The 72,089-nt window shown below is 35.2% G+C and overlaps 6 protein-coding genes across 7 annotated transcripts; 2 read left to right on the forward strand and 4 right to left on the reverse strand.

Moving 5' to 3' along the window:
• Positions 1-3,444: 3,444 nt before the first annotated feature.
• On the reverse strand, positions 3,445-4,715 carry LOC120347114 (uncharacterized). The gene is made up of 2 exons (XM_039416960.2): positions 4,499-4,715; positions 3,445-4,419 (listed from the first exon to the last, which is right to left on the reverse strand). Exons 1-2 carry the CDS (start codon positions 4,593-4,595, stop codon positions 4,154-4,156), a joined length of 363 nt encoding a protein of 120 aa, XP_039272894.2. The 5' UTR covers positions 4,596-4,715; the 3' UTR covers positions 3,445-4,153.
• A 1,025-nt stretch (positions 4,716-5,740) lies between these two features.
• Positions 5,741-10,004, forward strand: LOC120326408 (H(+)/Cl(-) exchange transporter 4-like). Its single transcript, XM_039392693.2, has 2 exons — positions 5,741-6,442; positions 6,845-10,004. The coding sequence occupies exons 1-2, from the start codon at positions 6,275-6,277 to the stop codon at positions 9,182-9,184; spliced, it is 2,508 nt and encodes an 835-aa protein (XP_039248627.1). The 5' UTR covers positions 5,741-6,274; the 3' UTR covers positions 9,185-10,004.
• Positions 10,005-16,183: 6,179 nt separating this feature from the next.
• On the forward strand, positions 16,184-32,158 carry LOC120326547 (uncharacterized). Of its 2 annotated transcripts, none has more exons than XM_078111797.1 (21): positions 16,184-16,809; positions 17,232-17,424; positions 18,047-18,115; positions 19,197-19,402; positions 19,978-20,120; positions 20,523-20,738; positions 21,173-21,295; positions 21,981-22,181; positions 22,702-22,933; positions 23,279-23,373; positions 25,432-25,580; positions 25,946-26,049; positions 26,486-26,675; positions 26,983-27,089; positions 27,356-28,586; positions 29,129-29,238; positions 29,450-29,591; positions 30,060-30,257; positions 30,490-30,610; positions 31,182-31,337; positions 31,502-32,158. In XM_078111797.1, exons 1-21 carry the CDS (start codon positions 16,293-16,295, stop codon positions 31,673-31,675), a joined length of 4,677 nt encoding a protein of 1,558 aa, XP_077967923.1. In that variant the 5' UTR covers positions 16,184-16,292; the 3' UTR covers positions 31,676-32,158. The 2 variants fall into 2 exon arrangements, with proteins under 2 accessions (XP_077967923.1, XP_077967922.1); XM_078111796.1 differs by having other exon boundaries at positions 16,185-16,809; positions 17,942-18,115.
• A 105-nt stretch (positions 32,159-32,263) lies between these two features.
• Positions 32,264-41,375, reverse strand: LOC120327139 (solute carrier family 23 member 1-like). Its single transcript, XM_039393541.2, has 13 exons — positions 41,101-41,375; positions 40,635-40,792; positions 39,603-39,768; positions 39,067-39,248; positions 38,537-38,657; positions 37,816-37,972; positions 36,861-37,008; positions 36,044-36,149; positions 35,510-35,615; positions 34,617-34,784; positions 34,264-34,359; positions 33,520-33,621; positions 32,264-33,310 (listed from the first exon to the last, which is right to left on the reverse strand). Exons 1-13 carry the CDS (start codon positions 41,317-41,319, stop codon positions 33,135-33,137), a joined length of 1,905 nt encoding a protein of 634 aa, XP_039249475.1. The 5' UTR covers positions 41,320-41,375; the 3' UTR covers positions 32,264-33,134.
• A 3,519-nt stretch (positions 41,376-44,894) lies between these two features.
• On the reverse strand, positions 44,895-52,158 carry LOC120326128 (solute carrier family 23 member 1-like). The gene is made up of 12 exons (XM_039392362.2): positions 51,937-52,158; positions 51,662-51,819; positions 51,178-51,313; positions 50,121-50,305; positions 49,182-49,302; positions 48,659-48,815; positions 47,824-47,971; positions 47,387-47,492; positions 46,866-46,971; positions 46,271-46,438; positions 45,871-45,966; positions 44,895-45,791 (listed from the first exon to the last, which is right to left on the reverse strand). Exons 1-12 carry the CDS (start codon positions 52,051-52,053, stop codon positions 45,523-45,525), a joined length of 1,767 nt encoding a protein of 588 aa, XP_039248296.2. The 5' UTR covers positions 52,054-52,158; the 3' UTR covers positions 44,895-45,522.
• Positions 52,159-57,017: 4,859 nt separating this feature from the next.
• On the reverse strand, positions 57,018-60,580 carry LOC120326861 (methyltransferase-like protein 27). Its single transcript, XM_039393214.2, has 6 exons — positions 60,252-60,580; positions 59,672-59,752; positions 59,442-59,577; positions 58,596-58,707; positions 57,686-57,806; positions 57,018-57,293 (listed from the first exon to the last, which is right to left on the reverse strand). Exons 1-6 carry the CDS (start codon positions 60,294-60,296, stop codon positions 57,069-57,071), a joined length of 720 nt encoding a protein of 239 aa, XP_039249148.2. The 5' UTR covers positions 60,297-60,580; the 3' UTR covers positions 57,018-57,068.
• Positions 60,581-72,089: the final 11,509 nt, after the last annotated feature.

Consider the following 72,089-nt stretch of genomic DNA (forward strand, 5'->3'; position numbering starts at 1 on the left):
TTTCAAAGTTAACACACATCAAATTACCTTAATATCGTTTATATAATGAATTAATGTGGGTGGAGGAAATTCGTTGCTCGAATATTGCTGCAACAGTCAGTTCATTGATTACGGCATATCACTGTGGTCTGCTAATATTTTAAATATGCAGTATTATTAAAATCCTATAACATAGTTTTCAGCAAAGATTTAGCTTTTCTTCATTTCCATATTTCCTCATCAATATACGATACAAGAATAAATGAGAAACAAATTGTGAATAGCCCGTACTCTTCAATGTTATGCCTGTAAATTATGACAGAAATGATTAATTAGTTTTTTCCAATGCAATGGATTACAATTGATAGCGAAAAACTCTGTTTAAACAATCTGTCCGTTAGTATATCTGTCTATCCACTTGTGAAAAACATTTCTTAGCTTCCCTTGCATGTCCATTTCACGGTATGACATATGAGTTCCATAGAGTTAACCGAAAATATTATGCAAAATAATTTTAAGTTTTTCAAATTTCATATTCAAACATTTTCAGCATAATTTCCAAGTTTATTATCGGACACGAAATGTACTTATGGATCGTTTTGTTGTTAGGTTGTTGTTGTTTTTGTTCGTGATGTCATTTTTCTTCTTGGTGTTTGTGTACATGGTGGTGTTATCTTCGTGTTATGAAATACTTGCTTTTATCTGATTACTCGACCAATTTCTTTGACATTTCCATATTTAAAAATTGTTGTTGTCGCTAGAAGTCTAGAAGACGTTTTTCCATCTGAAGTTTTGTGTGGTGACGTCGACAAAATTAAAAATTAAAATTAATTGTCGCAATTCTGCGACCGACCGGAGAAAGTCGCCGGATCTCGTGTTTAGCGAAATTTGGATTTTTTAAAGGGAGACTCTAGATAGACTACGGTACCGGATCTGATAATACAGTGGGGACTCGGTTTTGGTAGACTATTTCAATTCACGTTGGAAGCATGAATCATGGTCATAAGACCTGGAAAATCTAGGACAGTCCCGAGTACCGTTACCGGTACTCTGTTACAGGTAGTGTTAAGTTACCGTATTGGTAGCTGTTCACAGTTCCAGCTTCGTTCAAGATCGCTATGTTTTCGGGAAATTGATGGTGAAATATGTGTTTTGGCTTTCGTGTCCATATGTTTGAGCATAGCTTTTCTGTATTTACAGTCAACTGTTTTACACATTGAGATAGGATTTATATATTATATTTATCCCAGGAGAGAGCTTAATAATATGGCGAACCAAGGCCTCTCGTCCGGTTATCAGTCCATTTCGGGTATGTGATTAGCTAGCCAGTCAACTGTTTCGGATGCATGAACCAGATGGTGGATGAAGCCGCAACCGACTATCGCTTACGTGACCCACTTTACGGCGACGGGAGTCCAGGAATGACAGGGCAGCGTATGACACAGAACATTTGTGTGCCCAAATCTGGCAGTATAATTTATCTGTAATGACAATAAGCGATCAAAATTGTTTGTAACCGTTAACCACAACCTGTAACGCATTTTAAAAGTATTGGAGTTATGGTGAAATTCTACTTAAACATTCAACAACTGACGCTTTTCAACAGTAAATGCTATCAAAAAGTGTCAGTCGTTATGTATTTGAATTGCATTTTGCCGTAAGTTCAATACCGTTAAAAAATAGCAGTCATTAAATTTTTAAGTAGCATTCCGCCGAAACTTTAATACTATTAAAAAGCGTCAGGTATTGATTGTTATCTAGCATATTTATGTTAAGTAATTGGACGGTTTTATAATTTGCGTTGATGGCTTTTGTAAAGTAAAGTATGTGCGTTATGTCGGGGATCTTGGAAGCACGTGTAAGTAGGAAATAGAGGAATATGATACGATAGGCATCAGTTGGAGCTGAGCGAGACTCACTATCTATCCTTCTGTTCTTTTTGCTCGTGGACCGCGTGTATTACAATGTTACTGTACCAGGAATGGAGATGACTACACCCTAACTCATATAAACATTTATATCTCTCTATCACCCCTTGCGATAACCATCTTTACACTTGCTACCATGATTTTTACATGATCTGTACGCGTATCCACCGACGAGTCTAAATTTTCGACACCAACTAGCAGTCCGCCATTTATAATAGGCTATAGTGATGATGGATCCGTACTATAATGCAACGATGCTGTAGCAAAAAGAAACATGGTTAGTATGGTTACTCTATGTGATTCCGCAGTATTACTGCCTCGTATTTAACAAAGACAGTTGGCATATGGCATACGTTGCGGTAATTGCTGCTTTCACTGAAGGTATTTCGCGAATAATTATTATCAATTTATACGATCTTATCGTCGATATTATTTTGTAACAGCATATTTTGCGCCACTGAGTCCATGTTCTCGGTTTTTCCATTAAAATTAGCATTTTTATGTGTCATTTCGGGGAGATGAAAGCCCTTGCAATGCTTTATCACATAGCGAATCTCGTCACGCGCCCTGCTCCTAAAGTTGGGAAGCGATGGCACAACTAAATGGCTAAAGGCAGCATTTTGTTCGTTTATCAGTCCTAATTACATACGAGTATGGATGGATCAGCTAATCGGGATAGGACAGAATTCTCATTTTTATATATAAATTTTATGAAATGGTTTAATCATATGATCGCCTGTCTCTACTTTTTATATTGTTTTGTTTTATGTTAGTTGAAATAAATGTTTGATAGTTATCTCGCCGAGATACCAGTCCAGATTGTATATGCGGGAATAGCAAAGTCGCTCGCACTCACTTAGAAGCCGAGAGGACTTAGGCCTTAGGCTATCTGTCATCGAAGTTACGACTGTCCACCGAATGGGGGAAAGTTAGTATAGTAGTACGGTCGTACGGATGACCGTATTTGTTGGCCTGACTTTTCTTTCTAATCCTTTACAAATAAAAGCCACTTGATATTTGACTACGTAAAATATAAACTTACCGATAGATTTCAAATATGTATATATATATATGTGCGAACGACTTTAGCACTCTCCACGTCCCAGTCAATCGCTCTTCTTATGGGACTTCCACAATATTTTTGTCTTTATGTTGTCAGCGCATAGGGCAAACGAGTCGGGTATGGCTATGAGCGTCCATTTTGCTTTTAAATCCGTTGTTGTCACATCAGTTCAATCACTTGGCGACACCAGAGAGTGGATCGCCTAGGACCCTGTTGGCTATTTGGTAATGATAGACAGATTAATCTATCTGCAAATACGTACCGGAATTTGTATTACGAAATCAACGAATAAATTATTGGAACTCCCTGGATTATATGGTATGGAAATATTACATCAGATGGAATTATCTTGATGTTATTTATTAATGTATACGTTTGTTCACTATTGGTACCGGTACCGGTACACAATACTGCAATATGTCTTTATTTATAGGCTACCGGTACCTACGGTACCGTAAAACCGGCTAACTTCGGATGATTTCACTATATTTTGAACAATATCTCCGCCGCATGTTGTTCAACTGGAGCCAAATTTGGAATATAATACATTGTGGCTATTCTCGTCTTGATAAAGTCGGTTCCATATCCATCAAAGCCTTTTTTCATTGAAATTATTGTCTTTATTCGTCTATTCTAAAATTATCTAACTTCGGATGGCCACTTTTCTCTTTGCGTCAACTCGTCGTGAGAGAAAAATGTGTGCGTAAGCAATGACGCGTGACAACGTCGCTGAATAGACCTTACGCCGCCACGACCTGTCTTGCGTGTTGAATACTGACGTTTACTACGTGACGTTACTCTTGCCGCTTCGCGAAGCTTAACTATTTATTCTTGTGTCCTTTATTATAACTCGTATATATTTCACTAACTACTCCTAATTTATTGCAAAATGCTAGTTCGTTCTTTTATGATCGTTTATTTTCAATGCAAGAAAAGGATTAACAAAGAAAAAAAAACGGAAGAATTGAAAGTACCTAACACTGGTGTAGGTTGAAATTGAAATGCAATATTGAACAAGTAAAGAATGAACAAAAATTAGACAATTAAAAATAAACGGATGAATCGAATGAAACACTGGCAAAAGTAAAAATTGAAATCAAAAAGCAATATGGAACAAGTAAGGTATGAACAAAAATTCGACAGTTAAAAATAAACAGATGAATTGAAGGAAACGCTGGCAAAATCAAGAATTGTAATCATTTCCACATGGGTTAGACGGGTCTTTGCAACAGTTCTTGTGGAACCAATGTGTTTCGCTGCAGCTTTCGCAACCGACCCATTCATCCTCAATTTCCGTACTTCCATTTGGATCATTCCATAATCCACAAGCAGAGCAGGTTTCGTCTTGATTATCACTTTTCATATTTTCTGATTTTCTCAGAGCTCCCCGTTGATCGGCTCGGCAGAGGTTCCTGCCCGGTGTGACTTTCGATCCTCGCTTTCGTTTCACTTAATAAAGTCAAATGACAATAAACGGATAAAAACGGCAAAAAGAAACTTTGCCACTTTTTTTCATTTTGCGCCTCACCTGTATGTGGTCCAACCTCCTGCTGTGTGCATGTATGTAGAGTTTTACGCTCACCTGTTAAAGATATTATTATCATCTGCCGATCGTAAACAGACATATCTAATCATTATGATCGTATAGATACATGTTTCAGGCCTAACGTATTACCAATTGCTACGGTATCTATCGGTGTCGGAGGAAGTATGCAAAAACAAAAATCGACAAATTTCATATGCATTAAGCGTATGCATACCCATATTTTCAAATAAACAACATATGACTGAGACGATAGTGATGTTTTTGTAGGATTTAGTGACTAGGATCATGGATAAGCATAATTTTTAAATTTCACAAAACTGGGCGCCGCGATGTCTGGCGTTCAAATGTCGCAGCGAGTAACGCACGAGCTACGCAAAGTGACGTCGGCTACGAAGAGAGAGAACGGGATTTGCGTCGTTGACGTCACGCTGTACGTAATCATCAAAACGTCGATATTTTGATGTAATTTTTAAATCAAAATAATCGATTTCACTCGAATCTCGTACGACACCTTGTGATCACTGTATTTTTTTGTATACATTGTGTACGCTCTCTAGCGCTTGGCGGTGATTTGACGAAGGTAGCGTCTGTAGAAGTCACGATTTGAGCCGCTCGAAAAAACGGTGTCATTTTTTTGGTAAAATATGATTTTTTGAATGATAAAAAATCAAATCGAGCGATTGGAGGCTACGGCAGATTCAGATATGTAAGGCCTTACTATAGAAACCGACAGAAGCGCAATACGACGAAATTTAGTTGAGATATGAATGATTGAAAATTTCATCCGAAGTTACAAGGCATCCGAAGTTAGCCGGTTTTACGGTACCTAATTATTTTTAGGTTGGTACAGTTATTACCGGTATTCACTTAACGAACAATTCACATTGTGGAACCATTCGTAACTGACTGGATATTGTGTACCGGTAGGCCTACCGGTACCGGTATTTGAATGGATCGGTTGATAATGATGCTAAATTTGTGGCAAACGGTGGCAATGACAATCATATTACTGTATTAGATGTGGATAATTAATATAATATGATGAATATTGTTTTACTCTGACTTATTTTAACAGTATTAAAAAACAAAAAAAATCATTTCATCTGTCAATAGACTAGATATTTAGGCAAATACCTTTGAAACAAACAGTTAAACAGTTGAAAACAATTAACATCGAGTCTATTCGTTGAAGGACTTCAATAGGCTTATAACAGTATAACTCGATTATAGTCCAACCAGACAGCCGGACAATAGAATGGATATTCATCTAAACCAGGGGTGTGCAACATGCGGCCTGTTACCTGCAAGCCATTTAGTGTGGCACTTGTCAACACTCAGGTTTTTCCCATCAAGCATGAAATCCTGATCTGATAGTTTATGTTTAGAAAGTTGCTCACATGAGTGAAAATACATAATGTTTTTTTTGCTCACGTCGTTGCATTAAATCATTCGCCGATTTTCCCATTGCCTTTATTACGTATTCTCTTCTTTTACCTTTCTCGCGGCGCTATAGTTGTTGCTAATGTATTTTGTTGCTGCGGGCTTTCATAACACTCGGACATTTGTTTACAACATTGAATTGCAGGATGTTATGGAAACCAAGAGAAAACACTCTAAAAACAGTTTGGTCAATTTATTGAAAATTGTACGCTCATTTTCCTATATTTAGACTACCTCAGTCATAATGCTTCCTTTTAATTTGTATTTTAGTGAACTGTAAAAATTTGGTGATAGTAAAACACAGAAAACATAAATAAAATGGCCAATAGTGCTGTTTCTCCAACTGATCCGTACGATGAGTCATCTTTCATGTCATCAGCATGGGTGTCTCATGGAACTACATTCAATCCCCTGTCTAATGGTGCAGTAAGTGACACAGATGATGAATTAATCAGTGCAATGCCATATAAAGATGATGTTTTCAAGGTAATTTCGTTCGTTATAATTATATAAACTGTTTGAATGAGTCCTTCCTTTTGAAATTTTCCTCATGTCATTTCTTGAGTGTTAAAAATGAAACAGTATGTCTCAACCATTATCTACTATGGTAATCAATTGTTAGTCTTGACGTATTAGCAATAGCTTCGAAGTCTTACTCTTTACAATTAAACAAAAACTACAATACATTCATTTAGGTTAATCCAATTTTAATGAATGGTAAACTATATGGCAGAATATGACAGTACTGAATTTCACAATGAAAAACAGTTCCATTATCAAATATCTTTCAATTATTCATTCTTGATTTAAACTAAATAATTTGGATATCCTTTATCGCAAGTTACATGTGTTCTTGTTTTTTGTTTTCATAACTTGATCAATTTTTAGGAAGATGATGAACCTCCTTTGAATATTTCAACTTTTCATAATAAAGCTGATGTAGATTCCCCAAGTTCAAGGCGACATCTTCTTGAAGCACTTGACAAAGGAATGGGAGTAGGTTGGGATGAAGTTGGAACTTACGAGGATTTTCATACTATCGACTGGCTTCGAGAAATGTCAAGAGACAGGTTACGACATCGTCAAATTATTCATAGAAAACGAGAATCATGGCATAAGTTTTTTAAGGGTATGCATGATGCATGGTCCGGTTGGCTTGTCGTTTTACTTGTTGGACTCGCAGCTGGTACTTGTGCTGGTATTATTGATATTGTCTCAAAATGGATGACGGATTTAAAAGAAGGAATATGCCCTGATAAATTCTATTTAAACAAAGAATCATGTTGTTGGAGTGCCAATTTTTCTTTGGATCAAAATTCCTGTTCTGAATGGAAGACTTGGAGCGAAATGTTTTTCAATGAAAATATGAATGGTGCTGGCGTATATATTGCGAATTATGCCGCATATGTTATTATTGCTGTTCTTTTAGCTACGATGGCTGTAATATTGGTTCGTACGTTTTCACCATACTCTTGTGGTTCTGGTATTCCAGAAGTAAAAACTATTCTCAGTGGCTTTATTATCCGTGGTTATCTTGGGAAATGGACTTTACTGATTAAATCTGTTGCATCCCCATTGGCTGTGTCAGCTGGACTGAGCTTAGGTAAAGAAGGTCCACTTGTTCACGTTGCATGCTGTTGCGGAAATATATTTGCTCATCTATTTCCAAAATATGGTAAAAATGAAGCTAAACGCCGTGAAGTATTATCAGCGGCATCAGCAGCTGGAGTATCAGTGGCGTTTGGTGCTCCAATTGGTGGCGTTTTGTTCAGTTTAGAAGAAGTTAGTTACTATTTTCCTTTGAAAACATTATGGAGATCATTCTTTTGTGCGCTTGTTGCTGCTTTTATACTTCGTTCCATTAATCCTTTTGGCAATTCTCATCTTGTTATGTTCTACGTTACTTATAATAAGCCGTGGTTTCTTTTTGAACTCTTACCTTTTATACTATTAGGGGTATGTGGGGGTCTTTATGGTGCTTTTTTCAATCACTCTAATCTTCTGTGGTGTAAATTTCGTAAAAATTCTAAACTTGGGCAATATCCCATTCTTGAAGTTGTTTGTGTAACTCTGATTACTGCTCTTGCCTCATTTCCGAATCCATACACAAGAAAAAACACCAGTGAACTCATAGCAGAACTATTTCGAGAATGTGGACCAGATGACACGTCCGATATTTGTGATTATGCTCCAGCTAACGTAACATTACCAAATGCTATTTCATCGCCAGCAAGCGATATAGGCGAAGGCATGAAGACTGCTTTGTGGCAGCTTGCTATTGCTCTGGCTTTTAAATCTGTCATCACTATATTTACATTTGGGATTAAAGTTCCTGCTGGACTTTTTATACCCACTATGGCAGTTGGTGCAATAACTGGCAGAATGCTTGGCATTGGAGTTGAGCAATTAGTCAATCAATATCCAGATGTAATTCTGTGGAATCAGAGCTGCAGTCCCCAGAAAAATTGTGTCACACCTGGCTTATATGCAATGGTTGGTGCTGCTGCAGCCCTCGGAGGAGTCACCAGAATGACTGTCTCTTTGGTTGTTATAATGTTTGAGCTCACTGGTGGTTTGCAATACATTGTACCATTGATGGCTGCTGTGCTAACTAGCAAGTGGATTGGAGATGCATTTGGAAAAGAAGGCATTTATGATGGGCATATACATTTGAATGGTTATCCATTTCTTGACAGTAAAGAGGAATTTACCCATACAACGTTAGCTACAGATGTGATGAGACCTCGAAGAAGTGATCCACCATTAACCACGATTACACAGGAAGGTATGACAGTTGGTGACTTGGAAACTATTATAAAAACAACAAAATATAATGGATTTCCTGTTATTAATACCAAAGAATCTCAGCGATTTGTCGGCTACGTTTATCGCCGAGATTTAATTGTTGCTCTTGAATCTGCTCGTCAACGTGATGACGGAATAGTGAGCACATCGCAAGTATTTTTCAAACTGGACACAAGTTTGCTTAGTGCTGGAGAACGAGTTCAGAGCAAAGTAACATTGTTCAACATTGTGGATTTCAGCCCAATTACTGTTACGGATCACACACCTATGGAAATAGTAATGGAAATTTTTCGGAAACTTGGAGTAAGACAAACGCTTGTCACTCATAGTGGGAAACTGTTGGGTATTATTACTAAAAAAGATGTTTTGAGACATGTTGCTCAGATAAACCAGCAAGACCCAGATTCAATCATGTTCAACTAAATCAATCATCAGAATGTTTGATCTGACACCCAGTATAAAATTGAGCAGTATTCCAATTTTTTCAGGCATCTCAATATTGCATGTGCTTATGAATGACAAAAGACGATAAGTTTATTTCATCATGCAAGAAATCAAAACACAAATCATTACATGAATGTTTATACATGTACATGTTATTATGAATGTTTACGTACAAGGAAACATAAACATAGAAGTTGTATCAATTGTAGCGAAATTGAATATTTAAGTTGTGGAATATTTATTTGGGTTTCACCCAGGGCTCATAAAACTTGAAAAAGATTACTTCCTTGGAATTTTGACTAGAGCTCACAACTTGAGAAAACCAAATTTTGATGGTTCAGCATATGAAAGTGTAATTGTCTGTTGTGAATGTTTCGTTAACTTAATGCTTTTTAGGTTCTGTCCAAAGTTTGCACTTTATCATCACCATTAAAGTCTGCAATGTCGACTCCCAACTCTGGAGAGTTTGAATATACAGCTCGGACTTCTCAAACATGTGTGACTTAACAGCTTTGGTTCAATTTGTCTTTTCAGTATGAGATCCCAACATGATTTTCCTGACAGACTGAACCGTCAACATAAGACTTCTTTCTGCCTTGGTTTACATTTCTTATTCAAAGTAGTAGCAAATTACACTTTTATTTCCTTTTCAAATATACCTGGAGATTATGATTATATATTGCTGTGAAGATTCCTATTATATTTATGCATATCGTTCAGTTCATTTAAAGCTTCGTCATGTTCTGTATTATGGTAATGTATGTCATATAAATATATATATATACTGGTATCTATAAAACTGAACCATTTTTGTGGAATCTGACAAATAAAGGAAGAGTGAGAGATCGAATTTAACCATACGGAGAAATACGTGTACATGTTATGTTTAAATAAAGCATATGCATTCGCTCGTATGCAGATGTTCGGATATGATGTAAATGCCATAGTTCAAATGAGTTGTGTTGTGAATGGCGTGTAAGTTGAAATGCCTCACACTTACAAGGTGGATTCAAATTTGCAACTTGCATTTGAAGGCTGTTCGCTGCTTCGACAAGTATGATCAAAGAAGATTCCTCGGAAGTACTTTTAATGACTCAGACTTGGCCATATTCGTATTTGATGATTGGCGCTCGGCTAAGTGTTAACAATTAATTCTCTTTCAGTCTCAATGCTGGCTGTAATTTGCGAAAATTTTGATTCTCGCGGAGGTCTGTATAGAAAGCGGTGATTTAGATTGGCCCACCAGCGCGTATTGGAATTTCGACCAATAGGGAGCCTTGTGATTTATGCCGATATTTGAAGTACATGATTTGTAATATTATTGTGGCATATTACTGCCTAGATCAGGGGTGTCAAACTTGCCGTAGAACTTCCAATGCGGCCCTCGAACGCTTAACAATAATTGTAATATTTTGTAAGTTTTTTTTATCTAAATGTAATACATTTTTCAAACCTTTCAAATTTGTCAAATTTATTATTCAAACAGAAAACGACAATTCACTGAAGGTAGTTTCGGAAAAATCAAAAAAAAAATTGTTTTCAATTTGTCCCAATTATGGATACACCTCAAGCTAGCAAAAGAATACTTGAAAAAAAAAAAATCAGGACTTAAATGAAACGCAAAGTACATGGAAAAGGTGGCATTTTCGAAAAAAAATGGGAGTTGAAATTTTGTAAAATTCTGAAGCACATTGTTTAATTTGTCACATTTCCACCAATACAATGAAAGAATCAATATAAGTAGACATTATCAGCTCAGCAGTCAATATGACAACTTCGAAGAAAATTCAAACAGAAATTTTTTTAGTGTTTGTATATTATTAGAATTATACAACTACCTAGTTCAGGGTGGTTCAAGGTTGTTGGTTCCACGGGCCACAAAATTATTTTTGCATTGTTCGCGGGCCACAATAGTGCCAAGAATAGGTAAACAGTGCAATACAAAACAAACACTTTTATTGTGCAATCACATAGTTATCAGGCATAGCCATTCTAGGCTAATAGAATCCGCATTCGATTTTTACTTTTCTATGATACCTATATTGTTAGCATATATTCCCCACCAAAAAGTTAGTAAGCCAGTTAACAATTTAGACTGCCAAGCACATCATTCAACTTCGCTAGTTTCCCCAGCTAGCTATAACACTATTTAATTCAGTGACATTAGTGATGACAATATATTTAAAGATTTTTCTGATTAATTTTACGACGAAAAACACGAAATGCGATTTTTTGATTACTCTCCGAATGTGACGCGGGCCACAGATGATGAAGCGGCGGGCCCACATGTGGCCTGCGGGCTTGGGTTTGGACCACCCTGACCTAGTTACTAAAAATCAATATCAATCATAACGCAAACGGTTTTATGCCAGGTAGAGGTAGTAAATGTGGCGTGTAAAGTCTGGCTGGAAAAGTCAGTCATTTGTTTGTTTAATTATTGGACACGTAGTGGACATAACGATCGTTTCAATATTATGTTGTTGTTCTTGTTCTTTGACACGTTTTTAAAAAGTCGCTTTTCTCTTCGAATACTGGACCAATTGCTTTGAAATTTTCAGTGGTTAAAGATAAAAATTTTCTCCAGAAGGCTATTACTTTTTTTTCGCTATGACGTCATCAAAATTATGTGACTCTACGTGTCCATATATTTGAGCATAGCTCTCTTGTCTATACATGAAATGATGAACGTAATATTTTTGCATTGCTGGAATTAAATAAAACATTCTCGACGATCCAGATTAACCGATGATTGTGTGACCTCGTTAATTAGAGTTGGTACGGTGAACTCATTTCAGCCTGATATTAGTAAGCTGGCGGCACAAAAAAGATGCCAAACGTCAGGACATATAAAATAAAAAAACATCTGTAGTTTATCTGTAGTATTTTTGTAAATTTTAGGTCTATATATTTAGATTGAGTCATTTTTAGTGTATATATGTATTATTCTTTCCTTATCAAAACTTTATTCAAAAATCTTTTGGATAGTTGTACATAAAAATTTATGATATTTTGTAATAAATACAGTAAATTTAAATAATAGTGAAATACAAAAATTAATATGTAAATGGCATTTGAAATTAAAAAAAATTACAAAACTTCATTCGGCTGATTAATTGCGTCACAATATATGTCACAAACTACACCTAAAAATATGCTTCAAGTATTATCAAAATATATCAAAAACTGTTTGCGGCCCGTTGCACAATTCTCAAAATGCAATGCGGTAAACATGTGTATATACTATGTTCTTGATTTTCATGAAAACTTCTTGAGCGGAATTTCCGACCCTTTGATTCCAATCATTTACTCACTTGCTTATCACGCTTGTTTACTATAGTTCAAAAAAGCATATGGAAGATACCACCAAAATTCCAGTCGCGCCTAATTTAGATCAGGCTTCGTTGCTCTATGAAGAGATAATGTGAGCCTAACAGGTGTTTTTACACGGAGTGAATGGGGCAACCGAAGCGAGTAACATAAATATAGAGGTAAACTTGTTTGGGAAAGTACGAAAGTTGCTTGATAAACAAAAGCAACTTTCCATTTCCAAGTCGTTAATAAAACACTCAACTCAGCTGAGTAACTCGTTATTGTGAATATTTATTATTTCCCTTTCATGATTTCAAAGCAAATCTCGTGTTATTATTAATAGCGGTTAGGCGTACAGTTGAATATGAATGGGTTTGTTATTCCAGAGGGCTTCGCCGAAAATTTTATATTTGCATTTGTGAAATTTCCCGCGTCGTGAATAACGAGATTTGGGCTATTATTTATTCAATGATGGATTAGTGGTTATCACACTACTGCCTGAATTACCTAGTTATTAACAACTCCGAGTACACATACATAACGTACTGTGAATAGTCCTTTTTATTCCCTCAATTGGGCTCATTTGTATCCAACCAACCTAAAATTTTCTCTGACATTCTTCGCCAGTACCACCCAAGTATAAAACCGCAAACATGTTATCGCTATAAAAGACTTAGATATCCGGTATAAACCATTTTAAGATTGTACAAAATGCGATGCATACTATAAAGACAAATATCATACAATCGTCGATATACTTTTTGCGTTTTTAGTTATTGAAATATTCGCACTCGAAAATGCGTAATTGAACCGACACAATTGCCAGCTGAAAATACTTTGATACATAAACGTAGAATTCAGTGAAACCTCTTTTTAGATGAAATCCGAAAAATATTTTAAAATGCATTTTTTTAAGAAATCGTTAAAATCACTGCCACTATTTCTGTTTATTTTTATATAGAGAAGTGTGCCATAGAAAAGTATTTTCATAACAATGCATCGTTAAATTCACACGAGTGTACGATGACTGCAAATTTTTGGTATATTTTACCCTGGTATCTAGTAGTATACCTCCCAATCAAGGCACGCACTTTTTTGCCAAACCCCATAATGATTTATTTTATCCAGTGAGGCTATACAAATATGCCATTTCATACAAAATAATCCAAGCGTGGTAAAATAATATTATTCTCCTTTGAATGTGAGAGAATAATCAAGATATTCAGTCATATCTTCTTGAAACGATCATTCATATTTCAAGTGCAGAACGTGCCTTCTACAGTTCTACTCAGTGTTCGCAGGAGTTCGTGGGTTTCGATCAGTGAAAGTTATAAGGTTATTGAGAAGATCGTTACAGTTAAAGAGAAAATGCCAGAAAATGTATGTCATTGAATTAGTTGTTGATCATATAATCCAGTTCGTCTAGTCGTGGAAGTTTGGTTAGATTGAGTTTGCAAAAAGCAAATATGTAAAGTTCGTTACATTGAACAACATTCTTATCATTCATTGCAGAACTATCGCCAGCGTTCTTAGCGAATTTAAATTGTGATGAGATAGCAAATACGACTTCCTTTGGTTTGAACTATATGGCAGACCAATAATCCACTACAAAGGTTTTCCAAATTCTAAATGTTTTCGGATGAAATAGATTTGACTTACCTCAAATGGTATCATTCATACATTCCTATTCTCAAATTAGTTTTTACAAACTTTTTTATTCAAATTTTTTCCAGCTATTTTCTACTAATTCTGTTCTACTTTTGAGCCCCTCAAATAAAATTAATAATTGACAGATGACAAGTTTTCATAAAGTTTCCCTTCAACTGAATTTGAAGTAATTTAAAGTATATATCTTAAAGTACTATCCGAAAATAAATAATATATAATTTATAAAATCATCAGTGATTCCTGATTGTGTTGTCATTCATGTATTACATAAACAACTCCCAATTCAGTCGCTATACTGTTTATTTCAAAGGTGGCCATCATGGACGACTGGTGGTGGTGGTTAGAGCGTTTTACTTGAGCGGTGGTTAAACTTTTCCGTTCCAAGTCCCAAGCATGGCGTCTCACCTAGGGTGCAACTTATTGGCTATTCAATGTTATACCCGTATAGTTATTCTTAACGTATCATTAGCTGGTGAGCCTTTTTGAATAGTGAAATGCGCAAAAAGGTCGTAAAAAGTACGCGCCCTATAGTCTCTTGGACCAGTGGTTGGTTCCCAGCCCTTTTTTCAAGCGACCTAAATATTTAAAAGAATTAATTTTGTAAAATTTCCCGACCAAACGATATGCTCGCATACGGTACACTAAACCGCACGTTGTGCGTATATGACTGCAGAATTAAATTACTAACACAAAACAGTCATTTTTACATAACATTTATTTTAACAGAACTGGTAAACTCGCACTAGTGAGATGATTAGCGATCTGCGAGGTATTTAAATCATTGCGTCGCTTCAAGCAAAATGGATGCTCTTATCCCTATTAGGTTTTTGTGCTGTAATACTTCTCAAATATACAATTACTATTGAACAACACATCAATACCAAATATAAAATGAGCAACTAAATTTACTACGAACTTAAATCAGTAATTTTTAGATTTTTTTTAAAAAAACAAGCGACCCAAGAAGATTTGCAACCCATGGGTTGGAAAATACTGTTTTAGTCTGTATGTTTTCAGTCTCTATTGTAGATAATTTCCTACAAAGCTCAATAACAAAATCGAATCCACTATGTTGTTTTCTATCCAATTTTCTTTCTGATAATAATATATCACAGTCGGAATCTCATTGTTGCCAATTCGTATTAATATCAAATACCTTTATTCAATTTTCAAAAACTAGAAAAAAACACGCATGTTATGACAAATCATTAAATCAATGAGATATAGTTTCACCACAAATATTTTTAAATGTGGTGTTTTACCAATGACCCATACTCATTAATTAACGCATATTTTTAAATAAACTGCCAACATTGGTGGTCTGTAATCACCCATTTCCAATTTCTCAACTTCGACGAAGCATTTTGATATCAGTATATTTACCTCAAATCGACAAAACAGCCACAAAATTTCTGATTATGGAGTTCGAGAACGGTAAAAGAAATCGCCTTTGTTTTGTGTAAACATGTTATTTTGGAACTAATTCGTGTAAAGCTGTAGCAAATATTCCATGCCTGTTGTCGCCTTATCTTTATACATAAATCAAAGGGCGCTCCAGAAGTATGTGTACCAATATGGAGTTAACTAATTTTGTTCGCCTATTTCACATCAAGTTGTGTAAAGAGACTGAAACCTTTTAGAAGGGGGTATATTTACTTGGCTGACACAGACAGTCCCCAAACTTGTAATATAACTAAAATAGGGGAAAATAAAATTATGCCCTAACCCTAACCTGGTACACATACTACGGGAGTACCAATCAAAGCACCCTCGCTGAAAATATACTACCTGCAACATAGGTTCGGAGTTATGCATGTATAACTTGGATAAAAAATATATGCAGTGTTAAATTTTTTTTTATATTATGAATATTTTTTTATCATTTTGATGTGAATTCTTAAAAATTTCAGAATATCTTTCGCGGAAAGTTGAGCATTTCTTTTTTAATTTCATGGTATTGAAATTTTGATTTTATTAGATAAAAAAGTGTAACTTTAGTGAAACTTTCACTGGGTTGTAGCGATTTTCCTGACTAGCATTCCCGAGTGATTTTGTGAGTTTGATCACGAATAATTGGTTTTTATCAGATGCCATCTTAATAGCTTTCAATATGTTCAAATCTGTCTTGATACTGTTGTTTATTTTTGAAAATGTTGCGATGCAACAAGAGTCATGGGAGTTGGAATTCGATCCAATGGCTATTGACAACGGTTATTTTGGTGAAAACTGGTTTGACAGTGACGATAAAATCGAGACAACAGCAGAAGATTACGATCGTCACCGGCGGCAAACCTGGGTGAACCGCTATCGATTGGAAAACGAGCGAGACAATGTACAAGGTGATAACGATGACTGCCCAAACAAATGCACTTGTCGTCTGCCGCACGAAGTACATTGCACTTTTAAATTTTTAACCCACTTGCCGAAGGATATTCCACAAAGCGTTAGAAAACTTAATGTTGCATATAACAGATTGACAAATTTACGTCCACGTTCGTTGATCAAATTTGGAATCAATTTGCGATCATTGTATCTCAACAGCAACAATATTAGGATTCTTGCAAATGGATTGTTCTCTGAAATGTTCAAGCTTGAAGTCTTAAGACTGAGTTGGAACAAGCTCGCAGGTAAAACATTACAAATTTCTAATGCTTTCATATCTAGAATCTTCCCTCAACCTCTATAAATATTATATATATAATATAAATAAATATCATACAAATATAAAATATGTGCGAGAGGATTTCTGGACTCCTCGTCGTCGCAGGGGGGTTCACGTAATCGCTGGTCAGTTACGGCTTTCTCCACCATCAAGTCCATATTTCCGAAAACAAAAAACTAGTTAACTAATCCCATATACCCGACATGGACTGGTAATCGGGCGAGAGGCCGTGGTTCACCATATGTTTGAGCCGTCTTATCGGCTTTCCTCTCCCCCTGGATAAATATGTAATTCCTATCCTATTATATACATATTTTTGATGCGCATGTTGAGAATATCTTCTTGAAATACAATACAAATCCCCGTTATTTCAATCTGAATTTTCAGGAATTCGTAAAAGCACATTTCAAGGTTTATTGAATCTTCAACGACTATCTCTTGATAACAATCACCTAACATTTATACATCCACTCGCATTTCGTGGACTTGTAAGTTTAAAACTATTACAACTGGATGGTAACAGATTATCAAGATTACAGAGTGATGTTTTTGTGACGATTGAATTCCAACGATTTTTCAAGTAAGAGTGTTTTCTGAAATAAATATGCAGGGTGGTCGCTAGAAAAACAAAAAATTTGTCAAATGGCTACTCATTTTTACAAAGAATAACTTTTACCAAGTTTTTTAAAGGCACATGTTACATTACACTCATAGATGCTCAAAATGTCGTCCGTGCACTTCAGAACCGTGTCTTAACCTAGAAGTATAAGCTCGTGTAACGTTTTGAATATTAATTTGTGGAATATTGTTCCAATTCGACCTATACCTATACGCATTTTATTCGTGATCTCATCTGACTTTTCAAATTTTCTGTTTTTCTAGCGACGACCCTGTATATACCATATTAAGATTTACTGTAAGTACTTTTTGCTGAATGCCTCATATTCCCGTGTCTTTGCAGGCTACTTCCTGCTTCATATTTTTAGGCAGTTGCCTGTCTGATTTTGATGTTTTTTGAAAAATCAAAATATACATTATTTTAGTGTTTTTGCTTTACACGCTTCTCTGATGCATTTTAATATACCCTAACAATTTAGATATTCGAGTATTGAGTATTTATATCTTGCAAAGAATAATTTCACTCTTCTTCCGCGGCATTTATTTGACCACATGATTGTGCTTCAATCAGTATACTTACACAGCAATTTGTGGGATTGTACGTGTGAAGCGAAATGGATGAAATCGTGGATTCAGGATAAAAATAAATACAAGTATGTGATTTAACTTTCGTTTTCATATATAGTATTTCATCTGGTGTCTCATTATATACTATAGGGTTGAAATGTATTAATTCATTCCGTTACATAACTCATCAGGGTTGCCCATAGTTTGCATCTTTAAGTCATTGAGCGATAGTGAACGTTTCTTAAAGCTGAAGCAACTGTGTTTCTGCAACCAGTTTATTGTATTTTGTTAATATATTGTGTACCCAAATATTGGCAGGTAATCAAATTAACCCAGTTAAATAATGGGTTGATGTTATCAGTATGAAAGTCTTGTTGTTGTCTATATCAAACCAAATATCAATTGTTTGTAAGATAAAAACATATCTCAAAGCAGCAAATTCGAATTTTTGCTGTCTTGCCATTTTTTCTAAGTTTTCGTCAGATCGTCTTTGTCATTGATCGCAAGCTGTCACATTGCACCATTAGTCGCTCGTCAGTCTGCGAATTCGACCACAAACCGCGTGCTCAGTGTACCAGGATGTTGTTTTTGTCCCTCATGGATGTGATTGATTTTTCCACAAGAGATTAGTTTAAGATCGCATATGGCTTAGAATCAGATAAACCTGAGTTCAAAGTCGCGTACGTGATTTGATAAATTCAACCCAACTCGGCGATTTTTAAAGATTGTTTCTTACATTGAATTTTCAGCTTAAGTGAACGTGTATTTATACCGTCATGAAACGTCATTCTTGCGGACGACGTGCGGTGAATCTAGTTGTAATTTTAAAGTAGTTGAGCCGGGATTTTCAACCAGTGACTTCGACTTTTCAGCGTCTTCACAAAACTATCAATTTTGACATTATTTGTAAAAATTTGAAGGCGTCTTTATAAACCCATCTTAAGCCATTGGGATTATGGGAATTAAAACTGGTCCTACAATTTCGTAAAAAGAAGAAGTAGAAGAGAAGTTTTCACGATCACCTTTTAAGTCTGAAACGTGTCATTTTTAATAATCTTTTTGACGCCATTGTACAAGATTGTACTCGATGGTAGATTGATATCTGTGAACAGCCATGTTTAATGTCTTTGTACTTGAAGCTATGGATTAAAAAGAATTATATTTCAGATGCAAAAGAAATTCGTGGAGAACCACATTACCATTAGAATGTGCAATGTGCAATTCTCCTTTACATCTAAAAGGAGAAAAACTAGAGAACGTACATGCTGGTAATTTCACGTGTGAACCTCCGCGATTATATTCTGCACAGGACTGGAGTAATGACGAACCTTTGAAAAGGAGATTCAATTTGAAAGAAATTGATCTGAAAAACGGTTTGCTGTAACTTTATTTGTTTTTCAATATATTTTTAATTGAATATAAATTGAGTTTTTATTTCCTTTTGATATAAATGTCAAGGTTCTCTGGATATAAACACTGGTGGTATTCAGGGAATGCTTTTGGAATGTAGCGGTAATCAGCGAACCCGATTTGTTTTTAGAGCTATAAGATCTACATGATTTTCTGGAATTGTGGAACCTGTTGTTAGTGAGTTCAGTAAAAAAGAACCCGTTATTGAAATCACTGGATATACTAGAGTCACTGAACATAACACCTTATGCTATTAAAAAATATGTATTATATATATTCAAATTTTGCCTATTATCCAATGAAACGATAAAAGCGTAATGCAACACAAATTGGCATGGTCTTGTCAAAACTGTGTCTGGAACTCTTCAACATACTATAACTTAAGGGGTCTTCATGCCAACTCTATAGTATATAACATGACCATGTTTCATCTTTGGATGCAAGCTAGACCTATGTCTGGATTCACCTCGGTTGTCATAGCAACAAATTTCCAAACCAACCGCTTTTTGAACAAAAATATTACAATTTGCCTTTTCAGAAAATTTACTGTTTCGATGCAGCGGTTTAACCTCAACACGTATAAACATAAGACTGGATAGTCATAGAAGATCTGTACTTCTTGCCAAATGCAATTTCTCTGATGTTCCAGTGGTAACTGTGACGGAAAATGGACGCTCTATGGTAAACTATCTACAAGGATAAATTTAGGTTTTACCTTGATTATATTTTACTCAATCATCGATAAACTTAAAACTATGCTTAATTAATCAAAAAGCAATGAATTTATTATAATTAACACAAACATCTCAACTAAAACAAATAAATAAAAATTATTATTTCCTAAACATCATAATTCTATTCATGTGATACATTCATGTACGCTACGGAGAAAGTTCATTTTGACATGACTTATTTTTAGTTAGCTACAGTTATAGTCAAAGATATCGGATCTATTTTTTTGTTTGAGAAACAAAAACAAAAGTGATTGAAAGTGGTAGTAGTTTGAACTTCACCGCTTTCAAAAAATCCAATTTGAAGCCTGCTTTGTTAGCTTCAATTCGTTTTCGTTTCGTTTTTATTCAGAATTCAAGTCGGGCGGAACCAGACAGCACAAATTTCACAAAATCATATTCTGCTACATTTACTGCACACCTGCAATGCGATATTGAATACCCAGAAAACCCAACGATACTGAACAAAATAATAACTTCATATCTAGACAAGGAGATGCTACTGACTGAAAGAAGGAAAAGATATCAAAAATCAACTCTAAATAATCAACGTGCATACTCAATTTCGGTAAGGCCACTTCACGAATATACATATAAATTATAGATGACGATTTGTCTCGACAATAAGCCAAGTGATATTACATGGTCGTGTCGTGAATCCCTTTGCGTCGGCTAATGATATGTTATTTAATAAGGGTTTCTGAAAGCATATCTTCATCTAGTATTAAAACGAATCGACAAAGTGCCATGTTAGAATAAATTTTGAAAGTTTTTTTTGCTCATACTCTTTTTGAAATACCTCAACTTGATTTTGAATGAATATCATAGGATGATACATTGTTGTCAAATATGTATTCGTTTGATAAAGAGTCGGAATGCTATTTTGCAATTATATTTACATATCTGGTAAACTGCTCCAACGTGTATGCTCCGGATAAGAAAGAATGAACAATGGGATTGTTTTGACTTCATATATATATTTTACATTACATTTACATATAGGTCGCAAATATGTCGGCTATTCCAGCAATTCCTTTGACAACTGCAAGCATATCAAATGTTGCTGAATTTCCTTTATATCAACACGCCAGAGTGACGTTTCAATCAAGAAATATGAGCGTCGAGGTTGTGCAGTATTAAATATTTTTGTTAACTACAAGTATTTATTAACTTTGTACGCTAATATTCCGCACTTCCACTGGATGACCCAAAAAACTAATTTTCAAATGACCTTGGTTCCGTTTTATTTGGGTCACTCCATATATCTCTTACGCATAAATTACTATACAAAATTTTAGTTCAAATCATGTTGATTTTATGGAATAGTTTCGCGGTTATTGGGTCTTATCGAATTAGATTTAATAAAGAATAGTTCCATTTCCAAGACAAATATGAGAACTAATAAAATATATATAGTTATAAGATTGTCATTGATCATAGATCTAACGCTCTTTCACTAGTAATTCCAGAAATATATGTTTGTTTTTTTCTTGATTCTCTATTTTTTAATCAAAAATGCAAACAATCTCTAAAATCACTCAAAACAAATATATATTGATCAAATTGTGGTTGGATTTCACAAATTAAATAACTTGTTAAAGATAATCATATCCGTGTTTTTTAGTGATCTTTTTTTATTCCATTCGGCATCCTATACTTGAGGATCAATGGATCTAAATTGTGTGATTTAGCTTCCATCACATGCTTTGCTGATTTGATATTCAGTTAAAATAGTAATATCAATGTAAATATCTACCATTTAGATACGCTTTGATTCCCTATTCGTCGAAAATCTTTTTTCCCATTCCAGAAAAGAAAGATAAACGTTCAATACTATACTTCGTTCACCCATGTTCACACAGCCACGGATTCCATGGAATTAATAAAACGACCATGGGTGTTGATAAAACAGCCAAATCCGGCTATCATTAACGTTGAGATAGCACTGGAAGGACGAACAGCAATATTAAAATGCAAAACAGTTGGTAATCCGAAACCAAAAGTTGACTGGGTAAGCTTCAATACTAGAAGCACACATATAAATAGTTTTACATTTATTATCTTTTCATATGGGCGATAATTGTAACACTACGATATACAATCAGACATAATAAGTTGTGCGCGCAGTATGTAAAATAGTACCTACTGAATGATCTACCTTTGCGTAAAATACAGCAATACTGAGACTTATATTCGGACACCATGACATGGCGTAGTGATCTACATAGACGAATACAGTAATGACATAAATACAAATACAACAATATGACAACAGATAACCAAACATACCAAGATTGTGCCGTAATTGAAACAGTAGTTCTCCGTCTTTTTCTAATATTGTCAACAAGAAATATTACCTCAGGGAAGGAAACAAGTTAATTTGGATTGGTATTTAATATAAGTATAGATGCCGTTAACCAAACGTTGTACCCGTTCGTTGTGAACTTGCTGAAATTTCTAGTCAAAAAAGATGATAGAGGTACACTTCGAGTTTAATTGAATTTTCAGTTTATTTTGGTCTTATACTTAAGGTGTTACCGAATGGAAAGTTAATCCACTCCGGCGAAACGACTGACAAAGTCACGGTGACTAAATCCGGTAAATTGATTCTACGCAATCCCGAAATAACGGATGCTGGACTTTATCGGTGCATTGCCACAGCGACCGAACTTGAATCTTCAAAATCTCTCTCGACAGAACACAAATCTTCTGTTGCAAATGAAATTGCAACTTTGAAACTCTACGTTTCGCCAAGATTTAAAGGTAACTTTAACATTCTTAAAAATATACCAGAAGCTTATTATCTAAATAATTTTGAAATAAGTTCTCTTTGCCTAACGAGAGCTTTAGACTCACCTACTACTAAGTCAATACGGAGATATTGAAACATTGTCAACAGAATGGACTGTATCATTTTTGATTCTTAGGTTTTTAGCCCAAACCTAAACATACAAACTTTTTCCCTGGTTTTGTAGAAATTCGCAATTAAATACAACAATATAAATTTCGTGGAATATCAACTCAATTTATGCCTGCTTCTCAAATTTTCTTTTTATTGTTGCCATCGTCTTCAAATATACAATATCGTATTCTTTTTATCACTTACAGATAGTGGGATACCAAATGTCCGATTTCATACTAATCAACTTCAGCTTGAAACAGTTGAGTGGAATGGAAATTTCTCATTCCGATTTCCGATTGAGGTAATTTCATATCTCATTATCATTTGTATGATGATAACTCGTTGTGCAACATCAATTAATTTTATAGTGAAGTTTCAATTTCTCGGAGGTGGACCTCTAGATACTAGTTTTATACCACGAATTACTTTTTGATGTAAAGCATTCATAGTAAACAAAAGACCATAGATATGAACCCAAAAATAAGGACATCGAACATAATAAGGTAACGAAGAACGAAATGTTATAAACAAATGTATTTATGCCATAAATAATTCAACTAGTCAACTGCAAAGCTTTCATTCACCAAAGTATTTTGATTCAAATTACACAAACTGATCTTTGCCGGTAGGCTATTGTTTTGTCGTTGTTGTGATTAATTTTCTGTTATCACGCCATGAATGCGGAATCAGTGGGGTTCTAATATCATTTATAGCAAATCAGAATTGACCAATTTAAGTGCCCGGTGTAAGAATGAAAAAAAAATGAACGACACATGTCAAAATAAGAACTTTTTTTAAAAAAATATAGACAGACAAGAATATTTTCTGAGACAAAGACCTTCAAACTGAGGACAAACCTCAAAAATAAGGACGTTATAGCATCCCTGGCCATAGTCTTTATTTTAGTTCCGAATTAACTAGAGTTCACATGCAAACTGACAACAGAAATCCTCTTTGGTTTAAATTTAGCATAGATTGAATGATGTATTTTTAATGCGAATTCTCCGAGAACTGTTCATTGCATTGGTACCAGATTCTAAACCAGGAGTGGGCAACTTCTTTAGTCGGCGGGCTAGATGTGGGAAAAAGGAAGGCCTCGGCGGGCCGGATTATTACATGAATAGTATTCAATGTCTTAATCACATATTTATTCGCTAATGCACGAAAGAAAATTATAAATCGCGTTTAAAAAACAGTCTGCTCCCTAGCAAGTTTTCTGTCCAGTTCTGTTGCTCTAGTTTGCCGTTCCACTGCTGATGATTTATTGCCATAGTTTCCACGTTTCGTTACATAATGACGACTAATGTTGTAGGCCTACTCTTTTAATACCGCAACACTTTGACCACACAGTAAATATACTGCTTTGTTGCCAACCTTTGTAATAGTACTTCGGTATCCAATCTTTGTTAAATCTCGACACTCTGTCAACTTTACGTTTCTTGGGTATTCCATGGTTAATAAAACCTAATATAAAATCTAATCATGTTTAGAATCTAAATATAACAGTAGTGGGGAATGTTTACAACGCTCTCTGCTTTGTTGTTCAATAAGTGTGCTAACGCAATGGACCTTTCCCCGAGCATCAACTTCCTTGTTTACTTCGTGACATTGGCCAATCAGCAAGGTGCAAAAGTGACGTAACAATGTCACCTTTTCGCATCCGCTCAGACACTTTTCTCCCTCGGAGAGATTTTCAGGCGTGGTCGTAAACATTACCTCGTTTTTGAACTCTATTCGTCAGATTTCAGTTGTGTTTTGAAAATTTAAATATATATCATATAATTCAATGATCACTCTGTCTTCTTACGAGTTTTAATTTAATTGCAGTAATAAAAAATTAGTGTAGAAATAGATGTGATAGACTGGGCTAAATTCTTTATCGGTACTTTTGAAAAACTGATTGTTGTATGCGATGAATCATAATGATGGTTTGAAACACATACCTCATTTTACAGGCGCCAACTTGCGAAAACACTCTGAAATGCGCCCCGAAAATTTTGCAATGGTAAAGTATAGAAAGAACTTTTCGGGGGTCAAAGGTCGGGGAAAGGTCCATGTTTGTTCACTGAGGCAATTGTTTATTTCACCAGCTCGCTCTGACAGTGCGGTCAGAGTAGAGCGATCGGCAACTTTCAGGAATGATGCGTCGGACCACATTACAGAGTGTGGTTGGATACAGTCAGCGGGCCGGTCAAAATCTCGTCGCGGGCCGGACCCTGCCCGCGGGCCGAATGTTGCCAACCCCTGTTCTAAACTAATGAAACTGCTCGTGTCGTATATATATATATTATTTCATCCATACCAAACTATATAATCAATGCCATTAATTAAATTCATATGTTCGACATGATATAAACAGGCATCTCCGGAGAGTAAGTTTGCTTGGATAACTCCTTCCAATCAGCTGATAACCAGTGACAGAAGAGTTCGTCAAAGTGGAGTGCGAACAAATCAAAATGGAGGAATTGAAATATACAATTTTCAGAAATCTCACGAAGGGTTGTACAGGTTGGCAAATGATAAATTTATATTTCATTTTTTCAGACAATATGCTCTTTATTATATATATATATATATATATATAGTTATATACCTATCATAACTAATTGTGAGTAATGAGATTATTTGTAGCGCATGGGGCAATATAACTTGAGTATTTTAGAACCTAATGCCTGTGGCATGTGAACTGTCCTAAACAAAAAATCTTACTTAAGGAAGCTGGAAACAAATACAGGATGAAGTAGCGAATTCCCAGTAAGTGTACAAAAATGATGAACTGCAGTTACTGTTGATGCTCAAAATGAGTTTAACAGAAAACTTTTTCAAATTTAAATACAGTGCACATTTTAAATGCATCTCCGTCATTTTTTCAGATTTATAGCAGCAAATATTGCGGGTATAGCTGAGTACTCTGTATATGTGGGCATAAAAACAACGGATGATCAGCATATAGAAACTGTTGAAGTTGTTTCCGAAAGTGAGGATTTGCTTACACTTACAAACTGCCATAAATCATATATTTTATTTATTCTGACGTTACAAATAGGGGAAGTTACAAAGTAAAATAAACCAAAAATATTGTCATTTTGTCTTTAACGTTATGTTGGTTATTAGCACATCTTTTCCTCAAAGGCCGCACAATTGACGGATGTACATAGATAGAAAAATTGTCAATTAAGGACATGAAATTGAAACATGAGCTTTTCAGTAAACTGTTTGATAGAATGTTATTTAACTGTTGTTAGACAATCTTTCACATATTCCATGGTGGCTAAAGATTCACTATTATAAATTGCAACGAGAATGAAAAAAGAGGTTGCCACTGCCAGACTTGTTACCTAAATGTTTTGTTTTTGCTATTTCCAAGCAATTATCTCTACTCCGTTACACTGTCACTGTTTGATTACTAACAGATGAAATAACGGACCCGGTCATTCCACCTGTGCTGTTGTTGCCGAAGTTAGCTGAAAATATTCATTCAAACAACATGCTTCCATCGAATAAAACCCCGAAGCTTAAGCCTGCCATATTTTTACTAGTGGTAGCAAACGAAGGAGATCGAGTTGAATTAGATTGCAATGTAACAGGAATGTCATCACCTAAGTAATTTTTTATTTTTTCACCAATATAAGATCTGGAAAACTTCATATTTACATCAAGAGGTCGTGCTGGCTATTTCGGATGCCAACTAAAATAAATTTGTTGACATTATATAAAAGGGAAGATCAAGATTAATTCTAAAAATATAAAGTCAAAACGATTATTGACATAGTGAATCAGAGATCAACTATCAACTATCAATGACACTGAACTACCATAGATACCATTAGACAACTCTAACCAGCCACATTACCTAATCTATGACGTCAATTTTTTTTTCACATTAGGCAAATAGTTTTTATTTCTCCAGATACGGATGGTATTTCCCAAATAATCTAACAAATTCGGACGTTGAAGGAAAAATTCAACTTGACGACTCAAAGTTAATATTGCGAGAAGTTACTTTGCCATTTCAAGGTTTGTTCAAAGTTTTGATGAATTCGTGACCAGACTGATCAAATGTACTAAGCAAAATCTTATTGTGAACTTTGATCATATTCAATTTATTGCATTTCAAGATTTAGACAAAACTTATACGTTCATAATTAACTATATATATATATATATATATTTGAAGTGGTGACATGAACGGGCAACAGGTGATTACCGAGTCAAGGGCATGGCGTTGATAATATTCTGGCGAATGATTGCGACGCTCTTATTATTGGTAACAATTTTTTTAGGATTCTATCGATGTATTGCCAAAAACGAATCAGGATCGTCGGAGTTAATTGTAAATTTGACTCTAGAAAGATCGCCTGACAATTTATCGGCGGCAGAATCTAAAAACCAAACCAACCCAACAATACGGAATATTATTACAACTTTGATTCCAAAATCCCAATCTAGTCATCCACATGAAACAGATGGAAATTCGGACGACGTGATTACGACACCTAGTGTGGGAACCGATGTACCGCCAACTGTGGAGAACGCACGATTGACATCACCAAAACGATCTCATTTCCTGGATACTCCTGCTGATTACATACCGCGTCCTATCGTAATTACTGCGAGGAACAGAACGCATAGGAAGTATTCTCCGAAACCTATTACACAGAAACCAACGGCGGACCCAAATTTTGACATGATATTGCTTTCCGAACATTCCTCAAAAGACGAAGATCCGACTCAATTAGTCCGATTTTCATCTCAAATGCCAGATTCATCCAATGTGTTGAACTTGTCGAATCCGACTAACTTAGTTAAACAACCGTCAGATAAAGCGTTCTCATCTGAACAAACAATGGCACAAGTGAATTCCACTGTGGAGCCCAGTGCTAAAATTGCAACAGCAAATATCTCCGGTGCCAACACACTGTCCTCTCAGGAAAGCGAGAATGACTCTGACATTGATTTGCAGGAAGACTTTACCGCAAGCGTCCGCGATATTCATACAAGAGATTCAACCCCTTTAATGTTGATTAAGACATCATCTGAGGAACATGAAAACCCCCAATCATTCAGCAAGGCAGTCAGATCCAAACAACCAAATTTTGACCTGGATTCTACTCTTAGAATAAGCAAACCTACACTCGACGAAGAAAACAAGTTTTACTATGAAAGGCAAAAAAATAAATCGGATATTGGCATGGGAATAGATTCTATGCTTGAAGGTGAAAAACATTCAGTTAAATCTACAAGAAGGAGACAACGAGTGCATTTCCGACCACCTGGCAACAACCTTCTTCAAAACCCTTTCAATAAGCTGAGACTTGCTGCTAGTTTTGTCAACAAAACGATTTCGGCAACTAATCTGTCTTTATCACTTAATCAAAACGCTTTGAAATCAGTAAAATTGGCAGAAAATACATCGAATCCGATGCAAAACACCAATAACGAGCAGCCGAGCGTAGGGGACGATTTCACTTTTGAGCTTCCAATTAGCAGTGAAAGTATCTTATATAAATTCTCGTAAGTTATGCATTGTTATAGTATTTTTAAACAAATATTATCTTAAGAGTGAGGTACCGTTATCAAAAGTTTACAAGAATCAATTTTTAATCTATTTAGTAAGTTCAAGTAATGACAAGAGATAGAGACAGATTTCTGTCTAAACTGCTTTTACAACAAATGCAATTTGTTTTAGTACGCTATATTCTAGTTAAAGGGCTTACTCGTGAAACGAGACAGTTATTAAACCCGGCCATACGAGTACTTGAAAAATAATTTATTGGGAAATCTTCAGAGCGATGGCACTTTCTATCTCTGCCAGGAAGACTAGTTTAGGACGGCGTTCGCAACCGTAGATATTTAAGCATTCATATTCTTTTATTGTGCAAACAGGTAAAAGCTCCAACTCTTTTAATTAATTGTAACGTTTTTATCATCGAATTCACGTTGTTCATTGTTATTTGTAACATGGCGTTATGATAATTCAAGCACTGAGCATATGACAAAAATGTGAAAATTCAAAAATGTTTGCATTTTTTATTACTCTTTTTCCATATATACAGATCAACGTTACATGCAGAATATGAAGGTAACGCTGTATTACCTTGTTTGCCGCCTGGATATGATCAACAGCAGTCGTCATTGTGGTCATTCACATGGACACTCCCATCCGGTAAAATATTTGGTTTGTCAGATTTGATAATAAATATAACGGTTATTGCAAAAACTGCTCTGTTTCTCTCTACATCAGTAACTCTCGTTCTTCCATTTCTCATCTCTGACGTTAAATACTGCGACTTTTTGATTCTTATGATTGACACGTAAGAGCTCCTATAATCATGGAATTACAACAATACATATACTTTCTTTATCCGTTGTTTTAGGTAAGGTACTCACTCGACCACATAAAACATTCTCGTCAGACATGAGACAGTTCGTTCACATGAACGGATCTCTCTTACTTCGAACCCTCGATGCCAAAGATGAAGGATTTTATGAATGTTATGCAATGGAAATTGCGGACAAGTAAGTATGTTTTTATTATTTTCTCCCATTCTATGACGTCAAAGTTGTTAGCAACAACTGACTTCATTGTGTTGGAGCTCAGAACGAGTTAAAGTTACATTTACTTGTTGCGACTCGATTGATGTATGGTGCTAATGATTGGATTTCGTGGTTTTCAAACTACATAAACGTGTCTGGGAAATTCGCCGCAGGAAATTTCTCGCATGAAAAATGCGATTTTTCATGCTACCAGAAATACTTGTTTCACAGCTAAGTGCCCGTGCGGCGATGATTCATATGGCAATTTTTTCTATGCAGTGAAATTTCCTGCGGCGAGATTTTCTACGGCGAAATTTCCGGAGGTGAATATTTTTAGAACTCTACATAAGTACGTACCACTTAAAAGACCACTAAACTTATCATGTTATGACGGTAGATAAATTCACTGTGGAACATATATATTTATAACATAATTCTTCTATCTTACAGCGTTGAACATCTCACTCAAATCACACTCAATCTTGTAGCTCAGAGACCTAGAATACTCGGTAGCCAACATCAGTACATTGGAGCGGGATACAAAACATCAGTTACTGTTAGGTGTTCAGCAAAGGGTAAACCAAAACCTCGTATTACTTGGGAAACTCCTGGTGGACAACTTTTAAACGAGGGAGATCAACATGCAAGGTAATGGATAGTCATTTGTATATTATTGTTTTTTTCAATATGTCTAATGAATTCACAGTTCATTTGAAACTGTGACATACAAATCTAACCTAACAGCAGGTCCAGATTTGGCTAGATTGAATTTGAAGTTAAACAATGGATGATTAAATGGAATTAACTCGTTTGAAATTGTCACAATTAGAGTTTAAGTCATTCGTATTTTGAATTTAATTAAAGATTTATCTTCTTGTAGGATCTCCGTTCGTAAGGATTCAACATTGCATATAGCTAACATTCTACCTAAAGATGCTGGATCCTATAAATGTAAGGCTGTCAACGTTGCCGGTGAGAAATCGAAATTGGTCCGAATACAAGTAAGCGCAACTATTATCACGTTATGAATTGGATTGGATAAAATAGGATTTTTAAATTGATCCCGGGTTAGAGGAAAAATGATAGGAAGACTTGACCAATAGCGATCCTCGGACCTTTCATCAGGTTACTGATCCATGTCGGGTATGGGAATAGATAGCCAGTTATTCTTTTCGGATGCATTGACTTAAAGGTGGGAGAAGCCGTAGCCGACCAGCGGTTATGTAAACTACCCTACAGCGACGAGGATCTCAGAAAGCCTCTTGCCCATAATTATCTCACACAATTCAAACCGGTGATGTATAACTGAAAATGAAAACTGTTAGGCATTTGTAGATACCTCGATCCTAACGCACGTCGTCAATTGTAAAAACTTAAGGTGGTGTATTCATAATTTTGTTGGCCATGTACTAGTAACTAGTTTAGTTTCGTGTTAATTGCTTGAATTTGGTTTTTATATCATCAATCTACCTTGTCATATTTGTCAATGTAAACATCACACTTCTAAGGATACCAATATATAATACAACATACGCTATGTTGGAAATTTTACGAGTTTTTATTTTATTCCAGCTAACATCGTATCCTCCTCGCTTTATTGGCCAAAGACAGGGAACAAGACGAGTGGCTAGTGGACAAAGTATAATACTTTCATGTGCCGCTAGTGGGTACCCCACGCCAAGTTTCAAGTGGATTTTACCTGACAACTCTAAAATGCAAGCAAATCAGGTCAGATATAGATATTAACTGTATGATGGGTCCTTAGGCTTTATGATTTGTGAACTATAAATAAATCAATTGCATCAACATTCGTTGCAACTTGTTTGGCAAGTATAAACAATGCGTTGCTTCTTCAAAATAACAATTCAACATATTTTTACTTTCATTTTCAGGCAACATTTCGCGGGAATTCACGGCGTCCAAAATACTTCATTGCCAATAATGGTGCGTTTTTACTGAACAACGCAGAATCTAGTGACAGCGGAAGATATATATGTATCGCTTCAAACTCAATAGGACGTAATATTCTGAATGTTAATTTGATTGTTCAAAGATCGCCTTTGTAACACAACTTATATATATATAGTAAATGAAATCAAACGTAAGGATTGCGAGATACAACAGTCTACATTGAATGAGAGGCCGCGTAAAAGATTATCAATTGGGGGAAAACGGTAAAATCTCTTGAAGCTTTCACAGACTAAAGACCTAAGTTACTTCTAGTCCTTTGACGTATTAAACTATATCTTTACATAACGTAACGTGTAACAAATGAAATTTTGGATACCTATATTCAGAAGTGAACAGAAATATGAAAAAAAGTAAGCGTTTTAGCAAAAAGTATCGTGTCTGAATATGTATACAAGTGGGTACTTCTCATTTCATTGTTAATATATATATATATATAAATATGGGTGTTATTTAAAAAGATTAAAATGCATCAGTCTAGCTGGCTGATAAATTTTGTCATCGTTTCAGTTTTCTGTATTTATAAATGAATCATTCTCGGAATTTTACACTTCTTTTTTAAATAAAATATTTCAAAGCTAGCAGTTTATTTACCAGGCAAATAGACGGCAGATTTCGTCTGAGCCAAAAAAGGCAACTACTATACAGTATAATTCTCCTACGAATAGCATTGGAAATATTGTAATGGTATTGTATCCACCTATAGCCGATTTCCGAAAAATCATGAGTTTTTAAAGTTTAAGATGATGTAATGCTGTTGGGCAATTCGAGGAATTATCATATACTTCTAATGATTGGAAAGTGGAATACTTACATGTTGTCTATTACTATCATTTTAAATGAACATTAAATATTTCCATTAATTTTTATTTTTTTTTAAATTAAAAAGTCAAATGTACATAAAAAGAAGGAAAATGCAGTGAACTTGAATTTAAATGTCAAACAATACCGAAAAATCGAATGGAACTATTAATCGAACAAGAAAAAAAAGTGACCAGTGCTAAATAAAAAATTCAAAAAAATAAAATTAAATTCACGATGTTTTATTGCTGAATAATTATTATTGGGCACAAACGGTTTTTTGTTTTCAGTTACCTATTATCACGACTATAAAGATTCTATTAAAAACTGTACAATTATGAAATATTTTTCAAGAGCACTATGAACTTGCACTTTATTTCTAAATTGAAGAAATCCATATGGAAATAGAATTGTACAAAAAATTATTTCATTTGTAAATCCGGCCTAATGGCGTGCTTACACATTGAATGTAGATAAATTTAGAACTTACAGAGTTTTTGAAAATTGTCCCATTACACTGTCCCGTGATCGATCACCAAATGATACGCCGATCAGTCAATTATTCTTTTAAACAGATTTACCGAGTACTTCGATGCCAGAATATAACAAAACTGATGTACCTTCAAGTCTTATTGTGTTCATCACGTGTAAACATTGTTCATACACTTTTTATATTTTTTGGAATGGAAAAATGTTTCCATCGCGTGTACCACAAAGCTGAGTAATGTATCCATTTTCATTAGGCATATACTTTTCCTAGACCGTGGACTCAGTATCCACAACGGCAAATTGAGTTTTTTCCTTATTTGTTCCAGTTTTTTTAGAATATCTGATACTTGTTTGAAGATTTTCTTGACGGGATTTACGAAATGAAGGGCAAATTGGGACATATCTAAACGCATTGACAGCATACAATCTTTGACTGCATGGACCTGAAACAAAATTACAATTATTTAATATAGTTCCTCCGTTTCAATGTGCGATTTTGATTAATCCAGAAAAGCAATTAGCTCATAAAGCAACAAATAAATAGTAATGATAGAATAGAATACTTTTAGGAAACCAATAGTTACTTAAAAATATATAAATTATAACTATTCTCATCGGGAAGGCGAACAGAGACAAATCATTCAGCACAAACCTGGTAAATCGTATTCTTCTTTCCTGTCTTCTTCGACAACATCGCCAGTTAACGCATTTGTTCTTTGTTTCCATTTTAATATTCCTCTTTCTTCGTCAGTTCCTGTCAAACATAGTAAGTCATTGTAATAAAAAGTAAGTGAGGAAATAAAAAAAAAACACGAGAGCAATGCTTGAATATGTGATCACGGAGGTTAAATGTGACTAATCTGGGCACTGCGATGTCAGCAAAAACCCGATCGAATGTCAAAAGAAGTATAATGTATGCATATGAACGTGTTCACGCGCATTATAAAAACTAACACAATTGATGGTAAAATATTCGGACTCGCAGAAAATATCAGTCTTCTATTGCTTTTTAGTGACTTTTCCATCTATTGGTATAGAAAATAGATTTGTCTGTTGGTTGCGCAAAAAAGCCACAACATCCATCCTAATATTTTAACAGATAAATATGTGAAATTTAATAAATATCTGTAAAACAATATGATGATTTATTTGGAAAATATTTTTTTGTTATGACTATAACCCGGTTTTATGTATTGTGATATTCAATACTGATTTTGTAAGTTTCACTGTCTAATCTAAATCAAACGTTAGACATTCCACTTAATTCAATAATTCGTTCATAACACCGAAATATATTAATATCAGGGTTGATATCAGACAGTGGAGTAAAATAAAACTTGTTGAAAAAAATTGGTGCAATATTTTATAAATGACCGCATGAAGCATTGAAAGTTACCTGGTATTGTGTTGTCAAGTATGAATGCAACAAGTCCAGAAATAAACATTCCAGTCTTGAGTAAAACAAGGACAACTTGATTCAGTTCGACTATGCCTGCAAAGAAAATTATAACTTTATTTTATTATGAAATGGGACCCGTGTTTTTTATCGAATTGATATTAGTTACTGGACTCCAACCTCAATATTATAAAATCTTATTATTTCAAAAATATATTTATCATCTATTATATTGAATATTTGGCTAGTTTTTTGAACGAAGTCTCAGGCATATATAGTTTTTTAAAAAATACGGCATTTTGCACCATTTTTGCATGTCAGACGAGCCGATACAGAATAAAATTTGAAGTTACCTGTATCTAGTAAATTTTCATTAGATGACACCCAGTTTGGAAGTGCGAGCCCGATAATTATTGAGAAACCGATGACGAGCAGATTCCTGGAAGAGTTCAAGTCAACAAACTGAAGACTGGACAATCCAACTGCCGTAATCATCCCGAACATTACACAAAACATTCCACCTGAATCAGAAAAAAAAAGCACGAGAAAAATTAATGTACTTAAAGTAGCACCGTTAAATGTTGCAGATGTTTGCTGTATCTTAAGTGCAGACTTGTCAATTACCGGAAAGAACGTAAACGATAATAAATGCAAAAAGAGCGGTAGAAGACGCAAGACGTGCGATAGATAGATCGAAAATTGTGAGCGCTGTCGTTATTCCTGAGTAAATTACATCCTGATCGTGATCTTCCATACGCAACTAGGTTCAGGAATAAGAAAGGTTTATTATGGGCTTACCACAAAAATTGAAGATTTGAATCGAATCTTTGGTACTCCCGTAGTATGTGTACCAGGTTAGGATTGGGCCATAATTTCGATTTTCCTTATTTTAGTTCTATTACAAGTCGGGGACTGTTTGTGTTAGACTGTTTGTGTGAATATACATACCCTCTACTCATTGGTTTCCGTCTCTATACACAACTTGATGTAAAATAGGCGAACAAAATTAGTTACCTCCATATTGGTACACGTACTTCCGGAGCGCCGAATCGTTATCTATTCCTCTCAGTAACCATTATTCAAGGATGAGAAAGGCAGTTATTGCTTTGTATATGAAAAATATAGGCAGACTACTTTACGCGAAACTATTCAGAACAAACTAGTTGAAAGTCACTTGTCGCGAGAATCAAAATTTATTTATTCGTTGCAACCGTTCCTAATTATTTGTAGAATTTATATTACTCACCAACAACTGGGTCGGGAATAGTAACAAATAAAGCTCCGAATTTTCCTATTACAGCAAGAATAAGCATAATAACTGCTCCGAATTGGATAACACGCCGACTTGCAACCTAAAAATTTGCCAAAGCATTACTCGTGAATTTATTTAGGTTTTGCCTTATGTTATTACATAGAATTTATTACGAATATGTACAACTGTTGTAAAATTCGAAAAATGAAGAATTTCTAATTAGTGGTGTCAGATTTATTCAACGGAACAATACATAAACAACTAGTAATAAATAAACGATATGACACACTCCATGAGATCAATGCATAGAAATAAAAACGTGATACATATTAAACTGGATCTTATCTTAACCAATCTATGATATCTCTCTTAACGCAAGATCGAAATGCAAGATTTTAGATCTATCGATATATGGTTATCACTTTTAGATTTTCAGTAGCAAACAAAATTTAACTCGAAGTTTCTGTTGCTCTTTGTTTGGAGTTGTTGTTGAACTGAGTAATTCCGGAAGTATACAACCATTATTACCTTTGTAATTCCGATTGCTCCAATATTTTCGCTATATGACGTTGTACCATTTCCTGTTCCGAGTGCGCCAGCAATTATACAACCAATTCCTTCCATAAATATACCTCTGAAAGTAAAGAGAAATAGATAAAATGGCTAAATAAACAAAATTGAATCTTAGGTTATGCTAGTAATAGCAATTAGTTCTCAAACGTGTGACTTGCTTTTATGTGCCCATCAAAGGTATTTTCAAATTCGTTAGAATTTTTTACACTGTGCAGGATGAGATCATTTAGTAAGATCATAAACACTGTTTTGGTAAGAAAGAATGAAATAGTTGGGATCATCGTTAACAACAAACAGAAAGTAAGAAAAATCGAATTGAAATCCTCAAATCTTCATTTTCATTGCTGATTACTTGGCACTCCCGAAGTATGTGAACCAAGATGGCGGACACCGGAACCCGGTTAGGGTCAGGCCATAATTTTATTCCAATTTTCCCTTTTTTAGTTCTATTATGAGTTCGGGGACTAGCCAGAAGACTCCTTTAGTATTTGTACCTAAAATTATGGCATAACCCTAATCTGGTACACATAATACGTTCCGGTGTCCGCCATCTCGGTTCACATACTTCGGGAGTACCGATTATTTTTGTTGCAATAAAATATTTCTCGCGTGAATAAACAATTTCCAATATTAAATATTAGAAATGCATCGCCTTATATCTGATTGTTAAAAAAATAAGTATTTCAGAAATCCAATGCAAAATTTATAAAATAATAAATACTGAGACGAACCGTTCCAACAAATCAAGTTGGATCAATCAAAAATTTCAAACCTGTTAACTGCGTGATTAGGAGGGGAGGAAATACGACAAATCCTGGCACAAGCGTAGTAATCACCAACTGATTCAATAACTGATGCCAACACTCCACTGATCATTCCCAACACAGCTGACACTGAGACTGTTGGTAAACCCCATTGACCTAAAATTTACCAAATTAATTTTATAGTAATTAATAGTCAGATGATTCAAATTTGCAAATAATAGCTGAATTACCAATTATTTAGTAGATAGGTATTTTTGACGAATTGAAATGAAACAACATGCATGGGTTCACAAATTGATAATTTACCGGTCATGGATACTACGACAATGAATTATTTTAAGAAAAAATTGTACATGTGGTCGGACGAGAGAGATATTTAAAGAAAAGTTTGAAGGCTCCAGCTGTCACACGTCTGCATTTAAGCAAGACAGACAAGGACGTGCAAACCTCAAGGTACATCTCAATGCTTCCGAAAATAGGGACAATGACTTTTTAACATGAGTTCAATTATGCCACAACAATGTTGACATGTAATGGCTTAAAAAAATAAATCCATATTGTTTCCTGATTTTGACATCAATATTGGCAGATGATGCCTTTTTTCCTAAAATTATTGTGAACTCAAATTTTAGTAAACGCGCAAGAATTTGTTATTAAACTGATAACGAAATAGATTTGACCATGGCATCATTGGTATTACATTCAGTAAAAATCAGGTTTATGTTCTCAATCCATCACAATCAAAACGCGCCCACAATGTTAAATAAGAATTCCAAAAATGAATGGTTGCGTGATTGCGACCTTATATATAAGGAAAGTCAAAATTTAAAAGTGTCGCCTAAATAATATTTTTTGAAGCTGAGTAATGTGCGTTATCTCGTTCTCTCTATATCACGGTATGCTTCGGATATCTTTGATCATTCATAATCCACATAAATAACGTTTTACTCTCATTTTACTTGCCTGGATATGGGACTCGAAACCAAGCTGCCTCGTTAAGTACAGCGGATCTTATATCTGTTCTGGCTTTATACCCGTATTCATCGACATTTGCAGGAAACACATTTGCTGCTGTAAGTATCGCGCAGAACATCCAGGCCAGGAGAACAGCCAAAATAACCTAAAGAGGTAAAAATTCAACTACAGTAGCATATAACTAAATCGTTGCTTCTCTTTTCAAAAGATAAACCAAACTCGTGGCATTTCACAATACTGTACTTTATAAAAATTGTTTCAACGAAGTAAATTCATATTCAAATGAGTGACGTAATGCATAGCATGGCGCTCCAGAAGTGTGTGTACTAATATGGAGATAACTAATTTTGTTCGTCTATTTTACATCAAGTTGTGTAAAGGGACTAAGGTACTCCTGAAGTATGCGCACCAAGATGTCGCATAACCTGAACCCTAACCTGGTACACAACCTGATTCAGGTTGTACGCAATCCTGGTGCGCATACTTAAGAAGGTCCGGGACTGAAATCTATGGACAGGGGCTATATTAACTTGGCTAACACAGACAGTCTCTGAACTCGTAATAGAACTAAAATAAGAAAAAACGGAATAAAATTATCGCCTAACCCTAACCTGGTACACACACTACGGGAGTACCCATTCGTATTCCATTGAATTGGGGCTTACCCAAGAGTTTTAAATTTTAAACGTGTTTAAATCCTTCAGCTTACCGGAAATAAAGTAAATATTTTGACTTTTATATTCTTCCATCCATCAACTCTTGTGTAATAAAACAAAGGAACTTCCACGTTTCGCAAATGTTGAGAAAACAGAATAATGAAAGTTATCGTCCTAAATAAAGAGGAAATATTTAATTGAAGGAATACAGAAAATTGACTAGACATTTTAAACTAAATATAAATCACACAAAATCTTTGTGCGTTTAATTATCCTAAAAATTCATCATACTTTTGAACAACATTTGAGTCAATTTCTAGGTATCTTCATGAATGATCAATAATGTATTGCAGACAAAAAAGACAAAACTCTTTGTAGAAAAATTCAAAAATTAAAATTATTTGACATAAGTACATAAACAATATATAGAATTGTGCACCGCAAAGGCAATAAAAATTGTTGTTCAATTTAGATTTTTTAAACAGTGTTATAATAACTTTTTGGGTACTTTGGTGTTATTCTTGATAGAGCAATTTCCAGCGTGTGCTTTGTAATATAAAATACATTATTACTGCTCACTCACAGAAATGCTATTCCCCATTGAGTTCCAGCAAACGATCCAGCCGCACCGAATAGTGACAATCCAACCATCGCTACAGTTGGAGCAATAGTTAGTGGCCCAATGTGTGACATCACAAACCCTATTAAACCTGTCATACCGAGTAAAATCTGGGTACATGCAGCAATCATGATCGCACCTTGAACCTGTAAAGTAGTCAATCTCAATTTCCAATCTCAGATCAAGTATTACTATGGTATTTAAGAATATAGAAATATAAATGTCAAAATTGATTGATAAAATTGGTGGTAAACCTGTTTACCCGCCACGTTGTATAAGATTTGACATATATGTGTGCAGACAACCTCATTATTCACCTCGTAATGATCATAACGACATTGCCCTGTTCATCACACTGTATGGCTATGCAACGATTTCACAAGTCTTATGGCGCTCACGTCAACTGGACTTTTTGTTTGACATTTTCAGTTGCGACGGAGATAGTATCGACTATTTAACGAAGCAACATACGAATAGCACGATTGTATTATAACTCTTACTTCACACATTCTTATTTTCCATGCTGGGTTTGACAACGGCTCTTCCAAAGTACTGTTTGTTTCGTTTGTTGCATTTACGATATTTAGCGGTATGTCCGAAATTGATTGAAAAATGGCGATTGTGGGTGTTAAGAAAGAAAAGGCGGCACCTTGAACGATCGGCAACCTGAAAATATTCACGATTGATTAGGATGAGTATTATTGCAATTATTTTCAATCAAGTGAGTCGAAATAACTAAAATGTACAGTCTAAAATAATTGGACGGCGTACAAGTTTACGATGTACAAAACAATTTACATTGATTTATGTCAGGTCCAGCCTGAGTTCACACCTTTCCCAGAACACTACGTGCAAGATACAACTGATTGTCGTCTTATGCTAATTAAGTGTCCCGGGCTTATGTGTAATAGCAAACCAAATGATCCAAATTAGGCTAATTCAATCATTCAAGTAGTATTTACTGATAATCTTCTATTCATAAATCATTTAAATATTGTACAATTAAATAAATTACTGACAACACGTGGTGTTTTGTATTTCTCGTTATTTCAAGATCTTTATTCGTAGATTATATTTAATTTATAAATAACAAAAATAAAATTAAACGTCAGGAATTACATTTTCATTTAAATTTGCTTTATTTAATTCTCTCACAAATTATATACCTTTGGTGCTCCCGAAGTATGCGAACCAAGATGGCGGACATCGGAACGTAACATGGGTAACAGGTTAGGGTTAGGCGATAATTTTTTTCCAATTTTCCTTATTTTAGTCCTATTTTCAGTTCGAAGACTAGCCAAGAGCCTTCCGTAGTATTTATACCTAAAATTATGGCCTAACCCTAACCTAGTACACATATTACATTCCGATGTCCGCTTCGGGAGCCCCCCTCCCCCCTAAGGCCTAATACAATCTTTGAGTACAGAATGTAAAAAATGGCTTTTCTGAGGGAAGGAAGACGCCCTAAATTTAATACCCTAAATTCAATCAGTCAGCTATGAATTTTGTAGATTTTGTTAGATACACCTTACCTTGTTCCCAAAAAGCTTTGTAACAACGTGGCAATGCCAGATGCAAAGAATATTGTGCTTATCAATTGTCCTTTAGCCACGTTATCATTATCAATTCCAAGTGGTCCCGCAAGAATGAGAGGAACAGCAACTGTTGAACCAAACATTGTCAAATAATGCTGAAAAAAATCATCAATAAGGGTTCAGATAATAAATGAGTATAAAAATAAATTACTTTATTAGAACTATCACTGTTAAAAGCGTTGAATTTAAATACGAGACAACGAAACGCATCTTAGTATTTTCTCGATTCTAGTTATTTTCAGGGCTGTCTTTACGCGCCTTATCCCTTGCGCTACAGATATATATGTTGGCGATGATAAACTAATTTGAAAATAGATTTTGTTGTTCTGAACCACTTAGTACGGGAGGGACGATTCTTTACGATTCAGCGTGTTGAAGAACAACAAATAGACAAATAGAGTACCTGGAATCCAAGCAAAATGCACATATACCATGCTGGCGTATCTTCTATGCCATAAAGTAAAGCGCCGGCGTCTGATGATTCCGTTTCAGTAATTCTCTGGTCATTTTCATTTTCTACAGACGAACCAGAGCCATCGGGAGGACTGGGATCTGAAGTTGTGACAGGATGCACGTCATCTAACTGTTTTCCATTCAATCCATTCTGATCTGCAGTTACCATTTTGATTTTTGTCGCTGTCACAGTAATTAGTTTAATTTAAGCAATTCTCAATATATAATCTTTCAATGTGAGTAGAATGGTATTAGTAAAAGGTAAAGTAATAGGGCGAATAAAAAAATAAAGTTTCAGCATATTTTTATAAAACAAAAATTCTTATGTCGATTACAACATACATAATGAAACTTATATTGTTATAAACTTAACGGGCAGGCGTTCGTTAGAGACATGTGGCTACATTTTTTTATCAGCTCTATATTTTGGCATGACTCTTTTTCCTTCGTACATATATTTTATGTGAAATCTCAAATTGAATCCTTCGCTATTTATTGCGAAATATTTTTCGTTAAAATTTAAAGATGAAATAATAAAAACCGTAGCAAGCATTGAAAAAATATCACAAACATTCAAAAAATATATATAAACATTCAAAAAACATATCTTTGGTTGATTATATTGCTAAGTCATTGTAGTCTATATGTTTACATTGCTGCTATCAAATTGACATTTTACTATGGCTTAAACAATATATATGGTTTTATAGTAAAATGAGTACAGGCAAACATTTATAAATCTAGAATACTCTCTGGAAGCGACCACTAAAATGAATTCATCATGATATATCGAAGCAATATATAACAATCTTTTCCGTTTCATACGAAACCTGTTTACTCCTTAATCTCTGTCCAAACTCTACAAATGAGCGTCATATTTACGTCCAAAACCCGTACGCAACCTGTATTCACTTCCGGTTCGCAACGTGTGGCGTATGACCCCTTAATAAGGGTCGTGATATTACTACTTTGATAATGTCACGCAAATGCGTCACATCTCAAAAATAACACAGGCGTTTTACATTTTTTTTGGTTTCCCTTTGTGTTTTCCCGACCTTTATCTTAATTAGCTTTGCAAATTATGAAGATGCTGATATGAGTCTTAAATAAGAAAAAAAAAGTTTAAACTGAATGGCACGTAGTAGATTTCCAATTTATCATAAGCAAGACATGGCTCTGAAATGTCATAAAATGCCATTTCAAACATTCAAATTCGATTAATTTAACATTCAGGCAAAACCACATAAATGGGCGGGCGCCTTTCAACTCAGTCATTAAACATTTTTCAGCGTTTCCGCCTAAAATTGCCGACGGATGCCTGTTCTACACCAATCCTGTTATTCTAATAAAAATATCGTCAACTTAGTTAACAATCTGTAGACCGAACCCACTAGAAATATTAATCTCGGTTCCAATGCGTATTACAGCAACAAACTATTAATGCCTTTGCTGTGGTTTCATTCATCTAGGTAATTGATTTACGACACTTAAATTTGCTCATTAGCACCAATTACACTTATTTGGATTCTTGTGCCAAAGACGTTTTAAAATGGTAAAAAATAATTTCATTTAACATCATAGTTATACCACATTCATGAAAACCGAATGAGCGATTGAATTTGGATTGTTCCGGATCGCATAGTCAACTACTTAACATAATGTATAAAAACAGTAAAAATGAGTCGCTGCTCGACAACCAATATTGGTTTTCCTTCACTTAGAGAAGCCTTTTTTTCATTTACATTCTGTACTCACATATTGTATTTTTTCGTGACGGAAAAATAAACCGCTGATCACTGCCCGACATTTTTCAGGATTGTGCTGCAACGTGAATGATATTTTAGAATCTTAGACCTCGAAAACTGGCATCTTGCTGTAGATTTTGTCGTTCGTCATCTAGTACTACTGAGTGAGGGCACCGTGAATTGGAACATTGCGAAGTTTTGGAATGTAATACAAAGCCGCGATGAACCACTTTTTATCAAAACATGTTAACATTTTGACTATTGTCTGTCAACATACGCATAAATAAACAATACAAAAAATAACGATGATAGCCGGATTCTAACGTGACAAGGTTACGGCTTTAAGGTAGTTTATTCTGCCTACCTTCGAGCTTTATAATGACTAGGTACATTGATCTTAATGTTCCCTTGTATTACAAACTTCCTTCCTTTATTTCGAAGCATGCACTGGCTCACTCGACGAAGCATAGTTATATATAATGGGAAAATGACCGATTAATTATTTTCTATGAAAGTCACAACTCGCGAAACGAGTAATTTCCGACAATTCAAGTGTCACGTTACGAAAATGACTTGTTTGCAACGTTGTTTTGTCGCACGTAGCTTGTTGCCCAGTGATGAAAGTGTGTCCATTGTTAGATAAAATGGAGTTATAAACATATTATTTTGACTTAGTGTACCAATTTCAAATCAAACATTTGAAATATGTTGAAAGCTATATTTTGCGCTTGTTTGTGTGATGCACTGCATAAGATTTGGCACCAATGTAAAAACAAAACAAAAACTTGAGTTAGAAATTACTAGTTTTTCACTAAGTTTTTTGGCCGAAATCTTTAATCTGTTTGAGCAGAGTATATTGCAAGAAAGGTCATTTAATCTATAACAAAATTTCGCGAGAAACACGATGAAATAAAAAGAATTTTTTTTTTTTTGAAAAAGAATAAATGATAATTGCAACAAACTGTCTATAACTTCATTTGTAATCTGTTGAATTTTATGCTATCAGTTCTTTATGCTATCACTCTTGCCTCTGCTGACACAATAATGTAAGATTCATAAAAGTAATCAAGTCGAACATCGAAGGTGCGTTAAATAATTATGTACTAATTAAACAATTATCAGTAATTAACTATATTTGAATAAATATATCATTTACCAACATGGATACCTATAATTAGTAGGCTACATTTACTATCATCACTTTAAATATATGTATTCGTGGAGCGAAACTATGTAGAACATATCGATCTGACAAAACAACACTTAGCTCTTTTCCTGGTTAGAATTTAACTTGCAGAGTTGTAAGCCTTCATTACAGACGACTGGTGTTTTGATAGAACAATTATTCTATGTGTCTGTAGTGTTGACATAACAAACCATGGCATATACTTATGCAATAGGCAAGATCGCCTGTTTGAGTGCAAAGCAGTATTGTTTAAATAACGGGATGTGAGTAATATGACTATTGAGAGTCGTAGGAGGTATTACGTCCGCTTATATTTTTCTTACGTTATCCTGAATGATATTTTGAATGTACATTTTCTTATCCGTAAGATATGTCCCCGATTTGAAATGATGCGAAAAGCGACCTATGATAATTTTTGAAAATCCTAAGTTGTCATCAGCATGGCGTCATACGTTTCTCCATATTCAGCCTGGCGGATATCGGACTCGTGCTTCGATTTTTGAACATGCCTGTCTTCGCAACTCAGTTTCCCCTATATAGATTGGCATATTTGAATCCCGCCGGGTGTGATCACGTTTGAAAGAATTGCAGGACTCCTAGTGGTCAACGTTACCAAGGGTTACGACTTTCTTCGCCATAAGGCCTATGCATTTAGCTGATTCATGTGCTGGAACGTACGAGAGGCCACCATACATTCTAGCTTTCTTCTTTCTTTTCCTACACGCGGGTACTCAAAATCGATATCTGACTCTTCTGATACGAACATTATTTTCTTTTAACCAAGAGTGAGAAGAGCCAATAATTCAACCCACGCTTGTGGAGATTTTCTCGTTGACAAAATGTTATCCACCAGAATTGTGCAGAATCTTAACTAGCAGTTTGACATACGTGATTTTCAAATCAAAAGTAAGGAACATGATATAAATATTTCTATAAAAACTTCAACAAAAACAAAAACTTCACCTCATAACAACAAAACGCAAATGAAAAAGTTACATTATTTGTAGAAAAATGGCAAAAAAGAATTGATACTTTGAATATTCAAATACAATACGATCAACACAAACATTAGCAAAAAAAGTAGAAGAGACATTCTTGCGATACATCGTTGTCAACTATCCATAAAATATATATTACAGTGGTGTTGTTTCGTGTAATCGTTTTGGGTTCATTTTTTAGGAAATTCAGGCAGTAGCAGATGTTCGATAAAACAATGATTTAAAACAGCTCTATGCAAATAACTGAGTATCAAAGTAAGCCATATATATCAAGTAAAAATAAAAATTTGTAATCTGCCAAAACAGTGCTAAAATAGAGAAAATTGGTCTTCATTTCATATATATGATCTAGCCTTTTATGCATCCAAGTTTTGAATTTTGAATTTATGATAAAAAAAACACCCCAAATGTTCCGTTCTCAAAATTTATCATTGTGTTATGTGCTATAAACGAGTTGATTCTGGAAGATCAAATTCATGAATCGCAATCCCATTTTCCATAGTTACATCTTTGTCCGTTGTTTTGGTGTCTTTGCCAAATGCGGGACATATTGGTATATATTTCATGAAGTTATTGCACCTATTGTTTTTCATGCATCCGCAGTTTCCAAACGGCAAATCATAATGTGAAACAGGCATAGAAATTCCATCGATTTGCTCTTCATCATCCTGTACTTTGTTCCACGTTAACAACCCTCTTTCTTTTTTCGTTCCTGCAGATACAATTTTTGAAAGTTGATTGATAAGATTTTGCACTGTGATTCAGTAAAATTATATATTTTTGTTTATTACCTGGTATTGTGTTGTCCAGTAGAAATCCAAGAAACCCAGCGACAAACATTCCAGTTTGAAGAAGAACAAGAAACACTTGATCCAATTCAGGTATACCTGAAATAATAAGTTATATATATCACTGTTACGTTACGAAAATAAGGAAAATAAAAACCCGTTATTTCATCTACCAATACACTGGTAGGTTGCAAGTTAGAATACAGAAATGATATTTCAATGCGTGTATTAAAATACGGGTGTTATATTATTAAAATACTATATAATATAAAGTTTGATTGATTGAATTTTTAAGGGGGCATTTTCTCGACTTTCACCACTTTCGAATTTCGGTCAAACTTCATTTCTTGGAAATTTCAGAACGTAGCTTCAAATACTCAACAACGTTTGGAAAACTACTCACCAGTTGATATCAACTCTTCATTTTTCTTCACCCATTCTGGAACAGCAATACCCATGAATGTAGCGAACCCCATTATCAATAGATTTCTCGTCGAATTCAAATCAACAAATTGTAAGTTTGACATTCCGACAGCGGCAATCATTCCAAACATAACACAAAACATTCCACCTGATATTGAAAATGAAAGCATTTTAATACATCATATATATATATATATATATATATATATATATATATATATATACCGAATTGTGAATAAGAAGATTAAAATAAAATCGAGATAATTGAAAACACATAGAAATGCCAGTTAGACTTGAGTCTACGCAAAATGTATGGCGTCATCAAATACATAATATATATATATCATTCAAAATATTTTAAAATGACTGAAAATTTTGGTATTAATATTTTTATAAAATTCTGATAATCTGATTTTGATGAATTACCTAACAATTTATAAAACTCAAACGATTCTATCTCATTGTAGCAAATAAGCAACTAAATCGAAAACATTATCCAAGATCTTTCCAATAGTGCTCATTGGATAAAGTTCTTGGCGCATATTCGTTCGTAATTGGGTATGTCAATAACTCACCCACGATGGGATCTGGAATTGTTGTGAACAAGGCTCCAAACTTCCCAATTACTGCTAAAATTATCATAAGACAAGCACCAGTTTGTACAACACGTCTACTGCCAACCTGTAAAAAGAACAATGTGTTACAATAAGCAAAATGTACAAACTTGATTATTATAAATACTAATAATTTGTAAATGCAATGGTATTTGTATGTTCAGTCTACCCGAAAAACTAACAGAGACCCGATACCGAAGAGTAAATAACATCTTATACCCAAGAATCTCTTGAGGCTGTTTTGTAAAAAATTTGCGAGTGTTGTATGTTTGTTTTACTTATATAATCGATATATCGTACACTTAGTGGCAGGAATGGGTTGCTAATCTTATTTCTATTTGAGAGAATTGGTTCCGCATCACGTATCGTAAACGAACCTGGCTGATATTTTAACGAGTTTCAGTCTCTGAACTTGTTTTATACGAGGTAGCGAAATAACTCAATGGTACGGCATAGAATTTCTAAACAAAGACTTTTGTTACCTTAGTTACTCCAATGGCACCAATATTCTCACTGTATGATGTTGTTCCGCTTCCACTCCCCCAAGCTCCAGCAAATAGACATCCCACTCCTTCCACCAAAATACCTCTGTAATGATGAATTATTTAAACGATTTAGTCTTAATAGTATTTAATAATTACTTTTTAACAATTTGACTATGCGAGTCAATTGCATTACTTTGGTATAGCCGGGAGAACTTAACGCAATTTTCCAATACACAAAGTACATATATATAAACGGTTTTAAAGTTATGCTGTTCACATTCAAAATGGCCAAAGTTGCGTTTTGTTCGAAATATTTTACATTGCCTTTTAGTTGAAGAAGCGGGTTATAAATATAAGTTTGAAGCATTACGTTATTCAAAGAAACAAGCAGTTGTAAAAATCACTTCGGCGCTTTCAACTATGTTTTTACCAACCTGTTCAAAGCATGCTTCGGTGGTGCAGAGATACCACACAGACGAGCACATGCATAATAATCACCGATCGACTCAATAATTGAAGCGAGTACTCCACTTATCATACCAAGTACACCAGACAGAGAAACTGTCGGCAATCCCCATTGACCTGAAAAGAATTTGTGTCTCAATAATCATTTTCTTTTTGGCAAAGTATTAACCACTTAGCCCCCCCTTTATTTGCTTGCCGTGTATATTTTTTAAAGTCGTTGACCTCTCGCTATCTAATCCAATGTAAACAGTATAATTCGCAGAACCTGATAACGCTGCTCACAGCGAATGTAATTTACCGGCAGTACATATAGATATAAAACTTGCATTGAATGTTTGTCAGTTGATTTCTACACTATAGAACAGTGTTTCCCACACTATGGGTCGCGACCTAAAACTGGGTCGCCTTAAAACTATTTTTGGGTCGCTTGTTTTTAAAAAGAAAAAAATTTAATCACATTTGAAGCGTTGCTTAACTTTATATATGAGAAGTATCAAAGTGTTAAAAATTCGAAGTATCTATTTTGCTCAAGCAAAGCCACGCTACAACTTCAAAAACTCGCCGATAGCAAACAAGCGCGACTTCCCCACCTTGAGGTAATTTTTGGTAAAATAAATGTTATATAAAAACGATAGTTTTGTATTTATAATTCAATTTTGCGGCCCTGAAAGAACTACATACTGTTTAATATTTGAGCATACACTCGAGTCACGAGATTTTACAATTTTTTTTTTAAATATTTGGGTCGCTAGGAAAAAGGTTTGGAAACCATTGCTATAGAATGTGCTCAAAGCGAAAACGTACCAGGGTATGGGACGCGGAACCATGCGGCTTCTTGTAATACTCCCAGCCTGATATCGGTTCTTGCTTCGTATCCGTAACTTGTTGAATTCGTCGGAAATACATCAGTTGCTGTTAAAATTCCACAGAATCCCCAAACAACACAAATAGCGAGAAGAATCTTCATCAAATATAAAATGGTAATAATACATACCTTCAAAAATAAAAAACACACTTTGGGATGAGGGCTTAAAACCATAGAACGTTCATGTTACGAAGAGTTATGTTTATGATTTTTTTAATTAACTATTAGCCAACTGTCTTTCATTTTAGGCATATACGCTTGCTCAATAATTTAAATCAGAGGTATGCAACCTGCAGCCCGCGGGCCGAGTGCGGCCCACAAGGAAAAATTCTGCGGCCGTGGGAAAGTGCCAATTTTCAGATGGTTACTATATTGAGATGATTTCGATTAGGTCACTTTTAAATTTGTGAAAGTCTTCATGCACAAAACAAACAAAAAAATAGTAAAATAAATAGCACCTACCGGATACAGACTAAATATTTTTATCCAGGATACTTTCATTCCTTTGCCTCTTGCATAATATGGAAACGGTAGAGGCACGGTTCGTATGTGTTGCGAAAATATTATAATCAAACCAATTGTCCTGAACGAAAAAGTAACGGAAAATTATGTTGAGAAATCAGCTCGCTAAGTGAGAGAAACAAGACAGGCCATGGTGTGGATTACCATTCTACATCGTATTTCAAACTCCAGAATTTGATCTTACTTTGAAAGTCATTCAAAATGATAACTGTGGAATGCTATTAAGTATTCTGTGCTTTTTAATATCTTCTGCGTCATGAAAGTGTCCTCATATATAGTTTAATGGTCAGTTTTGAGTCATCGACCAGTTCATTAGTACGTAGGCAAGGTTTGTCCAGCGCAAACAAAAACATTTATACAAACTTGCTAGAAACTGACTCAAATTAGGTAATTATTTAACATTCATCGCAGTATGCTTAAAGTTTTCATAATTTTACGTAAGACGGAAGTAATTCTAGGAATGGAATTTATTTGCATGGGTTCACATGACAAAAACAAAATGGTGCGATATTTTCAATATACGCTAATGTGGAAAATTATTGCACATTATACACAGTTGTAAACTCGTCGGAGATTTTTGTTCGAAATCAACGAGGATATAAACTTTAAATATCAAAGGGTAAACAAACAAAATGCTTTTGTAGTTGGAAGTGAAAGCTTCAAATATTAAATTCTTGACTATTAGATCGTAATTTTGAATTCGGATTAGGTTAGATAAAAAGCGTTATCAGTCTAATTTTTTAAATGTAAAATAACCAAAACGATTGCGTAAAATGGGGCAGACAGTTATGCTTTATATTAGAATAAATAAATAAATGTTTACAATACACGAAATAGTACATCAATTCCTAACTACACATACACCAACAATCAACTCACATTACTGCAATTCCCCAATGCTTTCCAGCAAAACTATCTGCTGATGCACCAAATAATGATAATCCAACCAAAGTTACAGTGGGTGCGACAGTCAGTGGACCAATATACTTCATCAGGAAACCTATTGCCCCCGTGATACCGATGATAAATTGCACGGATGAGGCGACCATGATCGACCCTTGAACCTAAATGTAACAACAAAAATAATGGGAAAGGCGGACTTTTTGGTCTGTTCTAATAAGAAAGTGCGTATCGGGTACACTAGACCTACTCAATTACGTTAAAATCACAAAATGCCAAAACGAGTTATTACAGTCAGACACGTATAATTCAGGGAAATTTACTGAAATATGTGACGCATTAGTAATGGCCCAACGATACTGCGATCCCGCTTTGCCAAATACTGAAAATGTCAGACATACATTCATAATATTTGCACAATTGGATTGGACTGTGTGTGACTGGGACAAAGTAACTTAGCAAGCTGCCTTTGTGATTTTTATTACAAAAAGAATGTGAATAGCTTTGACAAATGAGTAACCGAACTAAAACTAAAAGGAGATTGACATATGGGGTTTTTTCGATCTGATTTGCTGATAAACGAACCGATCGTTTAAAACAGATTCTTCCTTGATTTTTATGAGCTCATATGTTTAGGAAAACCGTTCATCGCAAGAATATTTATTTTTTTGGGGGGAATGAGGTATCGATCTACGTTAATATTACTGAATTTTCTATGTTGACTCATTCGACAATAACTTGGCAATAAAGTTTTACTACGATGCGCTGTCGAGCTTTTAGTTTGCGTCATACAAAAAACATTTGGGTCGTCGACATAAATGAAAGACGTAGAATAAAAGTGATATTTCAGTTTCGTTTCAAGAATATGTTATTGTTTTGAACTTACCGGAAAAAAATTTGATCTGAAAGTGTATAAACAAGTTTAGCTTTTTGCCTACAACTCTTATGGCTTATTACTACTTCAAATATAGTTTCCCACTCTTTAAAATTTCTTTGATAACAGGAATATAAAACAAAAAATTAACATTGAATTTACCTCTCTCATGGCTGCTTGCCAATCATCTGTGTTATTTTCTGTTAGATTATTGGCATTACATTTCCACTTCGGTGAAGATAGAAGAGCCAGCGTTGGTGCCAGAAATGAGAATGCTGCACCTTGCACTATCGGTAGTCTAAATATGAAATTGAAATAAAAGTTGATTGATGAAATTGATAAATTTTCTATTTTTGTAGTCATTTATTGACGTTGTTGGTAACTGACACTTCGTTCAGGCGTCCTAAAGGCATGTTCCACAAAACTGAACGCCCATTATTTATTCATTAACAGTTATAAGTAAAATTCAATTTATCAAAAAATTCAATTCAAATAATGGTTATAAACGCATTAGTAACCAGTTGGAGCATAAAATTGGGCGTTTACATATTTAAGTGCCACAAACACGGTGATGGATTTTTAAGTTCAATCTAGGTTTCGTACTGAAATGAGTTATAAAACGATTTAAAAAATACTATTTATTTACCTCACTCCAATGCTTGTTTGTAGCAATGTCACAATTCCACCGACGAAGAATATTGTGCTGATGATTTCAGATTTTGCTAGGTTATTATTCTGAAGACAAAATCCTTCCGCTAGAATGAGTGGAACTGCAATATTTGATCCTAACATAGTCAGGTAGTGCTGAAATTTAAGAAAATAATTCTGTATATAAATTAAATTAGTGGGTATGGAAATTTTCAGCAGCAAGTATTGATGAGATTTCATTCCAAATCACAAGGTTATATAAATACTATTTACCTGAAATCCAAGCCCAATGCAAGTATACCATGCTGGTACCTCATCAATCCCGTATAAGAGTGCATGATCCGGTTCATCGTCATCTGCATCTGACTTCGATTTTTTAAAGCATTTCATCTTATCAGTGTTGGTACTTCGGTGTAAACTGAACGCAGCAGTTAATAACTTTTAAATTGTACAATGTATGAATATTTTTACTGTAATATATATGACAATAAATTATCTTAAATTACAAATTATTAAATTGGTCTGCAAAAGTACAGTTCCAAGCAGAATTCAAATATATATTAATGCTGTTTAAGCTATCACATAGTAGCAATTGCCAATAACTAATCTGAGCATTTTAATAAGATATCTACATGCTAGCAATTTGCAAAAAATCGAGAATTTTTCTGTGAATGTGACAGCTCTAGTTTGAGCTTTCATTATATAGGCAGTATAAAAACTAAACTACCTATCTTTCATCGCATCTGTTTTATACCATGCGAGGTCATTGTTTCTTTTACTGACACTTATGACGACGACAATCGAAGACTTATAGAAACAATGACCTAATCCTCTTCTGAAAGAGCTTTATAAAGCCCCGAGACTGATTTTAGACAAACACATTCCATAAAATCCACCGGTGCGAAGGTGTGCGGTTAACAAAGTCTGTTTACCTCGCATAAACGGGGTGATTCACGTGCTAAAACCCCTATTTTCAAGAATTTTCTTTGCACGGTCAACCGCGATTATGATGCATCGAAGCGAGTCGCGAAACAAATTTACCCCGACGTCGTACGTGATTTGGGACATGACAAAACACGTGCCTCTATGACGTAATTCTTGTACATATAGTTTAAGAAAAATAAGGGTAAACATGGGTAAATTTATTTGCTATCCGACTGTAAATATTGACATAAGACTTTCCATAAATAATGTATTCTTTCTCCCTGTGAAAGCCGCAATAAACAGTTGATATGAAAAGTAAATACTTCTCAATTTAGTACCGTGCTGTTGAAACAAAATGTAATAAATCAAACGCTATCTGTAGTATATGTGATAAAACACCGCCAGTGCGAGTGTTGCTCTTTACATGCCAAATTCAATTTGCATTAGCACTAATGCGATAAACTTAACGATCTCGTTAGTTATATGAAACAGTTTTAGATAGTGCGCTTCGCTCTCAATCTCAAACTCCAATACGATTTCCTCAGAAAATAGGTCAACCCAATTATTTTAAAAAGCAATGCGTGTAGTTGAAAATTGGCATCAAAATTTTGGTTATTTTACATTTCAAAATACACTGGAAACGCTTTAGTACGAGTTTTAAATTATGAATCAAAATAATATTTGGAACTTCCAGTTCCGAGTAAAAAAGCATTTGTTTGTTCGCCCTTTGACATTGAAGTTTATATCCTCGATAAATTCGAACAAAAATCAAACCGCATAAGCAAATCAAAACAATATTGCATTGATTATATATATTATTATATTAGTGTATCCTCTTTGATGTTACTCAGGTGACAAATTTTGCATTTGGTTTCTATTTAGAGTTGCAGATTACGTCATTCAGTTCTATGTGCACAATCCTATAGTTAAGGCAGGGTAATTGAAAATGTTTTTCAGGATGATTTTGCCTGTTTTAAAACTTGGTACAACAGCGTTTTTTGAGGGAAAGGCCAAATAGGGTAAACCGTGATAAATTTACGAGTAATATTGCACGTTTCCTTGTTTTTCCTTTATTTAAACTGATCCAATATCGGCGAAACAAATTGTTTCGTAATGATTATTCAAATAATATCAGTAAAGCAAAATTCGCGGCTTCGCAAATTTCCAGACAATAAGTGTAATATATGTAGGGTTACCATATTTTTGTGACTTCAAGACGGGACGCTGCCAAAGACCTATAGCTGTGATTTTTTTAATTTATATTTTTCGATTTTACTACATTGACCTTATACATGTAAAGCCATGTAGACCATGTTAATCGGCAATACTCGTGTATTATGCTGGATGGCTGAACGCCAAAACGGGACTTTTGGCTGACCGGTCGGGACGCCGGGACAGGACGTTAAAAAGTGGGGTTATCCCGCCTAAAACGGGACGTATGGTAAGTCTACATATTATTGACCTCGTGAAACCACTTCAGCGGACAGTCATTAGGGGGAGGAAACTCGAGGATACAACATGCTGAGGTTTCTAGTAGTGATGCTTTTATATGTCGGGAAATATTTGATGTTATCTTGCTGCCACGATTGTGAACTTCCGAAATTAGAAAAAAAAAACGATTACGTAAAGGTTCTGATGTGTGACTTGTTCGGGATGAAAAAAGTGTATGCAAAAACGCCGGACCCTGTCCCAAAAGTAAAAACAATGCTGGAAATTCACAACAAATTAGTAGAAGTTGGAAATGGATGGGCAGATGAAAAACTCAATTTAGCAATGTGTTCTCGATAGTAAAAAGACAATGCCTAAGATTTATATCTTTATATTCAGTCTTTATATTTAGTCTTCATAAGAGATATTCTAAAAAATTTGGCAATTCATAAATTTCATAGACCAAAATTGTATTGTTGTAATTGTTCTACAAGTTAATGAATTTTTTTTGTATAGTAAAAGTTGTGGAAATAAATATAATCAAAATTACAAATTTGTCTGACGACCTGCGTACTGGGGAATTGTGAAGATGGAATAGCGTAAATGTGCAATAGATCTCTTGTTTCTGTGTAGGTCAAATTTATTTGGCTCCGAAGTTGTCATATTTTTTTTCAAATGCTATTTAATTCCTTGAACAATTATTTTGGAACAACTTTATAAATCAACATTAAAGAAATTTACCTTCATATTAACCACAGCTTTAACATGTGAGAATGCATCAACCACCTATCTTCTTCAGTGCGAATTTGTTAATTTCAAAACGTATAATAACTCTAGAGCAACAAGTTTCTTACGTGAGAGTAAAGATGCATATTACATTTGCTAAATTGTAAATTGAAATACGAAGTCGAGTATAAGGTTATTGAGAATCTGTTTAGATGTTTGCTCAGAGTCATGGCAAAATGGCTATACGAACAAAGCGTTGTGGGTATATTAGACCCATATTGAGGTTGTTCTCGGCATGAATCAAGGGTTCGAAACGACAAATTTTTATCACAACTGGCTGATTTTTATATCTTCTATACAAGGGGTGTTGATCAGGCCAAACCATTTAGTATGGCTCATGCCAACACTCAGATTTTCCCCCATCAAGCATAAATACATCCGAAACGGAAATTTATGTTTACAAGGGCGGTCACATCGTTTAAAATACATAATGATTTTGCTCTCAGAGATGCGTCAAAACTTTTGTCGTTTTACCCCGTGCCTTCAATGTTAGAGGGATAAGCGATAGCCGCATTCTTTTTTCTTGCCTTTTCTGCCGCGCTCTGGTTGTCGCTTATTTTCGTTGCGTTGTTTACATGGGGAAACTCTTTTTTTGTGTGGCCAAGCCAGTTGTCTAAAGTTGGTTATATGACCGATAAAATATGTTTTTCAATTGTTCCCATTGATAGCCTATTTTATTTAATAAAGTGAATAATATCACCAAATTGATCACAGATTAAATCACCTAAACTCAAATCAAAATAACCCTTCGCCTGCTTTGTAGTTTAAAACTCTGTTAACCAAAACACCGTAAGCCATTCTGGGGTTCAGTACAAGGAAAAGTTATAAACAAACGGAGCTTTTTTCAATAATCTGATTTTTTTTTAAATATGGTAAACAATTAACGATAGAATCCTACTATTGGGAAAGATGGCGCCTTTTCTTATCATTTGAAATTTCAACAAGATGCAAGAGATGAACACGAAAATATTGGTTCTACTAAAATAGAATTCGCTCGGATCGGACCATCTACGTTTCGTACCGAGAAAGTACTTGGTGTGGATGAACTTGAAACTGCTGTGCTTCAGGACGTTCACGGAGCTGCGGTCTACAAGATTGAGTCGGAGATGAATGCTTCACAATATATGCCATTTGTTGCCATTGGTGAAGAAAATTCGTATGTTATGAAGTTAAGGTGTGACTCATTTGGAAATAAAACTATTTATGTAATAACGCCTGAACCAGTTCCCAGTCCAAAAACAATTTTGAAAATCCATAACAAATTAATCGAAGTTGGAGGTGGATGGGAAAAGGTGAAACTCGTTTCAGCAAAGTGTTTCAAATAATGAACAATGCTAAACTGTATATTCAAGAGTTCTCCATGATGAATTCATTACATGGACATAAGCAACCTTCGTGTATTTTATAGATATCAGATACCAGCAGAGACTCGTTGTCATGTTATGGTGATCTCGAATTAATTGTCGTGTCATTTAATTTTTCCAGCAAATACCACGTGATATAGGCCAATGCAAAGGACATATAATTTCAGATAAATATAATGGATTACTAGCTCTAAAATCATATTTGATCAGGTTGGTGAGCAAGTTAATAAAACTTCAACATTGAAGAGACCACACTTCTACACAAAACCTCCGATCAGTCCGGTGCCCTTGACATCTATTGAATCATCAGAACATTGTTCTTAACCAGCTGATTCTGGCCTTCAATAAGCATGTGCTCAGTAAAAAAGTAATTCTTATTTATCTTTTTCAATAAAAAAAAGTTATTTAGAAGTTATCTACCACCGACAGATAAAACCAGTATGTATAATCCTCACAACCGCGAAATCCCTCTGGCTAAAATCCTAGTTATTATCGATACTATTGCATACCTTGTGAGAATCGTTGACTAATGAATATGATATCAACAAGCGTCACAAATTCCAAATTCTGCTATAATTCATGTTTTCTTTGGGTGTCTGGAAAATTGGCATGCTTGCACTTTTAAATCATTGCTCAAAAATATACTCGTCAAAAATAATTCATCTGGTAACTACTATTTGTTTTTAATTTCAAACTCATGCCCTGAGTATCACCCGACGGACAACGGAAGTCGAAGTACGGTAATACTTTCTAAACGTAACTTATTGTACTCTGGCAGCATAAAACACTTCATATCTTCAAATTTCTACATTGTAAAGTATATTCGAATCACAGATTGACATTCATTCAGATGCATTTTATTACCAATTAGTGAACATCAAAAAATCATTTGATTCAAATTTTTCACAATCTGTGATAAACATAGACTTTTGACATCATTGAATTTCCTGTTTCCCGGCATTTTACTGCATAATGAGTCATTTCTTTCACTTCAATTCTGGCAATCATTCCAGCTTTCTCTAGTTTATCTATTTCATTTTCGAGCAAATCTCTGTACTCGGTTGCCTGAGGAGTTGCCCGACAACTGAAAATTGTCACGCCTCCTTGTCTTAAAGTGTGACTGATTGGCTGGTACAAAAATGGGCCCAATAAAGTTAACATTCATTAAAGTATGACATGGCACATGGGCAAACTGGGACTAGAAAATATATATCTGTTCTATCACCCAAGTTCAAACAGAATGTTTAAGAAAGAGACTTCCGGACTATTTGTGAATTTGTTTTGTTGTTACCTCATGTAAACAACTCCTACTACTAATTTGAAAATTAGTTTTAGATTAACATTGGTGAACCAAACTCTTCAGTACGAGCTTAAAATATGTACTGGCAGATTTGATACATATTAATTTAATAATAAAAAAATCGTATCATGAATAAAAAGGAATAGTTCACCGTTTATTAAACCAAACAAAATTACGATTCAATGTCCTTCGAATAAGGGAAACTATATTTATTACTCACCGCAACACACCCTGGAGCTAAATGATGAGGACCGAATGATCCAGCACATACCGCCGCATCGTACAATCCATCAACTATTGGAATCGATTTATCTGGATAAACCCCCATTTCCGTGTGATTCCTATTAAAACACAATGTATAGGGCAAGTTAAAAACAAGATCGTATAGGCTACTTGAATATATTATAATCTATTCTACGTCTAAAAATAAATGTCATATAAAATGTATACAACAATCGAATCTGAACAAATTGTAAATTTGTCTTATCTAATGCGCAGCATGTATATCTCTAGTCATATATTCGATGAAATTATTACTTATCGATCTCGATCGGTAAGTATGTTGATAGGTATCTGTCTGTTAGACACTTTCGTATGTTATGCGATATCTCGCGAAAGCGAGGTTGAATCTGCTCCCAATTTTACATGTGCATTCATCATATCTCGGAGCAGAAGCCTATTGATGAATTATGTCGTATAATCAGCGAGTTATTACTTAATTAGTGATGGAACACGCGGTGTCGCTGTTGAGTCAGAGTAAAGGAATCGAAATCGCTGTTTCTGTTTTGGTGGATCCCCTAACTTACGTCGTTTTTTTTTTAAATTTTTTTTTGACTTTGGAGGACTGGTCGAGTAAAATAATGAACATGTGGAATATCGATAAGTCGGAGGTCTCTGATCGCTATCTAGTTTATTATATTTGATGAACATTTATATCAGTGTAAACAATTAATAAAATGTCAATGTACTATCTAGTATTCTAGGTCTTCATCTTCTCATGGCTTTCGAGATATATCTTAAATCAGATAACTTGTTGGTTCTCTGTTTCAACAAGACATGTCGATTTTGATCTGCTTATGTTTAGAAATACAGCATGATTTCTAATTTTTAAAAAAGACTTGCGTGACTACCTGTATAAACTTTTTCTCTTTGCTATTTCCAGCATCGCACCATTGATTTCTATGGCGTCCATAATTCCTTTAAAACCAAGTTTTTTAAAAACCTCGCCGCATTTTCCCGTGCCTGTGTAAATCAACATAATCGGCGGGTACAAGAAATCGATTAAAATTATTCTACTAAAAAAATTATACAACTGTATATATATGTACCGCGGGCCGCACCTTCATTTAACATTGGCTTTCCAGTAGTTGCAGCCACAGAAACTCTGGTTATTGATCTTATGACATGCGTTGTTCGCTTCGCACAAGCTAGCTGTTAGGGCATTTTAACGCCATGGGCATAGATGATAAATTGGACGCGGGGAAAGGCTTTGCTACGCAAATGGATTGGAATTACTCACACGTACCAGATTAAACTAAATTCCAAACTCGTTTCGTGGGCTCGTTTTCGTGGGCACTCCATTCAAAATTGACACTTATCCACGGGCCATACTCTATTTTCTTGTGCGCCACATTTGGCCCGGAGGTTGCACACTCCTGGCATACGGAGCAAAGTAAACATAAACGTCAAAATTTTTCTCGGCCTTTAAATTTATAAACTGACTGACATTGCACATCAGCAGTAATGTACGTTGCAGAATTGTTCAGGCCATTGTTGTAAAATTGTTCAGCTTCGTCATGACTTATGTGCCGGATTCAGGATTGTATATTGAGAGCGTATTTTGGGGTTGTAGCTTCCGAAAACATTGAACCAACTTAACCTTTGTTCAAAATGACGAAAATACCTTTTAGGTGAAAGCCAAACCAAGCTACAAAAGTTCATTTTTATATAATATGTCTTAAAAATTCTCAATTTACCTGCCGCAACATCCAAAACTTTTGTTGACGGAGTGTTATCGATATATTTTAATAATTCTGTCACCAGATTCTGCGGAGTTTCATATTTCAGGGTATCGAGATCACTGTCATATTTCTGCGCCCATTCAGAATAAAGCTAGAATAGAAAAAATAACATTTTCGTTTCGTTGTCATTACTGTCCCACAAAAATTAGTTGATCATATTGTTTAACGTATTACTTAGAACTAACCTCGTCAGCCTGTTGTCGCGAATTTGAATAAGTGACAATTCCAACAGTATCCCATGCTTTTGATTCCGTTTCTGACATGTTCTATATACAATTAAACCTGTTATACTTTTAAACATTTTCGGTCCCATTACATTTGAACTCACGTAGATTTGAACCCACGACAATTGCACCTGCATACTATTGTACCTTTTTTACGGATATAAGAACCCATACTAACCCTAACTCATGGATTTTAGCACCCTCATACAGATTGAACCCGCGGATATACGGGTGCAAATGTATGGGTTCAAATGTGCGTGGGTTCAAATGTACGGGCACCACATTTTCAAATGTGTAAGAAGGGTATGGAGCATTTTTCTGTTCCCAGGCAATAATCTTGAAGCTTCACTTCCATATGCTCAAACTGCATCTAAACGGATAATCATTATTGTATCGTAAGTAGCAAGTTTATCGTTTATCGACTTGAATTTTTAAAGAGCGGGATCACATCCAAGAACGTAAGTTGATTCCAAACAAGATGGCAATGCTAAAAATATGAAACGAGAACTAAGACAAGGTAGAATTAAACCTTTCACAGTACAGATAGTCTTTCCTGCCAATAACTACCGACTTCGCTGACCATCATATTGCTGAAATACGATCGCGGAACCGCCACGTGGTGCGTAATTTTCAATTTTGATGAATCCCATTGAGCCCACAAAAATTTGTGAAATAGTCTTGTAGCGACAACAACAATCTTTAACCACTGGAAGTTTTAAAGCAATTGGTCCGGTCCAACAACAAACTGAAAAAAGTTTTAAAAACAACAATTTAACAGAACTACCCATAAAGTCGGTGTATGCCGTGTCCATAAATTACATTCTTCATGATTTGGTTAGATCAAAAGCAAGTCAATTCTCATTGGAGTCGAGTAACGAGTTTGTAGTTTGACTACCAGCACATACCTCGAGGTAGTATTTTAAGAAATTACTAATCATTTGTCTGCATTCTGTCTACAGATTACATCTGTTGTAGTATATGATACTGTACTTCCAATGTATGAACAGTATTGTATAGGATTATATATCCAAATTACGGAGGAAAGGAATCGATTTTGTGTTCATGCGTTACGTAAAACACTTGTTAATATATAAAAGTCCTAGGGCGTCATGAACCTACGGTGCAAACTTATTTATCACGAGCAACGTCGATAATTTTAGCATAATCATAGCTGTAATAATTTTCACGAACATTATAACTTCGTTCGCTTCAAGAACCCTTTCGCCAGCTTTCATTGAAACCTAACACCTCCAGTAAGAAAGATACCTAAGCCTTAATAAACAAATCGTGGTCTTGATTAACCATCTGTCGTCTGAACGAATGTATTGCACCTGTTCAAGTTATTAAAACGCGAGGTAAGTTCAAACACGCGTGTTGTATAAGGCCTGATATGCTATGATGTATATGGTATGCCCCCGTGGATTCGTAACCTATCGATTTCTATTACTATGTTTCTTTGCTCCAATCGCTTCTAACCTGTCACTGAATATCATCACATCAGTAATCTTATAAACCTCCTTATTTTATAATTTGGCCACGTCACATTGACGCATATGAGGTAATACAGCTATCACTTGTCATCGCGAAGACTGACTTGGATCATTACCATTAGTGAATCAAGTGAATGTTCCAGCTGCCAATTTCAAGTTACACTCACCGTACGCAATGAGCAATATATTATATACAATGGGTAGAAACTTCCCACACATTTCTCATTATTCCTTCATACCCTGCATTTTTAAGTTGTTCTGCTCCACGGTTCGTTGCACATCTCTCGCTGCAAAAATCCTTTCCTTCAGCCGAGCCGTAGGTCAGGAATATTATGTGTAAAATTGTTACGCTAAGTTAACTAGAAGTTATTGAGGTAAGAAACTACATCCATATGTGGCATTACTAGTAATCGTCGCTATTATCGGGCAAGCGTTATTTCGTTATTGTGACGTTGCAGTGACGTAATTTTTGGATGACGAAGTCAGGTGAGGGTCAGGAATCATATATACAAAAATTGTTACGCTAAACCTAAAAGGAGTTATTGAGGTAAGAAACTACATCCATTGCGCTAAGGCAAATTAATATGTCGGTTTCTGCTTGTCTGAAGCCTTGCATAGAGTGAAAACGTTCCACGTCCTATTAATGAAATGTGGCACAATACATGATCAGTCTCTGGATATTAAATAACAAGTCTTTATGTCTGCGGTACCCAACCTCAATCATTGCGTGAATTAAATGTTCTTTCTGTTTGTCTAAAGCCTTGCTTAGAGCGGTATCGTATACCACCCTATTAATAGATCGCAGCACAATACATGATCTATTGCTGGACATAAAATAACAAGTCTTTATGTGTGTGGTACCCAACCTACCATTGCGTAAATTAATATGTCCTTTCTTCTTGTCTAAAGCCTTGCTTAGGGAGGTATCGTATACCACCCTATTAATAGATTGCAGCAAGCACGACACATGGGCTATTGCTGGACATAAAATAATAAGTCTTTATGTGTGTGCTACCCAACCAACCATTGCGTAAAATAATATGTATTTTCTGCCTGTCTAAAGCCTTGATTGGAGTTGTATCGTATAACGCACTATTAGATTGTAGCACGATACATGAGCTATTGCTGGACAGAAATTGGTCAGAATGAGATATCGTGAACGTTCCTTGGCGACAATTTAGTCGCTTGTGATCCTTGTTTATTTTGAGCTCTGCACAACGACCCCGATAAGAGAGAGGTCGCTGACGTATTGAGTTTGTTGACATACTCGTAGGCGCCATTACGGGTGACCGTCGCTATACTTTGGCAAGCTGTATTTCGTTATTGTGACGTCGCAGTGACGTAATTTTTGAATGACGTCATCAGGTGGGGGATCGAGAATCATTTATCCAAAAATTGTTACGCCACGCCCACTAGAAGTTATTCAGGTAAGAAAGTACATAAGACCCCAAAATTGGACGTATTGAGGCCTTTCATTCTTCGATTCATGTTCGCTTGTGGGTTTCGAAGTATGGTACGTTGAAAGCATACTAAGTATGAGCATATGCTTATTGGGAATGTATATATATTAGGCCGAAAACGTAGCTACAGGACAGAATATGAACCAGTCGCCAAGTGGGGTGCGGTTATTTCTGTATTTATTCATTGATATAGCATTGGATTTACATATTTATCCAGGGGGTGAGGAAAGCCGATAAGACGGCCTAAATATATGGCGAACTACGACCTCTCTAAATCATAGCTCTCAAAGTGCTCCATACGAACCCCCAGGGCTCGCGAACTATTCGTTTACTTATTAAAATACTGACTTGGGTAATTTTGGATTAGGTTTCATAACGGTATTGCCTTCCTTTTTTGGATATTTACTTATCCAAACTTGTTATTTATTTCATTCAATCCACATATGTTCAACTGTTTTATCGAATAAACAATACTCACTGCTGTTAATTGGGTACTCCCGTACTATGTGTCACCAGGTTAGGGTCTAGCCATAATCAGTGGGAAAACAGGAAAAGCTGAATGTCGGTGCTATTCCATCTATAAATTTACCAAAAAGTACAAAGAATGAAAAATGTGTCAGACCGCCACCAAAAATTGAGAAGGAAACCGAAACAATTATTTTCAGGGACTTTCATGCATTCAAAAATAGGGCTTCAAATTCAAGATTATTAGAAAATTGGGAATGCCATATATCAGAACATAAGCTGACCATTAAAAAGCTAACCAACTTTGACCAACCTAACTATTGTATCGAGATAGATGTACATTTTAAATTAAAATATTATATTTTGGATGAAGAAATGTTTCAATATCAAAGCGAGAATATCAGTCAGAGACTGAAGACTTATCGATCGAAAGTTAGGGGATCCCCCAAAACAGTACTCTTACTCCATAGTGACACCTTGTGTCCCATCATTAAATAATTAATAACTCGCTAATTATAAAACATAATTCATCCAAAATCGATAGGCTTCTGGTCCGACATATGATGAATGCACATGCGAAATCTGGAGCAGATTCAATCTTGCTTTCGTGAGATATCGCGCGCATATAACAGACAGACAAATACAGAAAAATCAACATACTTTCCGATTAAAATTGATAAGTAATAATACACTTGTACAACTGCTGCTGCTGTCATATTAAAAGTTTATGCAATTGAAAGTAAAAGAACAAATCCTCCAAAATATATTGAGTTTTCCAACTATCCTCATGTGGATATAATCGCATTCAGGTTGGTCGAAATCTATAAATTCATTTTAGTGTAGATTAGAAAAATTTGTAGATGGAGATTGGGAGTTGGTAGATGAAGATAAGATCGAAATAGTGAGACGTAAAGTGAAATTGGCAATCACCGTACTATGTCAGAAAGTAATAATTTTTTGAGGACTTTAATACTATTTTAACTCGGACTTTTTCTACAAAATTTATATTGAAAAGCTGCACAATCAAATCTGACAAACATTGCTATATTTCATAAGCCCGGCAAAATTGTTATACTAAAATACCTACATATTAAATTCTCTATTTTCAACGCCGTTCTCGAATGTTTGTTTCATATATTCGAATATCGTTGCAATCTTGGAATCGGAAAAGTTTCTAAATGCATTTAGAAAGACATTTATTTTGTACTTTTCGAAGTTAAGAAGAGCCGAAGTTCGATGTGGGGATAATATGAGGCGAAGTCTAACCGCATTTCTTTTCCGTTCCCACATTCGTGTTTCGTAAACAAGCCTTTTATTACACTAGTTTGCTTAGTTCGAAACTTTGATCATTTCAGGCTGATGCAAGTGACTTTCCGCGTGTACAAGTGGGCAAGCGTGGCGGAAGTGACGAAATAAAAAAAAACTACTGCCATAACATACAGCGAACTTTTCGGGGAAATATCGAGTTCCATAAAACTTATATATATGGCAATATGGCAAAACCGTCCAAAATCATCAGAAGTAAAGGTGAACTATATCACTTTCAGATCATTTATATTTCAAATATTTTCTATTCTACAAACAAAAATTAGATCAAAACACGTCTTATTCTGGACTGTCGTCGAAAATTTCAAGAGATTTGTGTTTATTTGAAATACCGATAAAGCTTTGCTGTTCTGGACATCTACTAGAAGGCTATTCTCACTCAAAACTGATGTCGTTTCCAGGTTTTGTATGGCGAAAAGTATGGCTGCTCTGCTGAATGTTTGTATATCACCGAAACGATCCTCTTTAGAACTTATGCGTCAGTGTGGTTTGGTCGCTCGCGGTTTCCATTTTATGAGATTCTGGTTTGGGTAGAAAGGGAGAGAAAGTGAACTTTAGCGGCTGTCACATTTTACAAGTTTATATCTTCTAAGATGGTTGAAGTAATAACTATACTGCAAATTTTATTTGTCTTGGATGGCAAGTGCATCTCAATCACTTTCAATGAGTAAATTCGCCGAACGTCGGTACCTACCCACGGTCTTGCGTGTTGTTTACTCCGTTAGATATGTGTGTTGATGATAGGGCATAGTTGAGTCTTTAGAACTGATCGAATAGTTTGGTCCCGTGCTGTTTATGCACACTCTCAGGTTCAAATAATGAATTTAAAAAGGTACCGGCATTGCTTTAACCACATTTACAGCATTTTAACACTTTGCGCCGGTATTCACGAATTTGACGTGCAATGGAAGAGATGTCACTGGTCCCGTGCTGTTCATGCACACTCTCAGGTTCAAATAACGAATCTAAAAAGATACCGGCATTGCTTTAACCACATTTACAGCATTTTAACACTCTGCGCCGGTATTCACGAATTTGACGTGCAATGGAAGAGATGTCACTGAAGCCTATTGATTGTGTCAACTACCAAAATGTACATCAGCTGGGCGACTGTTTTATACAGGAAGAAATGGGAAATTTTTAAATGTAAAAATTAATTGAATATCAAGCCTTTGGCATCGACCCAAAATCAAAATAAAATTTTTAAACCAACGGTCTGAGATACCCTTTCCGCCCCGATATACCAACACCAAGTCAACGATCCTGTACCTACAGATCTAGAAGTTTTTCTGTTAGCTTCAACTTCCAAACTCACACAAAATCAAATAAAGGCGTACATAGGAACACTTAACCCGAGTTATTTATGTAAGACTACTCCTTCACAAAAATGGCATACTTGATCATATTTTTAAAAACGTCTCTTCAGTCACTGGTTCTCCATGCTCCATGATTTGCATTATCGTCTACAGCAGGAGTTTTCCAATCTTTTTTTAGAACGACCCCAATAACAACTTTCAAGTGTCCAGTGCGACCCCAGGTCAGTATATATATTTTTCATGAAACTTTGGAGCTTCTTTTACTGAACTTTTGAGTTTGGTCATGTGGTGATAACAAGTAAAATAAGCTAAAACCAAACAGTGATGTCGCAATAAGCACCTACATTTACTACAGCATAAGCATATAGCGAAGCCTATGGGCCTGTTTTACAGTAAGCCATAATACGAGCTGCTAAATTTAACATGATTTATCAAATCTTAGATGTTTTGTACATTCATCCTCCACCATACCTCAGCGACCCCACCGACCCCATGACCTGTTTGCGACCCCACCTACTTATCACTCCGACTCAATTTGGGGTCGCGACCCCTGGTTTAGGAACCCCTGGTCTACAGCATCATCTGGTGGCCGGTGTGGTTAGTGAGCGAGTTGAAATAGCAACATATCTTTGCTGTCACATTGACGTTCATTATGAAAATAAATGACAATGAGTTTCCAAAGTTTAATTTAAAATGAAAAAGTAAAGCTGAAGATGACTAAGAACTATTGTGATCATATACGATAATTAGGGTAAAAAACGATCGTTATCTGGCAAATGGTTTGCCAGGTTTTACAAACAAATTATGATTGTTTTGATTTGTGACATGTTCGGAAACTTTTGAGAAAATGCATAAAAACCGCTCCAGAGCAGACACGCGTACCCAATGTATTGTTAATGCTTAATATCTACAGGAAAAAGTATGCTGAGTCCATCCAAGTAATATGTACGAAAATGAGCACAAAAATCAGGATTGTGATATTCAAAGAAAAATTGAGACAAAAATAAAGTTAAGTTAACGGCGGATACATTATTTAGTATGCAACTTGTTTTTTTACACCAAATGAAGAAACCCGCTGGTGATCAAAGTTTAATCGTTATCTATTCCGCCAAACACTGAAAATAGATTGGATAATATTTGCATGTGATTCATCTTTATTTGTACTTTAATCAAAAGCACGGACGAGATCTCTCACACGAAGCAAGTACATTACAGATATGAAAGTAATAAAGAAGCAGTATTGAAAATTAAATTAAATTGCGAAATGCCTCATACATTTGCAACTTGCTGAACGAATCGAAGTTATGTTTATATTGAGATGATCGCTAATATAAATGGGACGATAACGCAATGTCGCAACTGTTTTAACTACCAATGTTTGATGTATTCTTTTTTGAGTTGAGTTTTTGTTATTTTTATATTATGCAACCACAATCGCATTGTCGAGGCGCTAGAAACGAAGTAAGGATATAAGGTTGCGGTATAAACGTGAAGAATTTATATATTTTGCTTCATCAGCAAATTATTATGCTGTTCCTTTTTTGCTAATGATTGATTCCACGGTAATATTTTACCAATACGTAACTGTTTTAAAATGAAAAAGATGAGCTAAAAATTCATTTTCTATTATATCTCTATATATGAAAACTCCTGCAATAGTAATAATTTTTGAAATTTTATACACAGTTTTATGTATAATTTGTTATCTAAAGCAGTATCGAGAGTTCAATCTTGAAACAAACACAATTGCAAAATGCTGCAATGGTTTATCAAACCGATTGTTTGCTAATATCATTATAGCGTGTGTCCTTGACCCAGAAACCAACCCAGTGTCCTTGAAAAATTCTTTTGGCATTGCATGAGGTCTATTTGATCTATTCTTGTTTTCCTATTTGTTTGTTTTTTATATCAGCAAAAATATGCTGTTGCAACACAGAGACAAAGAGTCGACGTAGTGTGCATTTAGTTCATTTTTAATTTTATTTAATTAATATCTATATCGTCACGCTAATAACCGAATTGCGTAAGTCATTTTTAGCAGTTTTGGGAAAAACGTGAAAAACTTCCTAATGATATTGTTATGTCATTGAGAGTCAATAATTTGCCATGGGTCAATTTTTTGATCGTATTCAAGGTAATTTGTATGACGCAGTCATCTGACGTCATAATGGCGCACTGTGACTTAGGCAGAAATGTGTCTATGACTTTGGGACATACGCAATCTTGCAACTTGACTATATCCACCAGTCCTGAAAACCAAACATTCCAAAAACGAATGTAATTCTCATTATCTACGATGTCTAACCCTCACAATAGCTAATCTGTTTCAATTACATCATTTTTTATGTTCAAAAATATATATTCCATCAATATAATACGCTCTGCACTAGAGATGTACCGATACCACTCTTGTCGCCGATACCGATACCGATCCGATACCAGCTAAAAACGCCGATACCGATACCGATACGCCGATACTACAAAAATGCCGATATTACCGATATTCCGATACCGATACTATGTAATTATTATTTAATTAGGGGTGCTGTGTAGGGCAGACGGGTTAAAACAATGGTCTTTGAGCGTTGTTCTTAGTACACATTATTTCAGATCGAAAAAAAAGATATATCACATAATATGAAATTAATGTTTGGTGTTTGCTTCAACTGATTAAGATACATTGTACAGTAACGCTAGTAATCTCGGTGTTCAATTAGGAAACTCATAAGCCGGGACGTCCAATTTGAATTTAATGTTAATATCGCGACTTTCGAATATCGTTATTCGTGTTTAAAAGAATATCAAATATCACCCACACATTCTAGCGCAGCCGTCCTACGTTCAAATTAATAGCATTTTACAAATATTTTATTTCGTGGCTAATCGTAATCGTCGACGCAATAAGTCAAAGCCAACATGAAAGAATATCAATTAGCACCGACAAAAAGAAGGCCTACCTATAACCGTCGAGGATGTTTTTTTACTTTTACCAGTTTATAATATTTTACAATTGCTATCATATATTTTGAGACAGTCTGGGGCTAGGCGGTCATGGCAATATATCTATAAAGTAATTGTGTAGTTAAACAAAATTAAAATTAATACCTGCGTAGAGGGAATAATTGTGTCGGAATATAGTTTATCGATGTCGATGGACTAAATGACACTCGTACTTGACGACAAACAGTCAGAATTTATACCCGTGCCAAAAGTCTATGTGCCGTTAATAAGGACCCCAATTCCACTGTATGATTTAAAACTGGGCGCCTAATTGCTTTTTGTTATGTGCTGTGTTGATATAATTCTTCATTGTTACTATGTAATATTAAAAATGTCAATATAAAAATTTAACAACGAAAATAGCCCAATTAGTTGAGCTAGTTTGGCTGATAAATAGTTAAAAACACGTGAATCCGATTCTCTCGCGGGGGTGGGGACATGTAGGGTTCATAGCTCACGATCTCTCCGGACAAAAAATAAATTGAAAAGTAGTATTCCAACTAATCTTTTAAAACATTCTGAGCCATATCAAAAAAGGTAAATATATCGGAAATATCGGCCCTGATCTAACCGATACCGATACATGACCGATACCGAAAAAATGACCGATATTGCCGATACCGATATCCGATACCGATACATCGGTACATCTCTACTCTGCACACCCACCGAAATGAGACTAAGATTAAATATGAGGAATAAAACAGCAATGCACCCAATATAAAAGCCAACCAAGGTGAATTGGATTCGGACAGTGAATATCACAAGTGCACACCTTCCCATGCTGTAGTATAAATTCAAATTTATAAGCGCTAACCTAAAATCTGAGATGCAAAAACTTGAAAATATTTCGCCGAGGTTATTTTGCCTTTGTGACGTCACAATAGTCTTACGGTAACAATGATAATTCATTATGACGAAACAATTGCACAAATGTGCATGTCATACAAAATCTCGATTTTTATGGGTTTCGGAATTGGTAAAATAAAATCTGAGTTAACAGACAGGTGCGCAGCATTACATAAATGCCTATTTTATATAAAACTCAAAATCGCCAAAAATGACTTACGCAATTCGGTATTTAGCCTGACGATATATATATCGTTGCATAGTTGAAACCAGTTACTGAGTTCATTATTTTATTTTATTCAAATTTCATCACATAAAATTCAACTTTTTCCCGTAAAAACGTATTTTGCTAAGTTTGCTGGTAAAATCTGTCTGCATGCGCAAACGATATAGTTTGCGTGTTACAAGGATAGGATTCCACTTATATATTTATCCAGGGCAAGAGAAAAGCCAATAAGACGGCTTAATCATGTGGCTATCCATGTCTTTCGCTTCCCAGTCCATATCGGGTATCAGGGTATGAGATTAGTTAGCCAGTTGTTAGTTTTCAGATGCATGGAGTCGATTGTGGAGGAAGCTATAACCCACGGTGGCGAGGAATCAGCAATCCTCTCACACATGGGATTCGAATCTGCGAATCGAGCCTTAATTCTTTGGTTATTGAAGCGGGGTGAACGAAACAGAGACGTATTCATCTATTTTAGCCTCTATATCTATCTTTCACTTTTGTAGAAATATAAAATACCTATTAAAGTTTCCTTTATACAATATCATTCTGATCCTATTCAACGAATAAATGGTTTTCGTCAGAGACGATTACTTGCGCTATAAAGACAAGTTTTTTACAGAACTAAATGGGAACATGGTAGCAATAGTTTGCAATACATTTTTGCAGGCTTTAACTAGTAAAGAGAGAATGGAAGATATTCAAATGAAAGAGTTTACTTCAATATTATTGCAATAATATATAATTTAAGTCCTACTGTAGATCATGATAGTGTACTTGAAACATGAACAGTGCCAAATTTAAAACCGTGTACAATGCAGGTTCTATTTCTATTTTTCTTAAGATTTATAGAGGTAACCAATGAAAAAAGATACACAAGTTGTGTATGAGCAAAGATGGCGCTATCTCAAAACTTCCAAGGAACTGTATATATATTTATATAAATTCTGCGCAATCTAGGCGTCACTCTATTTGTCGGTTGCAACAGGTGGGACAACGAACAAAATTGAATCATTCAATTTCTTTCACCATTCCAGTGAAACACTCCTCTATTTTCAATCGTTGGCCATGTGACAGCAGTGACGAACCACAGAGTGACTTATCGCCGCGCAATCCATTTTTTTCCTCTGGGCCCGGAGTTCTAACTTAGACGGACTTGGCTGTTCTTTGACGATAGCACTGGGCCTGCTCACGCTTCAAGTAAAAGCATTTTTTAAATATAACACTTCATCATACAACGAGTGTAGAAAAAATGCGCCCGTGATAGAATAAGAGGACACGTGTCACATACCCGCAACAACGTTAAACCACAGTGTCTGGTATGTTTTAAAGCAATGTTTGCCAACCGCCGGTCCGCGAAGCTTTTTTGCTTTACCGGAGACGAGGTTGCGTTGGTGTATTACGCAATTTCTCTTCCGCCGTCATATTGCGACGTCTTTCGCGACATCTTGGCTCCGTCAATCGCGACGTCTTGGCGCCGAGTAATCAAACTTTTCGCTTATTCGGCTCCGATTCATCGCGAATGCGCTCCATGAAATCTCGCTAGATTCAGAAGCTTAAAAATCGTCACTCGTGCTTTTATGTTCTGCGTGCTTTTCCTGATCAATATGACCATCCATATAAAACATTATGCATATATATTCCTTTTTAAACCTGAAAACAGTCAAGGACAGTATAAAGTTACAGTAATATATGAACTTGCGACCCTGCAGGTGGTCACAAGACGCGCAAAAAAGCATGGGCCGCATCATTTCCAGTATTTTGAGCAGACACAGTAGGATTTTGAGCCTGGTGCCAAGTTACCGACGACTTTGTCATGGTAATGTAAATTCATTTCGTTTGAGGCGTCGATCATCTTCAGAGGAATTAATAGGATGAATCCGACGAAAAACAAAACGCTTGATTAAAATTGTGATTCTACTTTACAGTCCAGATTTTAAAAAGATTCACAGCCACAATTTTGGATATCTCTCGATAACGAATACCCGTCGCTGTGTAATCGAGCAAGCCGTATTTTCAACCAGTTACACAACCAGTGTGATGCGAAAAAAAACGGTTTCATGGCTACGCGATGTAGAAACTTCTTTGAGGCCTCGTTGGCAATCCTATATCGGAAACGAAACAACAGCAAAATTCTAACTAGAGTCAATTGTGTTTGTACATGATTTGGCATGTACTATTTATTATGTTAGCTGTTTTATGCGTGCCTTTCTTACGCATAATGGGTGCCCAGCACTGTATTTCATC

The sequence above is a fragment of the Styela clava genome, chromosome 4 (assembly GCF_964204865.1).
Source record: "Styela clava chromosome 4, kaStyClav1.hap1.2, whole genome shotgun sequence".
NCBI classification, from domain to species: Eukaryota; Metazoa; Chordata; class Ascidiacea; order Stolidobranchia; family Styelidae; genus Styela; species Styela clava.

Bases quoted from the DNA above. Each gene is read 5' to 3' on its own strand.
- LOC120326408 (XM_039392693.2), top strand. From the start codon at position 6,275: ATGGCCAATAGTGCTGTTTCTCCAACTGATCCGTACGATGAGTCATCT. The intron at 6,443-6,844 runs GTAATTTCGTTC...ATCAATTTTTAG, and splicing joins ATAAAGATGATGTTTTCAAG to GAAGATGATGAACCTCCTTT.
- LOC120326547 (XM_078111796.1), top strand. From the start codon at position 16,293: ATGTTCAAATCTGTCTTGATACTGTTGTTTATTTTTGAAAATGTTGCG. The intron at 18,116-19,196 runs GTATGTGATTTA...ATTATATTTCAG, and splicing joins CAGGATAAAAATAAATACAA to ATGCAAAAGAAATTCGTGGA. The intron at 31,338-31,501 runs GTCAGATATAGA...TTTCATTTTCAG, and splicing joins CTAAAATGCAAGCAAATCAG to GCAACATTTCGCGGGAATTC.
- LOC120327139 (XM_039393541.2), bottom strand. From the start codon at position 41,319: ATGGTAACTGCAGATCAGAATGGATTGAATGGAAAACAGTTAGATGAC. The intron at 39,769-40,634 runs GTAAGGTGTATC...GAATATTTTCAG, and splicing joins CAAAGCTTTTTGGGAACAAG to GTTGCCGATCGTTCAAGGTG. The intron at 35,616-36,043 runs GTAATAATGGTT...GCAAATTTTTAG, and splicing joins GAGCAATCGGAATTACAAAG to GTTGCAAGTCGGCGTGTTAT.
- LOC120326861 (XM_039393214.2), bottom strand. From the start codon at position 60,296: ATGATGGTCAGCGAAGTCGGTAGTTATTGGCAGGAAAGACTATCT. The intron at 58,708-59,441 runs GTAAATTGAGAA...TGATTTACACAG, and splicing joins AGTTTTGGATGTTGCGGCAG to GCACGGGAAAATGCGGCGAG. The intron at 57,294-57,685 runs GTGAGTAATAAA...TTTTTGTACCAG, and splicing joins TAGCTCCAGGGTGTGTTGCG to CCAATCAGTCACACTTTAAG.
- LOC120347114 (XM_039416960.2), bottom strand. From the start codon at position 4,595: ATGTCTGTTTACGATCGGCAGATGATAATAATATCTTTAACAGGTGAG. The intron at 4,420-4,498 runs GTGAGGCGCAAA...GACTTTATTAAG, and splicing joins GGAGGTTGGACCACATACAG to TGAAACGAAAGCGAGGATCG.
- LOC120326128 (XM_039392362.2), bottom strand. From the start codon at position 52,053: ATGAAATGCTTTAAAAAATCGAAGTCAGATGCAGATGACGATGAACCG. The intron at 51,314-51,661 runs GTAAATAAATAG...TTTCATATTTAG, and splicing joins CAAACAAGCATTGGAGTGAG to ACTACCGATAGTGCAAGGTG. The intron at 48,816-49,181 runs GTAGGTGCTATT...TATTTGATGAAG, and splicing joins AAATATTTAGTCTGTATCCG to ATTCTTCTCGCTATTTGTGT.